We start from the raw sequence: 72,089 nt of genomic DNA on the forward strand, positions 1-72,089 counted from the left end.
TATCTTACTTTTACTCACTTTGGGCTTAATTACTACTTGTTTTTCTAGATTCTTAAAATGGAAGATTAGATCAAATAATTAAGACCTTTCTTCTCTTTACCATAAACATTGAAAGCTGCAAACTTCCAGCTCAGTGTTGGGTTAGCCACAGAACAGTTTTTAAGATGTTTCATTATGTATTATTTCATATTTTTACATTTCCCTTTGATGTTTTTCTTGGACTTCAAGTTATTAACCAGTGTATTTTTAAATTTTAAATATTTAGGGGTAACCTAGTTATCTGTCTATTTTTGATTACTAATGGAATCCCATTATAGTCAGATAATTGCTATTTTATGCTATTTGTTTTATGACCTAGCATATGGCATATATTTTAAAATATTCTACATAAACTTAAAAATTATGCATAGTCTACTGTTGCAGCATAGTGTATAATACAAATTAAGTCAACATAATTGGTGTTATCACTCAAATTTTCTATGTATTTATTGATTTTGGATCTACATAGTCTATCAATAATTGAGAAAAGATAGACAAAATTTCCAACTGTAATTCTAAAATGTGTCCTCTTTTCTTTCTGATTCTAACAATTTTTTTACTTTTAAAAGTATTGTTGTTAGTGCATACTCATTTAGGATATGTTTATGTCTCTTGATGAATTAACTTTCCTATAATTACATGTCCTTCTTTATCCATGTTATTATTTTTAAGTTTCTCATTATCTGATATTGGTATTCCCACTTACATTCTTGATTATTAGACTTTGCATGGTATATTGACTATACCCATCCTTTCTTTTTACCTCAGTATTTAAAATAATTTTCATATAGACAGCATATAATTGGCTCTTACTTTCTTATATAGACCTACAACTGGAATGTGAATGTCATCTATATTTCATATAATTTTCAATATATTTGGGCTATGCATACAATTGTATTTGTATTCTATTTGTCTTCCTTTTTCTTTGTCCTTTTTTCTTTTAAATATTTTTTCTACTCAATTATGTATCTAGTATTGACTTAGCTGTATTCTTTTATTTTTAGTGTCACTGTTATAGAATTTTAAAATGCTTTATCTTATCATATTTGTCCAATATTTATAGTTCACTGCTTGATGTATAATACAATAATATGTATAACATATGTTTAATACGTATGACATGAATTTTACAACTTCCCTATCTGCCCTTGTTCTTTGTGTTATTTTTACCATACATTTAATACATGTCTTGAGAGGCCTACAATACAGTTACTATGTTTTGGTTTTAATAGTCATCTTTTAATGAACTAAAAGATGGGGAAAAAGCCTTTAATATTTATTTACCTGCACACTCAGAAATAGCATTCTTCATGGTCTACTGTAGATCTGTGTTTCCACCTGGTATGTTTTCTTCAGCCAGGGAAGAACTTTCCTTAATATTCCTTCTAGTGTATGTCTGCTGGCTCTGAATTCCCTTAGGTCTTGTTTACTTGAGAAATATTTCACTTTTAGTTTTGAAAGATACTTTCCTATATATAAATTAAGGTTTGGTAATTTTTGTCAGCAACTTAGTTTGTTTCACTCCTTGTTTTCTTCATTTCTAATGAAATGTCTATAACCATTCTTATTTTTGTTCTCAAATGTTTAGTGTGGCTGCTTTAACATTTTTCTTTTTTAGCACTGTATATCAACAGTTTGATTTAGATTTTTCTTAGTATAACTCTATATATGTTTATTCTGCTAGGGACTTTCTGAGATTCTCAACACGGGATATAGCGTTCACTAAATTTGGTATAGTTTGGGCACCGTTTTTCAAATACTTTTTGACTTTTTACTTTGCTCTCCTCTTCTTCTGGAATACGAATTACATATAAATTAGGATACTTGCTACAGGCCACTGTGGCCTGGTTAATTTATTTGTCTATTTAAAAAAATATATCTTTGTGCTTCAGTTTAGATATTGCTTATCCACTGCCTCACCTCCTTTGTGGAGAGAAGTGGTCAGGTTTGCAACTGCCCCACCTTCTCTGTCATTCTCCTAAAGCTTCTTTGACTCCTGGGCCAGAATTGTGTATGTTTAGATCTGTGGTAAAGGGTCCCAGCTTTTTCAGGACATTTACCACTTAAGGTCAGAGTGACCAAGAATTGATGACGGTTTTAGTCCATCTCATTCATTTCTTGACTTCCTGCTCTGTGGACTACATACAGCATCAGACCTGAAGACAACAGTCAGGCAGCGACTGCTTAGATAGCTCCCACCATTGCATACGTCAATCCCTAAAATAAATAAGCATATAAGTAAACTTATACATACTTATGTGTGTGTACACACAGTTATATGAAACAAATATTTAAATATTTCTAATAGTTCTATTTAAGTTCTTGTTTGGTAAATCTATCCCTTTTTTAATTTCCTTATTTTACTTTATTTTTAATGATTTTTCTCATGTGGCTCACAGGTCTGTTTTTTTTGCCTGGCTAGTGATTATTTTACTAGATCCCAGATATTGTATATGCTTTTTTGTCAAGTGTTTAGATTTTGTTGACTTCTTTTAAAGACTATTGAGGTTTGCTTTGGGAGGTAGGTAAGTTATAAAAGGAGGCTTTTGTGTTTATTTTTATTTTTATTTTTTATTTTTTGGATCTGAAGTGTAATTTACTCAAGGGCCAATATAGCTCTGTTAGCCAGTTGTGAAACATCTGAGGCTTCTATTAATTCTCTCAAGTATTCAACAAGATTTTTTTACTCTCTCTGGACACTGAATGTCTTCCATCCTTGTGTGTGGCCTGGGAATTAATATTCTTACAATTTGTTTGCAGTTGATATTGCTTGACTTTGTGGAGTTTCACCTGTGCACATGCAGATTAACACTCAGTCAAGAAAAACAGGAACCACTGTATGTATTTTTGAGTTCCCTCCTTTCTGTTACTTTACCCCGCAAATTGCAGCATTCTCAGTCTTCCCAAACTACAGTCTGTGTCTCTTCAAGACAAGACTGTATTGCATGCTTTGCTTCTCTTCTCACTCTGTAATCCAGAACTTATCTTCAGACAAAAAGACAGAGCAATTCAGTGTGGATCTGTCTCTCAGGAAGCATAATGCTGTAATTCATATCATTCCAATGAGTGAAAACATTGTTTCAGACCTCCAGATTTCTAGTTGTTTACATTGGGAGAAAAGCTGTATATCAGTTACTCCTTTATAAAATTTGTAATAAGCATTGATTAGGGAAAAATAAAAACGCAAAGAACATTTATTTCTGTGTTTTTTTTGCTCTGATTCAGAAATAGTATTAATGTGGGATGAAATTGAGAAAACAGGCATGAACATGAGAGAAAAAAATTTTCTAAGAGGCAAGCGAGTTTTGCCCATCTAAGAGGTGGTCAGTTAAGTATTTTAAAATAACAAAATAGGGATTAAAAAACAGGTGGCTTATGCACAGACATTAACCACTTTTTCTCTCAACATCCCACAAAAATTATGGTACAGAAATATAGAAAATACAAGAGTTTATAGGAAAGAACATGAAAGCAGTTAAAAAATTCGGCGATTTTTTTTTTTTTGAACTATACAGTGCAGTAGAATCATTAACTAATTTAACTAATAACTATTTTACTGTAAATGTATTTTGAGAGAGATAAACAGCCAAGCTTATTTGTCCTATTGTACTTCTGAAAACCTTAGCGCTTTAAGAAACATTTCAGTGGTGATAGTTTGGAGACAATGAGGTCAATTTTTTGTTGGTTTATTAGCTTTTGCTATAAGAAAGACATTTAAATGCATTTGGGCAAATTCTTTAAATATAAACAGAATATTTTATTTCTAAATCTACATGCAAAATTGTCATTTGTACAAAAAAATTTGACACTCAACGTTGCTAGAACTGGTCCACATATTTTCATTTTTCCTCAAACTGATTCTGTATATACAAACTAAGAGATAATTCATATAACTATTGCTATGTTTAAAGATGTGTGGGTGAGTACCAAAATGTCTTCTGACTACTTTCTTTAACATTTCAAAATTAATATTTACTTGTTCTCTTTTTATAGCATGCACAATTTCTTTCAATAAGCAGTATTTATAAGCAATAGCAAGATTTTATGAATTAATTACTTTAGACTGATTCATGCTTTGTAATAGCCTGATTATAGGTTTTTAAAACTATTTGACTTCCAAGTTGAGCCACTGAAAAGGGAATATAAAGCAATGGTTGTTAACTTGAAAACCTAGGTCTTAATTTTCTTTTCAGATATAGTTAAGAACATTGATCAGAGGAAATATCTCATAGTTTGAGAAAATATATTCCTACATTTTCAGTTTATAGCTATAACCACCACAGTCAACTCTCCCTCCTTCCCCACTGGAATGGAACTGCAAAATATATTTCTGTAGCTGCTATAAAATTATTCACTTATAAGAACAAGAGAGCTTTAATATAATGCTGTTCTCAGAATCCTGATGGGTGGTACAGTGTAATGAAGGGAACTTCTGGTGTTTGTGGTAATCAAATCCCTTGGAGAGCATCCAAAGTCCATTTGCCTAATGCTGAATTGTGTTCAAAATGCTTTTATACTGGAATTTTAGTCTATTCCACAGGAACAGATGCCTGCTGTTTTGTTTTTGCAGGTTTTCATAAGAGATTGGCTATAACTACTCATTAAATGGCAGGACAAGTCAGAAAATATCTTTGGCCATAAATTCTTCATTTAAATTAATTAAAAGTAAACTCAATATAGTAACATAATCAGAAATATGTATAATTCCAGTCTTTACAAATTGTTTTGGCAGATTGATGAAGACTCTGAATCTGAATTTGACTATAAGTCAAAACCAGAACAAATTTTATAGTATTTTAAGCAACCATACATGCCAACACAAATGAATTCATTATTTTTAGATTATATTGAGAAATAGATATTGAAATTTGCCATCTAGAATGCCACCTTTATATTTAAATCTATATTATGACTGTGTTTCAATATATCAATGTTAAAATAATATTTCTGTATAACTATGATAGTAATAATTTCTGATTCAAATACCAAAAAGAGATAGTTCATTTTTATTTAGTCATCAGTGATAGATTGATAGATAAGTATGATAGGTAGATAGAAAGTTTCTGCTAGTAACTTGAGATTTTCTTTCTGATCAAAAAGAAAGGCATAGATCTTTTGGAAACAACAATAGCCCACGTTGATGTTATATTTTTGCGAAAGAAGTTGAAAAACAGTGCCAAAGTGATCATTACATATTCAGTTCTGTTCAGTTGTGCTCTTGCTGATGTTTATCAGGCTATAATTAATTTGTTTTTGATTCCTTAGCTAATTCACCACATGGGATTTTCTCTCTTTCCTCTTCAATGGCCTAAATTGATAATCACTTTGCCTTCTATGCAGTTTAAACTAGTAGAAAGACCATTCAGTTTGGTTTCAGAAAATCAGGATTTTAATTAAGACTTTTTCATTCATTAGCTGTGTTGTTTGTTTAAGTCACAGCCCTATGTCTCTCTGTTTTAATCTATAAATAATAATAGTGCTAACAGTATTAGTCTGTTTTCACACTGCTATGAATAAATACCCAAGATTGGGTAATTTGTAAAGGAAATATATTTAATTGGCTCACAGTTCTGCAGGACTAGGGAGGCCTCAGGAAACTTACCATCATGGCAGAAGAAGAAGCAAACACCTCTTTCTTCACATGGTAGCAGGAAGGTGAAGAATGAAAGCCAAGTGAAGGGGGAAGCTCCTTATACAACCATCAGATCTCTTGAGAACATACTCAATATATCAAAAGTAGCATGAGGGAAACAGCCCACATGATTCAATTACCTCCCACTGGGTCCCTCCCGCCATACATGGGGATTATGGGAAATATAATTCAAGATGAGAATTGTGTGGGGACACTGCCAAACCATATCATTCTGCCCCTAACCCTTCCAAAATCTTATGTCCTCACATTGCAAAACACAATCATGTCTTTCCAACAGTCCCCCAAAGTCGAAGCCCATTCCCGCATTAACCCAAAGTTTAAGTCCAAAGTCTCATCTGAGGCAAGGCAATCCCTTCCACCTATGAGCCTCTAAAATTAAAAGCAAGTTAGTTACTTCCTAGATACAATGGAAGTACAGGCATTGGGTAAATACACCCATTCCAAATGAGAAAAATTGGCCAAAATGAAGGGGCTACAGGCCCAACCCAAGTCTGAAATCCAACATGCAGTAATTACATCTTAAAGCTCCAAAATAATCTTCTTTGTCTCCATGTGACACATCCAAGTTATGCTGATGCAAGAGGTGGGCTCCCATGGCCTTGGGCAGTTCTGTCCCTGTGGCTTTGCAGGGGACAGCTCCACTCCTGGCTGCTTTCATGGGATGGTGTTGAGTGTCTGCATCTTTTCCAGGTGCACAGTGCAAGCTGTGGGTGGATTTACCATTGTGGGGTCTGGAGTATGGTGGCCTTCTTTTCACAGCTTCACTAGGCAGTTCCCCAGTGGGAACTCTGTATTGGGGCTTCAACCCCATATTTCCCTACCACACTGCCCTAGCAGACATTTTCCATGAGGGCTCTGCCCCTGCAGCAAACTTCTGCCTGGACATCCAGGCATTTCCATACATCCTCTGAAAACTAGGTGGAGATTCCCAAACCTCAATTCTTGATTTCTGTGCACCCACAGACCCAATACCACATGTAAGCCACCAAGGCTTAGGGATTGCATCCTTTAAAGCAACAGCCTGAGCTGTATGTTGGCCCCTTTTAGCCACAGCTGGAGCTGAAGCAGCCAGGATGCAGGTCACCATATCTTGAGGCTTCATAGAGCAGAGGGGCCTTAGCCCTGGCTCACAAAACCATTTTTCCCTTCTAGGCCTCCTGACTTACCATGGGAGGTGCTACTGTAAAGGGACATGCCCTGGAGACATTTTCCCCATTCTCTTGGTGATTAATATTCAGTTCCTCATTACTTATGCAAATTTCTACAGTGGGCTTGCATTTCTCCCTAGAAAATGTTTTTTCTTAGACCTTTGACAAAATTCAACAACGCTTCATGCTAAAAACTCTCAATAAACTAGGTATTGATGGGATTTATCTCAAAATAATAAGAGCTATCTATGACAAACCCACAGCCAATATCATACTGAATGGACAAAAACTGGAAGCATTCCCTTTGAAAACTGGCACAAGACAGGGATGCCCTCTCTCACTACTCCTATTCAACATAGTGTTGGAAGTTCTGGCCAGGGCAATCAGGCAGGAGAAGGAAATAAAGGCCATTCAGTTAGGAAAAGAGGAAGTCAAATTGTCCCTGTTTGCAGATGACATGATTGTATATCTAGAAAACCCCATCATCTCAGCCCCAAATCTCCTTAAGCTGATAAGCAACTTCAGCAAAGTCTCAGGATACAAAATCAATGTACAAAAATCACAAGCATTCTTATACACCAATAACAGACAAACAGAGAGCCAAATCATGAGTGAACTCCCATTCACAATTGCTTCAAAGAGAATAAAATACCTAGGAATCCAAGTTACAAGGGATGTGAAAGACCTCTTCAAGGAGAACTACAAACCACTGCTCAGTGAAATAAAAGAGGATACAAACAAATGGAAGAACATTCCATGCTCATGGGTAGAAAGAATCAATATCGTGAAAATGGCCATACTGCCCAAGGTAATTTATAGATTCAATGCCATCCCCATCAAGCCACCAATGACTTTCTTCACAGAATTGGAAAAAACTACTTTAAAGTTCATATGGAACCAAAAAAGAGCCCACATCGCCAAGTCAATCCTAAGCCAAAAGAACAAAGCTGGAGGCATCACGCTACCTGACTTCAAACTATACTACAAGGCTACAGTAACCAAAACAGCACAGTACTGGCACCAAAACAGAGATATAGATCAATGGAACAGAACAGAGCCCTCAGAAATAATGCCACATATCTACAACTATCTGATCTTTGACAAACCTGACAAAAACAAGCAATGGGGAAAGGATTTCCTATTTAATAAATGGTGCTGGGAAAACTGGCTAGCCATATGTAGAAAGCTGAAACTGGATATCTTCCTTACACTGTATATAAAAATTAATTCAAGATGGATTAAAGACTTACATGTTAGACCTAAAACCATAAAAACCCTAGAAGAAAACCTAGGCAATACCGTTCAGGACATAGGCATGGGCAAGGACTTAATGTCTAAAACACCAAAAGCAATGGCAACAAAAGCCAAAATTGACAAATGGGATCTAATTAAACTAAAGAGCTTCTGCACAGCAAAAGAAACCACCATCAGAGTGAACAGGCAACCTACAGAATGGGAGAAAATTTTTGCAACCTACTCATCTGACAAAAGGCTAATATCCAGAATCTACAATGAACTCAAACAAATTTACAAGAAAAAAACAAACAACCCCATCAAAAAGTGGGCAAAGGACATGAATAGACACTTCTCAAAAGAAGACATTTATGCAGCCAAAAAACACATGAAGAAATGCTCATCATCACTGGCCATCAGAGAAATGCAAATCAAAACCACAGTGAGATACCATCTCACACCAGTTAGAATGGCAATCATTAAAAAATCAGGAAACAACAGGTGCTGGAGAGGATGTGGAGAAATAGGAACACTTTTACACTGTTGGTGGGACTGTAAACTAGTTCAACCATTGTGGAAGTCAGTGTGGCGATTCCTCAGGGATCTAGAACTAGAAATTCCATTTGACCCAGCCATCCCATTACTGGGTATATACCCAAAGGATTATAAATCATGCTGCTATAAAGACACATGCACACGTATGTTTATTGTGGCACTATTCACAATAGCAAAGACTTGGAAACAACCCAAATGTCCAACAACGATAGACTGGATTAAGAAAATGTGGCACATATACACCATGGAATACTATGCAGCCATAAAAAATGATGAGTTCATGTCCTTTGTAGGGACATGGATGAAGCTGGAAACCATCATTCTCAGCAAATTATCACAAGACAAAAAACCAAACACTGCATGTTATCACTCATATGTGGGAATTGAACAAAGAGAACACGTGGACACAGGAAGGGGAACATCACACAACGGGGACTGTTGTGGGGTGGGGGGAGTGGGAAGGGATAGCATTAGGAGATATACCTAATGCTAAATGAAGAGTTAATTGGTGCAGCACACCAACATGGCACATGTATACATATGTAACAAACCTGCACGTTGTGCACATGTACCCTTAAACTTAAAGTATAATAATAATAATAATAATAATAATAATAATAAAAGGATTTTCACACTGGAGCACCTTAAAAAAATGGTTTTTCTTTTCTATTGTATCATCAGCCTGCCAATTTTCCAAATTTTCATGCTCTGCTTCCTCTCGAAATCTTTGCCACTTAGGAGTTTCTTCTGCCAGATACATTAAATTATCTCTCTAAAGATCAATGTTCTACAGATCTTTTGGATAAGGGCAAAATGCTGCCAGTCTCTTTGTATACCAAGAGTGACCTTTACTCTGTTTCCCAAAAGTTCCTCATCTCCATCTGAGACCACCTCAGCCTGGACTTCATTGTCCATATCACTATCAACATTTTGGTCAAAGCCATTCAAGAAGCTCCAGAAAGTTCCAAACTTTCCCACACTTTCCAGTCTTTTTCTGAGCCCTCCAAACGGTTTTAACCTCTGCCTGTTACCCAGTTCCTAAGTCACTTCTATATTTTGTTTTTTTTTTAAAAAAAAATATTATTATTATTTTTGAGATGAAGTCTTGCTCTTTCACCCAGGCTGGAGTGTAGTGGCACGATCTTGGCTCACTGCAACCTCCACCTCGTGGGTTCAAGCGATTCTTCTGCCTCAGCCTCCTGAGTATCTGGGACTACAGGCACACGCCACCACATGTGGCTAATTTTTGCATTTTTAGCAGAGACGGGATTTCACCACATTGGTCAGGCTGGTCTAGAACTTCTGACCTCAGGTTATCCACCTACCTCAGCCTCACAAAGTGCTGGATTTACAGGCATGAGCCACCATGCCTGGCCCATTTTGGGGTATCTTTACAGCAGTACTCCACTGCCTCAGTACCAATTGATTGTATTAGGTCATTCTTATACTGCTTTGAAGAAGTACCCAAAACTGGATAATTTATAAAGAAAAGAGGATTAATTGACTCACAGTTCACAGGGCTGGGGAGGCCTCAGTAAACTTACAATCATGGTGGAAGAGGAAGCAAATATGTCCTTCTTCACTTGGCCACAGAAAGGAGAAGAATGAAGACTGAGCAAAGGGGGAAGCCCCTTATATAACCATCAGATCTCATAAGAACTTACTCTCATGACAATAGCTTGGGGGAAACTGCCCCCATTATTCAATTGTGTTCCTCCGGGTCCCTCCCACCACAAGAGGGGGTTATGGGAACTACAATTCAAAGTGAGATTTGGGTGTGGACACTACCAAACTGTATCACTATCTCTCAGGAATAATGTGAAAAGAAAATGTGAGCATTTATGTTGAAACCTGGGGTGAATAAATCGTTGTGTGAAACAGTGGTTCTCATTAGATTCACTGGAAACTTGTTAGAAATGTGAAGCAGTCAAACACCATCCCAAACCTACCGAATCAGAATTTCTAGGTATGGGGCCTTGTAATCTGTGTTTGAACAGGCCCTGCAGATGATTTGTGTGCTTAGTAAAGTCTGAGAACTACTGGTGTAAGGAATGTCATCTGTTTGTGTTGCAACACAAGGCACTAGAATCTTGCCTCCTATAGTTCTTTGACAATTCCTCGTCCTTTATATTCAAGGATTTTTCAAGGGGTCATGGGTAAAGATACTAATTTTTCACACATGGTTTTATGACATGAATTAACTATTTGATAAGTAATGAAATCATCTCCACATATAATTTTAAAAATAATTACAAATAGCACTATAACTTAGGTAAAGGTCAAATTTGTTACTAGTTTTAATTTTCACCTGTCTATGGAATTGAAGACACTATATTGTGTTTGGATCTAGGAAATACTGCTGCTTTGGTCTAACTCAGAATTCTCTTCTTATATTGCTCAAATTCTAGTTACTTTTTTCCTTCCTTCCTTCCTTCCTTCCTTCCTTCCTTCCTTCCTTCCTTCCTTCCTTCCTATTTTTCTTCTTTTCTTCCTTCAGTGTCTTATATCATCATGTTTGTTATCTATCATGTCATGTTTGCTCACTTTAAATAATGTCATTGGTACTATTAGTACTGTTCAAAATTTATTCACGCATTTTTTTATTCACTTTAGGTAAAAAATCTGTTAGAATAGCATAGAAGACAAAGGAAGGGAAAAGGAGGAGAGGAGAGGAGACCATCTAATGAAGGTATTGTGTTATAAAGTTTTTGTTGATTTTTATGCATGCATATTTTTAGTTGCGATGTGGAATATTTTCTTACTGTCAGTTGAATGGAAAAGAAACGCTTTGCATAATGCATACCTTTAGTTCCCTCATTCTCTCTCTCTCTCTCTTTCTCTTTCTTATATCTTATGCTTCCATGTTCCTGTCTTCTTCCAACACTGCTTTCATGTTAATGGTTTCATGTTTTATGCTTCATTTCTTTGGACAAAAAGAGTAAACCCAAATTGTTTACAAGCTAAAAAATGGAATCCTTGTTACAAAGAGATCATCTTTATTACAGATCTCTAGCTGAAGTTGTTCAGGGCTTTCCTATCAACTATTCCTATTTCACTGGTGGTTTGCAAAAATATTCTCACTGTATAAAATGGTATGTATTTTTTCACAATTCTGATTTCTTAATCTCCTATTTTAATGGTACTTTTGATAGGAATATAATAACTTATTGTAAGTATGTTATTTATAAAATTATGCACCAGGCAAAAGCTCCACGTGCTTTAATTCATTTAATATTAATTATAACTTTATAAAGTAAGAACTATCATTATCTCCACTTTACAGAAGAGTAAACTGAAGAAAAGAGAGTTTAAATGACATGTTCAGGATCACAGATTAATAAGTGGAAAAGCAGAGATTTAAGTGACGGTAGTCTTGTTACAGAACCCTTTGTCTTGACCTGCTACAAGATAACACTAAACGCATGACTTAAGGGTAGCGGTTATCCACAATTCCATTTCAAAAATCTCAACCTGTTTTTTCTATTTAGCAGTGCTAAGGGAAAGTGTAGATATTATCCTTCTCTAGGATTTTACCCAGTTTGGAATTTTAAATTTTGAATGTTTGAGGGAGATGGATACACGAGACTCTGAATTGTCAAGTTATTACTATTTCTGAAGAAGAAAAAGCTACTTTTCATGAAGAGCTTTAGGAAAAAATAAAGCAGGAGTTGGTTTACTTCTCTTTTACTCCCCAACCCCAACTTCCAGGCATTCAAGAATCTTCAGTGCTCAGAATTTCACAACAGAAAAGTACCTGAACTCTGAGGTATCTGCCAGGAATGCAAGAGAATTCCCTATTACATGAGTTTCAGTTGAGTATATATTTGACCTACTCTTTCCTTTTAAAACATTCATATCCTTGGAGGATTTTATTTTACATTATTTTACTAGATTTAAAAATAGTTCATGTTTACATTCTTACCACATTTTATCTTCTTTCCCTTTTTTCCCCGCTTTTTGATTTTACTTATTTGGCTTTCTCTTGTTTCCCTATTCCTTCTTTTTTTTCTTTTCTTTTCCAAATCTGATGTTTTCCAGAGTAGGTGGGGAATAGGCTGAGGCCAGTAAGGCATTTTCTTTTGGAGGCAACATTTAACAGGGCACTGAAACACAATCTATCTATCTATCTATCATCTATCTATCTATCATCTATCTATCTATCTATCTATCATCTATCTATCTATCTATCTATCTATCTATGTATCTATCTACCTATTATCTATCTATCTATCTATCTATCTATCATCTATGTATCTATCTATCTATGTATCTATGTATCTATCTATCTATCTATGTATCTATCTATCTATCTATCGATCGATATAATATTTTCATGCACTATTTAAAAAAAATCCTCGGCAAATCATGGCACATGGATTAACTTGTTGTAAATAAATTTTTATTGGAACAAACACCAGGATTAGAGTGAGGTAAGGGAGGAAGATTTGTACAAGTATAGGATCAAATCCTGTCTTTATTTTAAGATGTTCTATTTTGTATTTTACATTTTACATTAAAATATTGCAGTAAATATGTTTATATTGATTATGTAGTTTTTTTTATTATACTTTAGGTTTTAGGGTACATGTGCACAATGTGCAGGTTTGGTACATATGTATCCATGTGCCATGTTGATTTCCTGCACCCATTAACTCGTCATTTAGCATTAGGTATATCTCCTAATGCTGTCCCTCCCCCCTCCCCCAACCCCACAACAGTCCATGGAGTGTGATGTTCCCCTTCCTGTGTCCATGAGTTCTCATTGTTCAATTCCCACCTATGAGTGAGTACATGCAGTGTTTGGTTTTTTGTCCTTGCGATAGTTTACTGAGAATGATGTTTTCCAGTTTCATCCATGTTCCTACAAAGGACATGAACTCATCATTTTTTTATGGCTGCATAGTATTCCATGGTGTATATGTGCCACATTTTCTTAATCCAGTCTATCGTTGTTGGACATTTGGGTTGGTTCCAAGTCTTTGCTATTGTGAATAGTGCCGCAATAAACATACGTGTGCATGTGTCTTTATAGCAGCATGATTTATAGTCCTTTGGGTATATACCCAGTAATGGGATGGCTGGGTCAAATGGAATTTCTAGTTCTAGATCCCTGAGGAATTGCCACACTGACTTCCACAATGGTTGAACTAGTTTACAATCCCACCAACAGTGTCAAAGTGTTCCTATTTCTCCACATCCTCTCCAGCACCTGTTGTTTCCTGCTTTTTTAATGATGGCCATTCTAACTGGTGTGAGATGGTATCTCACTGTGGTTTTGATTTGCATTTCTCTGATGGCCAGTGATGATGAGCATTTCTTCATGTGTTTTTTGGCTGCATAAATGTCTTCTTTTGAGAAGTGTCTGTTCATGTCCTTTGCCCACTTTTTGATGGGGTTGTTTGTTTTTTTCTTGTAAATTTGTTTGAGTTCATTGTAGATTCTGGATATTAGCCCTTTGTCAGATGAGTAGGTTGCAAAAATTTTCTCCCATTCTGTAGGTTGCCTGTTCACTCTGATGGTAGTTTCTTTTGCTGTGCAGAAGCTCTTTAGTTTAATTAGATCCCATTTGTCAATTTTGGCTTTTGTTGCCATTGCTTTATCAAAAAGCTTATCCACCATAATCAAGTGGGCTTCATCCCTGGGATGCAAGGCTGGTTCAACATACGCAAATCAATAAATGTAATCCAGCATATAAACAGAACCAAAGACAAAAACCACATGATTATCTCAATAGATGCAGAAAAGGCCTTTGACAAAATTCAACAACGCTTCATGCTAAAAACTCTCAATAAATTAGATATTGATGGGACGTATCTCAAAATAATAAGAGCTATCTATGACAAACCCACAGCCAATATCATACTGAATGGGCAAAAACTGGAAGCATTCCCTCTGAAAACTGGCACAAGACAGGGATGCCCTCTCTCACCACTCCTATTCAACATAGTGCTGGAAGTTCTGGCCAGAGCAATCAGGCAGGAGAAGGAAATAAAGGGTATTCAATTAGGAAAAGAGGAAGTCAAATTGTCCCTGTTTGCAGATGACATGATTGTATATCTACAAAACCCCATTGTCTCAACCCAAAATCTCCTTAAGCTGATTAGCAACTTCAGCAAAGTCTCAGGATACAAAATCAATGTACAAAAATCACAAGCATTCGTATACACCAATAACAGACAAACAGAGAGCCAAATCATGAGTGAACTCCCATTCACAATTGCTTCAAAGAGAATAAAATACCTAGGAATCCAACTTACAAGGGATATGATTATGTAGTTGTTTTGTACCTCGTTGATTTTTCCAACCTGATGCAGCTATCTCACTCACCTTACTCTGGTTCCAAACTTGGAATTCATAAGATTAAAAAAAAATCCTAGAATCCACTCCCATACTACAATTATTGTTTATTTCATGAAATCCACAACTAAAAATTTTCCAAAAAGGAAATGCTTCTCTCCTTATAGATCATATATAAGGATTAATAGACTTTAGTAAGTATTAAAATATGACTGGATGCAAAAATTTCAAGCACAAATTCCACATATCTATTTTAGTTTTCAAGTAAAATAAAATAAATGTTTGACATTTCAAACTTGGATCAATCCCAGTATCTAACACTTGGTATGCTCTTCAGATTTCCTAAAACTATAGAAGCTTATGCAATCCATAATGGTGGTCTGAATGACTTTCACACTTAAACTATTAAGAGTTCATCTAAGAATAAATACCACTAAACTTCTCTTTTTTGCCTTTACTCTTTGGTGTTACACACTGGCTTTGTTGAACTCCAGTCCTCCACAGAACAAACACTGATGGTATATTTCATAATATTTTCTTGGAGTAAGACCTAGTACAAACTGCCATAATCTTACAAAGGAAAGGGATCTTAGTCCCTCTTAGGTCAAGCACAATTAACTTTCCTCAAGCTGGCCTCAGTTGTCAGTCTATATCTATTACGAAGTGAATGTTTATATCCTCCCAAATTCGCATATTGAAATAAGTTCTAACCTTCAATATGATGATATTAGGAGATGGAGCCTTTGGGAGATAATTCGGTCATAAGAGTGGAGCCCACATCACTGTGATTAGCACCCTTATAGGAAGTGACAGGAAAACATCCTCTTTTCTTGCTCTCCAACATGTGAGATTAAGTCAGGGAGGCATCTGCACATCAAAAAGCTGACTCTCACCAGACATTGCTCTGCTGACACCTTGATCATGGACTTTTAGGTTCCAGAACTGTGAGAAATAAATGTTTATTGTTTAAGCCACCAAGTCTATGGTAATTTGTTATAGCACCATTAACTGACAAAGACATATACTTATGCTCAGACTTTATTTTGAGAGCTCTAGCAATCCACTAGGACTTCTGAAAAAGCTTCTGACATCAGCCTCTTGCAAGGCAGATAATCGTTGTCTTCCACAGAACCTGTACTCCTCTCCTTGATACTAGTTCAGTAGCCTAGATGCCACTGCCTTCAGGTAACATAGCACCAGTACTTTTGCTCTTGCACTATTATGCTCTGAGCCAATTTTCCCATTCGTACATGTCTCCTAACTGTAACTACCAATGATCAGGTATAGACTTGTTTCTTTCCTTCCTGAAGGTACTCATATTCTTATGTATATTAGATCCCCTTCCTCTCTTATGATTTGTTTTATATTTCAGCAAAGCCAAGTGATGGGTACTTTTATGGTCATAATGCCACATTTATTCTAAAATAGTAGTTTTCAGTAAAGATTTACAAGACCAAGAAGGCAAATTTTTTTCAAAAAGAATAAGTGAATGAATAAATAAATGAATGAAAAATGGCTTTTCCCTGTGGTGGGGCAATACTATTTTTTTCTTCCTTCTATTGTTTACTTACCTTAATCCATAGAGAAGAAAACTTCCTACATTCTGTCTTCTTGAAGATATTATTTTTCCTGAGGTAGTCAGAGCATTCAAGTTGACACACGGCCTGACATTGAGCCATATTTTCCAGAGGAAGGCAGTCACAATGTAAAAATTTCTTCTACTACATACCTTGACTTCTACTGTTATCCTTTCCTTGAGAAACAGTAGACTCCCACTACTGGCTCTTTCTTTTTATCATTCTTTTTTTATATATATACTTTAAGTTCTGGGGTACATGTGCAGAATGTGCAGGTTTGTTACATAGGTATACACATGCCATGGTGGTTTGCTGCACCCATCAACCCATCTTCTACATTAGGTATTTCTCCTAATGCTATCCCTCCCCCATCCCCCACCCCACGACAGGCCACGGTATGTGATGTTCCCCTCCCTGTGTCCATGTGTTCTCATTGTTCAACTCCCACTTATGATTGAGAATGTGCGGTGTTTGCTTTTCTGTTCTTGTGTTCGTTTGCTGAGAATGATGGTTTCCAGCTTCATCCATGTCCCTGCAAAGGACATGAACTCATGCTTTTTTACAACTGCATAGTATTCCATGGTGTACATTTGCCACATTTTCTTTATCCAGTCTATCATTGATGGGCATTTGCGTTGGTTTCAAATCTTTGCTATTGTGAATAGTGCTGCAATAAACATACATGTGCATGTGTCTTTATAGTAGAATGATTTATAATCCTTTGGGTATATACCCAGTAATGGGATTGCTGGGTCAAATGGTATTTCTAGTTCTGGATCCTTGAGGAATCACCACACTGTTTTCCACAATGGTTGAACTAACTTACAGTCCCACCAACAGTGTACATTTCCCTACACCCTCTCCAGCATCTGTTGTTTCCTGACTTTTAAATGATCACCATTCTAACTGGCATGAAATGGTATCTCATTGTGGTTTTGATTTGCATTTCTCTAATGACCAGTGATGACGAGCTTTTTTTAATATGTTTGTTGGTTGCATAAATGTCTTCTTTTGCGAAGTGTCTGTTCATATCCTTGGCCCACTTTTTGATGGGGTTGCTTTTTTTCTTGTAAATTTGTGTAAGTTCTTTGTAGATTCCTGATATTAGCCCTTTGTCAGATGGATAGACTGAAAAATTTTTCTCCCATTCTGTAGGTTGCCTGTTCACTCTAATGATAGTTTCTTTTGCTGTGCAGATTCTTAATGTGTTTGGCATTTTCTCCCAGTCTCCACCCTTTCATCTCATGCTAATCTCTCTTTTTCTTCCTTGATTGTAGAAGACCTTCAGTCCTGCATCCACAAAGTCAAAATTACATAAATCGATAGTTCCAGGATGTGCATACAGGTAAAATATCTTGGGTCCAGCTACAGACCCCTTAATCTCCATGTAGCAATGGTGCACATCAGCTTCTCAGAGGTTCTGCAGGTTCTGTGACACTTTTGTATCCTCTTACATTACTTTACATAGCATTTTACCCCCAACATAAGATCTAAGTTTGGTCACATCAAAAGTGGATACGTGTATACCTATGTTTTAGAATTGAGGACTGAAGATCTTTTCCTTTTCTTTTCTTCTCATCTCACATACCAAAAAAAGCCAAATGAATAAAACGGTATGTGTTAAAAAGATCATATACAGTTATATATTTCTCCCATATGGTGGTAATATTTTACAAATCCAATGAGAAAGTGATCAACTTTTTACAACAGTTGATTTAAGAATTGTGTAAAAATATACCATTTTTACCCAATACAAAGGAAGAAACAGAATACCCCAAAAGAATCAGGAGATAGGCATTCACATTTAGGAAAAAGAGCTCCTTTAAGCAATAAATTTGCTTAAACTTTATTTAATTATTTTGTATGTCAAATTCTTAGGTCAGGTAGAAGCAGCCAAAAATAATACTCACTTGTTGAAAAGCTATGCCAGTACTCTGTTACAATAGCTGTCAAAGACAGAATCTTTTCCTAAGGAATAATTAAAAATAGCACATTGTTTGGCACAATCAAGATGGAATTTAGCCAGTCTGTGCCACAATCTATAGGTTTCAGTATGACAATACCTGGGTGACAATAATTGAAAATTGCTTCAAAAAGTCATGAATTTAATTTGATTTCCCATCAAAGATGTGAGAACATATAATTGGTCTAAACAAACAACAACAACAAAAAAGATGCAATTAAAAGGGCTAAATTCTGACTGTGGTCACTATCCTGCTTTGCAGATGACATTAACCCTGTTTCCCAGTAGAACAAAGAACATTCTTCCAGTTTGGGTTTTTCTTTTTACCTCTCCTACAAATAAAAGTTTTTAAGAAGGCAACAGCCATAAAACCATGTTGGAAAGTAAAGGATGTGATCCATTAATTTATAAATACCTTCTCAAGGTTTTCCTTCTTAATAAATTAAGCATGTCAAGGTAAGTACGCCACTGGCAAAAAAATACTGCCATGCATCTTCATACCCCTAGTCACTAATTTGTACTGAATTCGACTTCTATATTTGAAAAATTACATTACTCTGTTTCTCTTTGTTTCTGAAAACAATTTGCTAATCACTGTCATCAAGAAGTTTGTTTTTCTCTTCATGCATCTTGCAAAAACAGTAGTTTGTGCTGGTTTCCCAAGGTCTACAAATATTTTGGTACTGCTGCAGTTCTGGCATATATTAACACTGTTTCAATGTGTAATGATGTATGACTGCATACTGAAACAGACACCACAATTATCATCAGAATAAAGCCAAATATATGTACTGGGGGGGGCAATAAAATATTGTTTCCACATTTTATTAACTTTGTCATTCTGAAAAGAGCTCTAACCCTTTTGAAAAAGAATCACCGATGTTTTAAAATTTTAGCAAAAATACAAATTTTGCAAAAGACTTTTAGTCTTTTATCTACCAAGTAAGCAATGATAATATAACTCAAAAATATATATACCTGATATATGCATATATTTTTTAAAATACAGGCTGGGCATGGTGGCTCATGCCTGTAATCCTAGCACTTTGGGAGGCCCAGGCAGGTGGATCACTTGAGGCCAGGAGTTCATGACCAGCCTAGGCAACATAGCAAAACCTCATCTCTATTAAAAATACAAAAAAATTACCTGAGCATGGTGGCACATGCCTGTAATTCCAGCTACTAGGGAGGCTGAGGCACAAGAATTGCTTGAACCTGGGAGGCGATGGTTGCAGTGAGCAGAGATCATCCCACTGCACTCCAGCCTGGGTGACACAGTGAGGTTCTGACTCAAACATTTTTTTTAAAAAGTAAATTAATTTGGGAAAAAAATAAATTAAAAAATGCATTCCATGAAATTTGATGTTTTTTAATAGACAAAGAGCCACTCTTTTTAAAACTTAGGGCTTAGTTCCAACTAACCAAAAATGATCTATGCAGGGTCAGTAAACTAAAGTCTACAGGCAAAAACCAGCCTACCAGCTGTTTTGTATGGCCAATGATCTAAGAAGGGTTTTTGCATTTTTAAGGCCTTGAAAAAAAAGCATAAGAATATTTCATGACATATTAAAGTTATGCAACATTCAATTTAGTGTCCATAAATAAAATTTTATTAGAACACAGCTATGCTCACTTGTTTACATGCTGTCTATTGTTGCTTTTGTGCTACAACACAACTGAGAATTGCTACAGAATCTGTATGACCTACAAAGGCTAAAATGTTCACTGTCTTAACCTTTACAGAAAATGTTTGCCTATTTTTGCTCTATATGAATGGAGGTAAGTGATGAACTTTTCTAGGGAGTCTGCTTCATACTTTACGTGGAAACAAATCCCTTTATTTAATTGAAGTAGGTGGTCATTGTAAAATTGTTTCTTGTGGTTTGATGTGGGTTGTAGCATTCGTGAAACTGGAAGTGGCCATCCAACATTTACCTTATTTAATATCTCATTTTATACTAGAGAATTGAAGTTTATAATGATTACCTAAATTTACTAAGGTTGATAGTAGTTATGAAATATTGGAAACCATATTATAATACTAATAAGTTGTCAGTTTCACATGCTTTCTGCCTGTTCGTCCTTATCCCAAACTTTTATATACATTTTATAATTATCTTCACAAATTTGCATGACAGATATTATTATTATTATTTTACAGCTTAATCAACTGAGTCAGGAGTTAAGTAATTGCCTCATTGATAAAAGTCTGTAAGAGTCAGAGACATAATTCTAACTTGGGTGTCTCTGACTGCTAGAATTTTATGTTTAATTACAAATGAATGCCTTCCTTCCTTAAGCAAAAGTCTTTATTCTCCTTTACTAAAGTTATAAGAAAATACATATTGTGTAAGTGAAATGAATATGGCCCACAAATGACAAATATTAGGAAATACTGACTAGTTTTTCCTAATATTCGTTTCCCTTCATACTGAAGAAAACAATTTATTAATGCATGAGAAGAAAATGTGTCAATTCTACATCCAGTGGCATTGTTGTTGTAATTGTTGGGTTAATAACCCTGAAAGAGCACTGAACAGTAACAGATAAAGCAGCTGGAAATAGGCATGTTAAACCCAGTATCAAAATATTTTTCGAGATCAACCTCTTTGTACCTTCATTAAAAAGCAAATTAAGATTATCTTATATGACTTTGATGTTTTTTAGTTTTTGATAAAGATTTTCATATATATTTTGTCGTAGTTTTGAATCAGAGAGTTGGACATTTTTATTCTTTATTTACAAATAAGAAAATGAGAGAGAAAAGTTTATTAATTTCCAAAGATTAATGGGCAGAGGTAGGGCCAAATATTTGCTCAAGTACTATTTCTAGGCTTGCTATTATGTCACTGGCAGGAGGCTACTAGTAATACTGCCACCTCTCCCTTTAGTAGTCAGGAAAAAAAGATAACTGCTTGTGCTTGAGGGAAAATGAGGCAACAGGAATTTATTCTCCTTGTCCATATTAATAGATAAACTTCATTAATGTCCGTTAAGATGAAAAGAGTGGAGTACAACTCAACATTACTTAAGACAAATTTACTATCTTGTTTATGTTTTTATGTTTTGTGTTATTGTTGAAGTGCTTTTTTTCAATTTGGTATTTAGTGAATAATTCTACTGTTATCACTTTTTTTCACTTTCTGAAATATACACAAAGAAGAGATGAAATCACAATTGACAGAACTATTTTCCCTCCATTAATTGAATAGTATGATTTATTCAAATATATCGGCAATGGACATTTTTATGAGTATTTACTTTTCATGCTAGTCATGAGCTATTCTTATTAAGGTATGAGCATTTCAATTGCAAAACAAATATCTTTGATTGGCTAAGTGAATTTTATAGAAAGTATTTGGTATAACAGGCCATGTCATTTTGTGTTGTTAGGAAGATCTGATGAACTCCATTGTTCCTTTTATCCAAGAATTGTCTGGCATTCCCAGTACAAAGAAGCTATGTGTTCAGCTATAATTTTTTTAAGATTACAGACTGTAACCATCCTATTATACTATCCAATATATTATATTCAAATAGTCCTGCTTGCATATTTTTTTCTACCAAGAATAAGAAAAAAATGCTTCTCTGAATGAATCCAAATTATATTGAAATCACACAAATGTGGAATTAGTTAACAATGTATAATATACAGCAACTAGGAGTTGTAGCCTATTTTAACTCTGTATTGAAACAAGCATCTTTGGGCTACTAGTCAGCATTTTAGAAGTTTTATACTTGAGAGCTCTTGTTACATTTGTAATCTTGTTCCTTACATAGATGCTAAGGTATGTGCTAAGAAAACTAACATAAGGAAATTACAAAATGATTCTTCTTTTTTATGTTATGTCTTTTTCTACTTATTTTTTGGTTAAAAATTAGAATAAAACTGGTTTTAGTTAAACCAGTTAAGCCATTCCATAGTCATAAAATTCCTATGTCAGAGGTTTAAAAAGTACTGGATAAATGTTTAATTGAAGAAAAGAAATATTGTCCACAAGGGAATAGGATTTGAAAAAGAAAAATATATTCTAGTGGAGTGATCTTGGAGATGTCATAGTATTTTTCCTCAAAAGAATGCTCTGCTGAGTGAAATTCACATTCCAAGTTTAAAATGAAAGCAATGACAACAACAACAATAAAACTATGGTTATCAGGGTATAAGCATATTGAGGTCTCTGAAAGTCAGGAATATTTATCAAAATACACCATAAATGGCAGTTAAGATTTGTGTGAATGGGATGTCATAATATAATTTTTTTTGGTATATTTTCTCTCTGAAGTAGGAATCAAAGCAATCTCTTGAGAGTAAAGTGGGGAGAGCAGGATTAGCAGGTTTAGGAGAAGAGAAAAAGTTTAAAACAATTATTGCATTATACACATGCTCTGCACACAGTGAATGCTGTCGATTGACTTGAAATTATAGGTAGCATTTGCAGAGCCTAAGACTGTTTGTGGTCCTGCCATTTCAACTGAATTGTTGAATCAATTTTGTCAAGCATCATGTTAATAAGGTCAAAAAGCCAGTGAAACCGGTTGTCTGACTTGAATGATTGTGTGATGGAAGTGATTAGTAGAAACAGCCTTAAACTCACATTCATCCCCAAACCTGGTATCCAGACAAGCTATCCTGCTTTCCATGCTAGGCTCTTCCTGTTTTTTATTTTTTATTTTTTTTTCCCCCATGAAATCATTCTGTCTGTACTAATGCTCCTCAACATTTTAGAGCCCACATTTCCTACTGAAAGCATATTTCATAAGCCTGCTTTTAAGTTTCTTCAAATAAAAAAATATTAAATGTCAGAAACACGAGGGACTTTCAATTAGTTTAGAAATAAATACCTTTATGTTGATGGCATCAAATGTGTACTTTTTAGGGCATTTTCGGTTTAGCAGTGGCTTTGAAACCACACCTTGTTCCATTACCTCCATATGTTCTCTAAGGGAATCACCTACTAGTAAATTTCTTTTAATAATAAAAATTTTCATATTTTCCAAAATCTAATTCTTGATAACTTTTCATTGGTACTTATTTTTAAATATTGAACCTCAATGAGTATTAATTTTATGTTTTGCACAAAATATCTAAAACAACTATCATTGGTGTGGAAATTAAGTTACAGCTTTTATCAACCTTTACTTGACTAAGTGAAGTCTCATTTGTGGCTTCCCATTGTCTACATATTAAAAATAAATTTTTTATTAAGAAGATAGGATTAATTAAACCCAGATCTAAAATCTGACTCGTTTGTTGTTTTAGGAGTATGATAACAAGGCACATAGGATCTGTTAGTACTTAAAATTCTAAGATTTATTTTAGTTCTAGATATTCTTTCTTCTAGGGGCCCTAGAAGGATTAAGTCCTAGTTTTCCACTGTGGCAACCCAGTAACTAATACACATTTTCTTGTTTTTTCTTCCATCTTCATTTCACATTGTCATTGTCTCACAGTTCTTCCTGTCCTTACCTCCCAAATACACTTGCAGTCATGTTTTTATGTCAGGTACTGCTTCTGGGGAGCCACACATAACATAAGATAACTTTATTTTTTAAATTACTGGTTGACCTCACACAGAATTTGTTAAGATGTGGGAAAAAAATGCAGACAATCCAAGTCTACACTTTTACATTATTTCTTTTATTTTTTCTTAAAATAAAACTAGAATCATATAGTTATTTTCTCCAAACTTTTATCTTGCTACATCATTATACACGAAACCTCTATTAAAATAAATTGTAATATTTGTTATGATTTTATTTCATTTTTATTTTATTTTAATAATATTTTATTTCAAATATTTTATTTTTAAGATTTGCTCTAAATTCAACTTCTATTTAACTGACAAACATAGATTGTCAAAAATAATGCAAACATCCAAGGTATTTCAAATAGAAGAGGGTTTAATACTGGGGGCAGGCTAAAGGAGCAGAAATTGGTGACAATGAAAGTAGTTTGGAATTGATGCCTCTGCCATGTTCTTGATAGCCTAAATGTTGCTATTTACATGCAAACTCAGAAATCTGTACAAAACCACTACCAACGTCACAATTCATCTACAGGCTTCATGTGATGGCAGGGAAATATGAAGGTCACTGCAAAGCCCCTTTTTGCAAAGTCATATTTTAGCTGCTGTTCTTAGACACATAAGATCATGGCTTCTGACTAATTTTCTACCTTCTAAGTTTTGAGTAACTGCATTTCACAGAAGGTAATCATATCCAGAAACCTTAAACAAGAGTCTAATATATTCAATTCCCAGGCTTCTCATGCCTAAAATTGAGTGCAGACAGTAGAAAGAAAAAAAATGATGATTGAACAGCAACAAAAGCAATAACAAAATATTGCTGAACAGTGAATGTTAACATAAGTCACAGAATTTTATTGGACTCGAACTTCACATTTACTTAGTAAATTTAAAATCTCTATTTCCATACACACACACACACACATATATGTATATATATATATATATATACATACATGTGTGCCTGTCTGTGTGTATGTGTATGCACAAAGACAGAAATGTACTTTGTTTAGCACACTATTAAGTTACAGTTGGGCTCTGCATAGATACTAAGATACTATACTAATGATAAAAATCCTTTTAAATAAGTTTAAAACAAAGCATGTAGCAATTTCCTGCCATTATTACAAGTTAGTGACTTTCACTTATTGTATCATTTTTATCTTCTATGTGTCTTGCTCATGTTCATAATTTATAAGTAACATATTACAGTAAAAATTTGACAATTACATGCTCCTTTTTCTAACATATGTGCCATTTATCTACGGCTGCATTAGTTTCCCAAGACTGCTATAACAAATTACAACAAACTTGACTTAAAACAACAGGAATTTATCCTCTCTTAGTTCTGGAGGTCAGAACTGCAAAATCAAGGCATCTGCACCTTCTGGAGGCTCTGAAGAAAATCTGTTTCATGCCTCTCTCCTAGTTTCTGGTTGCAGGCAATTCTTGGGTTTCCTTTGCTAGTAGACACATCACTGAAATCTCTGCCTCCATCTTTATATCCTCTTCATCTTTGTATGTTTCTGTGTCTTCCCTTCTTATTATAAAGACCCCTGTTATTGGATTTATGCCCCAACATAATCTAAGATAATCTCATTTTAAGATTCTTACCTTAATTATACCGGCAAAGATCTTATTCCAAATGAAGTAACATTCTGAGATTCCTGGTGGACATACCCTTTAAGGGACTACTCTCCACCCTACTATACTATGTAAAAAATTACTCCAGAATTTGTCGGTTTAAAAAGGCAAACATTATTATATCACAATTTCTGTGAGTTGAGGAACCTAGGCATGGCTTAACCAGGTACACAGGCTCAGGGCATTTCACAAACTACAATCCGTTTGTAGGCTAGGACTACTACCTTCATCTAAGATTCTTCAGGGAGGATACCTTTCCAATCTCTTCATATGACTATCGACAGATTTAGATCCCTACTGGATGATGGTTGAAGACATCACACTTTGCCACTGAGGATCTCCAAAAGGCAGCTTTCCACATGGTACCTGGCTTCCTACAACAAGCGAAAGAGAACAAGAGAAGGTGCCCACGACAAAAAATTGCCTGCAACCAGGATGCTTTTTGAAACCTAATGTCAAAGGTGAAATCCCACCAATTTTGTTATACTCTATTTGTCAAAAGCAAGACATTAGATAAGCCCATGCTCAAGGGAATGGCATTACAAATGAGAATAAATATCTGGAGGAGAAAGTCACTGAGAGCCATCTTAGAAACTGCCTAATACAAATTATTTCTCTATCTTTTGTTCAGTTTCATCAAATCAATACTTTTCAGTGACTACGTACATTCTCTAAAGTGCATTTCATTAAGGAAGAAGAAAGGAAAGAGCAAAAGAGAGGTGAGTATCATTAAAACATGAATAAAAGTGTCTGAGTGTAGTCAAAAAATAAAACAAAACATTTTGGAAAGAAATACTTCCAATAGTCAGAAAAGAAATTATTATGCTTAATCATATTTTAGAACACTTATTTTCTACTAGAGAGACAAACATGAAGTGGTATCTAGTTAATATATATTTTTATTTATTTTTTATTTCATTATCCAGTTTTGTTAATATTTTAGTCTTTAAAATTTAATGCTTTTGGTTTTGTGTCATGTATTACATACTGTTTTTCCTATTACACTTTCCTTGAAAAAGATCCTTATTTCATTTTACTTAAGACAGTCTTTTCCTAATGGAAATAAAACGAATCTTACTTTTATAATTATGCCCCTTGGTCTTTAGGTAGACAAGTAAAATGATTTCTAGATTACTTTAATAAGCAAAATTAGATGTAATTGAAAAAATTAGATTTTTGTAAAAATCTGAGCTACTTGTGTATGCTTCATGAGTTTTAGCTGTCTAAATGGACAAATGGATTTTTAAATTATTTATATTTCTCAGTTTGGGAATTTTATAAGTTTCTTAACTTTTTTTAAGTGCTAAAAGCCTGTGCTTATAAGCATTTTGAATTAATTTTTAATCTAATAGTTTCAGGTATTTCAGGCTGAATATTTAAAATATAATTCAGTATACTAGATAGATTAATTAATGGCAAATAATTGGTAGAATTATTTGAAGCATTTATTTGGAAAGTTTTGAATGTATATTAATTACAGCATAGCTAAATTTAGAACATGTATTGGTTATGATGACTGGATGCATTTTATCTAGCCAAGAAAAAGCCAGATTTTTTACCTATTGCTTCTCCTACACATTTCTCCATTGCACTATGTATGAACAAAATCCATAAAGTAGAGAACAGTCATTGAAAGTAGAAATAACTTAGTGTATATTAAAATACAAATAGTTCAGAATAGTCAAAACAATTTTGAAAAAGGCAAATAAAAGTGTAGTATTTATACTGATCAATTTTAAGAAAAAAACAGTAATAAGGAAAGTGTGGTATTTGTGTAGGATGGACATGCATGTGATTAGAACAGAGTAGGAAACAAAGAAATATGCTACCTCATACATGCTCAACTGATTTTCAATAAAGGTGTGAAAATGTAGAATATAGAATAGACATTCTTTTGAAAGATGTCTCTAAAATAAATGAATATCCATTTGGAAAAAAATGAATATATATCCTTACCTCACATCAAGGGTTGAAATTAACTTACAGTGGATCACAGAGCAAAACAGAAGATAAGAAATGTATTCAAGAAAATATAGAAGAAAATCTTGTTTTCAAGAATAGAAAAAGATTTCCTAGTATGCAAAAAGCACAAACCATGGAAAAAATCATAAACTTCATCAAACTTGAAATATTTTGGTCTCTGAAAGACACCAGTCACTATCGCATACTTGAAAAAGATAAATTACAAAGTGGAAGAAAATATAAGCAAGGGAGTGCTTCCAAGATGGTCTAATAGGAAAAGCTCCAGTCTGCAGCTCCCAGTAAGATGGACACAGAAGACGGGTGATTTCTGCATTTCCAACAGAGGTACCTGGTTCATCTCACTGGGACTGGTTGGACAGTGAGTGCAGCCCATGGACAGCGAGCCAAAGCAGGGCGGGGCATCACCTCACCCGGGAAGTGCAAGGGGTCGGGGGGTTTCCCTTTCCTAGCCAAGGGAAACGGTGACAGACTGTACCTGGAAAAACAGTGCACTCCTGACAAAATACTGTGCTTTTTGATGGTCTTAGCAACTGCAGACCAAGAGATATCCTCCTGTGCCTGGCTCAGCAGGTCCTATGCCCACAGAGCCTTGCTCACTACTAGCACAGCAGTCTGAGATCCACCTGCGGGCCTGCAGCCTGGCAGGGGGAGGGGTGTCTGCCATTGCTGAGGCTTGAGTAGGTAAACAAAGTGGCCGGGAAGCTCTAAATGGGTGGAGCCCACTGCAACTCAGCAAGGCCTACCGCCTCTATAGACTCTACCTCTGTGGGCAGGGCATAGCTGAACAAAAGAGAGCAGACAACTTCTGCAGACTTAAACGTCCCTGTCTGACAGCTCTGAAGAGATCAGTGGTTCTCCCAGCACAGTGTTCAAGCTCTGAGAATGGATAGACTGCCTCCTCAAGTGTGTCTCTGACCCCCATGTAGCCTGAATGGGAAGCACCCCACAATAGGGGCTGACAGACACCTCATACAGGTGGGTGCCCCTCTGGGAAGAGGCTTCCAGAGGAAGGATCAGGCAGCAATATTTGCTGTTCTGCAATATTTGCTGTTCTGCAGCCTCTGCTGGTGATACCCAGGCAAACAGGGTCTGGAGTGGACCTCCAGCAAACTCCAACAGACCTTCAGCTGAGGGGCCTGACTGTTAGAAGGAAAACTAACAAACAGAAAGGAATAGCATCAACATCAACAAAAAGGACATCCACACCAAAACCCCATCTGTAGGTCACCAACATCAAAGACCAAAGGTAGATAAAACCACAAATATAGGGAGAAACCAGAGCAGAAAAGCTGAAAATACCCAAAACTAGAGTGCCTCTTCTCCTCCAAAGGATTGCAACTCCTCGCCAGCAACAGAACAAAACTGAACGGAGAATGACTTTGATGAGTTGACAGAAGTAGGCTTCAGAAGGTCGGTAATAACAAACTTCTCCAAGCTAAAGGAGCATGTTCTAACCCATCGCAAGCAATCTAAAAACCTTGAAAAAGGTTAGACAAATGGCTAACTAGAATAAACAGTGTAGAGAAGACCTTAAATGACTTGATGGAGCTGAAAAACACAGCACAAGAACTTCGTGACGTATGCACAAGCTTCAATAGCCAATTCAATCAAGCGGAAGAAAGGAGATCAGTGATTGAAGATCAAATTAATGAAATAAAATGAGAAGACAAGATTAGAGAAAATAGAGTGAAAAGAAATGAACAAAGCCTCCAAGGAATATGGGACTATGTGAAAAGACCAAATCTACGTTTAATTGGTGTTCCTGAAAGTGATGGGGAGAATGGAACCAAGTTAGAAAAGACTCTTCAGGATATTATCCAGGAGAACTTCCCCAATGTAGCATGGCAGGCCAACATTCAAATTCAAGAAATACAGAGAACACCACAAAGATACTCCTCGAGAAGAGCAACACCAAGACATATAATTGTCACATAATTGTCAACCAAGGTTGAAATGAAGGAAAAAATGTTAAGGGGAGCCAAGGAGCAAGGTCGGGTTACCCACAAAGGGAAGCCGATCAGATTAACAGAGGATCTCCTGGCAGAAACCCTACAAGCCCGAAGAGATTTGGAGCCAATATTCAATATTCTTAAAGAAAAGAATTTTCAACTCAGAATTTCATATCCAGCCAAACTAAGCTTCATAAATGAAGGAGAAATAAAATTCTTTACAGACAAGCAAATGCTGAGAGATTTTGTCACCACCAGGCCTGCCATACAAGAGTTCCTGAAAAAAGCACTAAATATGGAAAGGAACAACCAGTACAAGCCACTGCAAAAACATGCCAACGTGTAAAGACCATCGATATGATGAAATGACATCAATTAATGGACAAAATAATCAGCTAACATCATAACGACAGGATCAAATTCACACATAACATATCAACTTCAAATGTAAATGGGCTAAATGCCCCAATTAAAAGACACAGACTGGCAAATTAGATAAAGAGTCAAGATCCATCAGTGTGTTGTATTCAGAAGACTTATCTCACATGCAGAGACACACATAGGCTCAACATAAAAGGATGGAGGAAGATCTACCAAGCAAATGGAAAACAAAAAAAAAGCAGGGGTTGCAATCCTAGTCTCTGATAAAACAGACTCTAAACCAACAAAGATCAAAAGAGACAAAGAAGGCCATTACATAATGGTATACAGATCAATTCAACAAGAAAAGCTAACTATCCTAAATATATATGCACTCAATAAAGGAGCACCCAGATTCATAAAGCAAGTCCTTAGAGACCTACAAAGAGACTTAGACTCCCACACAATAATAATGGGGGATTTTAACACCCCACTGTCAATATTAGAAAGATCAATGAGACAGAAGGTTAACAAGGATGTCCAGGATTTGAGCTCGGCTCTGCACCAAGCGGACCTAATAGAATTCTACAAAACTCTCCACCCCAAATCAACAGAATATACATTCTTCTCAGCATCACATTGCACTTATTCTATAATTGACCACAAAATTGGAAGTAAAACACTCCTCAGCAAATGTAAACGAACAGAAATCACAACAATCTGTTTCTCAGACCACAGTGCAATCAAATTAGAACTTAGGATTAAGAAACTTACTCAAAATTGCACAACTACATGGAAACTGAACAACCTGCTCCTGAATGACAACTGGTTAAATAACGAAATGAAGGCAGAAATAAAGATGTTCTTTGAAACCAATGAGAACAAAGACACAATGTACCAGAATATCTGGGACACATTTAAAGCAGTGTGTAGAGGGAAATTTATAGCACTAAATGCCCACAAGAGAAAGCAAGAAAGATCTAAAATCAACACCCTAACATCACAATTAAAAGAACCAGAGAAGCAAGAGCAAACACATTCAAAAGCTAGCAGAAGGCAAGAAATAACTAAGATCAGAGCAGAACTGAAGGAGATAGAGATATAAAAAATCCTTCAAAAAATCAATGAATCCAGGAGCTGGTTTTTTGAAAAGATAAACAAAATAGACTGCTAGCAAGATTAATAAAGAAGAAAAGAGAGAAGAATTAAATAGATGCAATAAAAAATGATAAAGGGGATATCGCCACCAATCCCACAGAAATACAAACTATCATCAGAGAATACTATAAATATCTCTAGGCAAATAAACTAGAAAATCTAGAAGAAATGGATAAATTCCTGGAAACATACACCCTCCCAAGAGTAAACCAGGAAGAAGTTGAATCTCTGAATAGACCAATAACAGGTTCTGAAATTGAGGCAATAATTAATAGCCTACCAACCAAAAAAAGTCCAGGACCAGACGAACTAATAGCCGATTTCTGCCAGGGGTACAAAGAAGACCTCATACCATTCCTTCTGAAACTATTCCAATCAATAGAAAAAGAGGGAATCCTCCCTAACTCATTTTATGAGACCAGCATCATTCTGATACCAAAGCCTGGCAGAGACACAACAAAAAAAGAGAATTTTAGACCAATATCCCTGATGAACATCAATGCGAAAATCATCAATAAAATACTGGCAAACTGAATCCAGTAGCACATCAAAAAGCTTATCCACCAGGATCAAGTCGGTTTCATCCCTGAGATGTAGGGCTAGTTCAACATATGGAAATCAATAAACGTAATCCATCACATAAACAGAACCAGTGACAAAAACCACATGATTATCTCGATAGATGCAGAAAATGCCTTTGATAAAATTCAACAGCCCTTCATGCTAAAAACTCTCAATAAACTAGGTATTGATGGAATGTATTTCAAAATAATAAGAGCTATTTATGACAAACCCACAACCAATATCATACTGCATGGGCAAAAGCTGGAAGCATTCCATTTGAAAACCAGCACAACACAAGGATGCCCTCTGTCACCACTGCTACTCAACATAGTGTTGGAAGTTCTGGCCAGGGCAATCAGGCAAGAGAAAGAAATAAACTGTATTCAATTAGGAAAACAGGAAGTCAAATCGTCCCTATTTGCAGATGACATGATTGTATATTTAGAAAACTGCACCGTCTCAGCCCAAAATGGCCTTCAGCTGATAAGCAACTTCAGCAAAGTCTCAGGATACAAAACCAATGTGCAAAAATCACAAGCATTCCTATACACCAATAACAGACAAACAGAGGGCCAAATCATGAGTGAAGTCCCATTCACAACTGCTACAAAGAGAATAAAATACCTAGGAATCCAACTTACAAGGGAGGTGAAGGACCTCTTCGAGGAGAAATACAAACCACTGCTGAAAGAAATAAAAGAGAACACAAACAAATGGAAGAATATTCCATGCTCATGGATAAAAAGAATCAATATCATGAAAATGGCCATACTGTCCAAGGTAATTTATAGATTCAATGCCATCTCCATCAAGCTCCCAATGACTTTTTTCACAGAATTGGAAAAAACTACTCTCAAGTTCATATGGAACCAAAAAAGAGCCCTCATAGCCAAGATAATCGTAAGCAAAAAGAACAAAGCTGGAGGCATCACACTACCTGACTTCAAACTATACTACAATGCTACAGTAACCAAAACAGCATGGTACTGATACCAAAACAGATATATAGACCAATGGCATAGAACAGAGGCCTCAGAAATAACACAACACATCTACAACCACCTGTTCTTTGACAAACCTGACAAAAACAAGCAATGGGGTAAGGATTCCCTATTTAATAAATGGTACTGGGAAAACTGGCTAGCCATATGTAGAAAGCTGAAACTGGATCCCTTTCTTATACCTTATACAAAAATTAGCTCAAGATGGATTAAAGTCTTAAATGTAAGACCTAAAACGATAAAAACCCTAGAAAAAAACCTAGGCAATACCATTCAGGACATAGGCATGGGCAAAGACTTCATGACTAAAACACCAAAAGCAATGGCAACAAAAGCCAAAATAGACAAATGGAATCTAATTAAACTAAAGAGCTTCTGCAGGGCAAAAGAAACTATCATAAGAGTGAACAGGCAACCTACAGAATGGGAGAAAATTTTTGCAATCCACCCATCTGACAAAGGGCTAATAACCAGAATCTACAAAGAACATAAACAAATTTTCAAGAAAAAAACAACCCCATTGAAAAGTGGGCAAAGTATTTGAACAGACACTTCTCAAAAGAAGACATTTATGAAGCCTACAGACACATGAAAAAGTGCTCATCATCACTGGTCACCAGAGAAATGCAAATCAAAACCACCATGAGATACCATCTCATGCCAGTTAGAATGGTGATCATTAAAAAGTCAGTGAACAACAGATGCTGGAGAGGATGTGCAGAAATAGGAACTGTTTTACACTGTTGGTGGGACTGTAAATTAGTTCAACCATTGTGGAAGACAGTGTGGCAATTCCTCAAGGATCTAGAACTAGAAATACCATTTGACCCAGCGATCACATTCCTGGGTATATACCCAAAGGATTATAAATCATGCTACTATAAAGACACATGCACACATATGTTTATTGTGGCACTATTAACAATAGCAAAGACTTGGAACCAACCGAAATGTCCATTAATGATAGACTGGATGAAGAAAATGTGGCACATATACACCGTAGAATACTATGCAATTGTAAAAAAGGATGTGTTCATGTCCTTTGCAGGGACATGGATGAAGCTGGAAACCATAATTCTCAGCAAACTATCACAAGATAAAACCAAAGAAAACCAAACACCACATGTTCTCACTCATAGGTGGGAATTGAACAGTAAGAACACATGGACACAGGGTGGGGAAAATCACACACTGGGGCCCATCGGGGGTGGGGGGGTGGTTGGAGGAGGGATAGCATTTGGAGAAATCCCTAATGTAAATGATGAGTTGATTGGGTACAGCAAGCCAACATGGCACATGTATACCTATGTAACAAACCTGCACGTTGTGTGCATGTACCCTAGAACTTAAAGTATAATTTTAAAAATTTAAAAAGAAAATATTAGCAACATATACTTATATCCAAAGTATATACAGAAACTAACTCCATTAAGAAAATGGACAAATGATTTCAGCAGACACTTCACAAACCAAGATATCAAATGCTAAATCAGCACCTGCCAAAGTGATCAGCATCTTTAGTCATTATGGATTAGCACTGTAAACCCATTAGAATGGCTTAAAATTTTAATGACTGACCCATACCAAGAAATACCAAGGATGTGGAGCAACTAGAGTTTTTATTCGCTGTTCTTAGTTATGGTACAACCAATTTGGAAAACAGATTGTCAATTTCTTATAACTTTAAACATGTCCTTACTTTTATATCCCAGCCATATCACTCCTAGGTATTTACTCAAGGAAAATGAGAATGTGAATCACAAAAAGACTTTTGCAAAAATGCTCATAACAGATTTATTAAAAGAGTCTAAATTGGATAAAACACAGATGTTCAACAGCAGATGAACAGATAAACAAATTGTGATATATTCGTATAATGAAATACTTTTCAACCTTAGAGGAGAATAAACTATTGTTACACACAGCATAAAGGAATCTTAAAAAAAGGTATGCTGAGCAAAAGAAGACAACAAAATACGTAGTGGGTATATAATTCCATATATAGTCTATAATAATTCTATATATAATTCTATATTAGGCAGCATTAATTCTGAATGACAGGAAACCTATTAGTGGTTGCCTGGAACTTGAAGAGGTGGGTGACTGCAGAGATATCCAACAGAACATTCTGGAGTAATGGAAATTTTCTGTATTTGAATATAGTGATAGTGACATGCCTTCATACTTTGGTCATCTCATAGAACTATACTCTTAGCATAATGCATTTTAGTATATATAAATTATATCAGAATAAGGTTAAATTTCAGTATGTACGTATCAATTTTTGGAAATATTTCTGAAGCTACTATTTGTTTTCAATTTATCAAAAAATTAATGTGATTGAAGAACAGTTTAATTTTTAAACATGTAAATAGAATGGATAGCTGCATAAAGCAGAGATTTGCTGCCCAATAACCACTAGTCACAAGTGGCTATCAAGCCCTTGAAATGTGGCTATGCTGGATTGAGATGTGCTGTAAATGTGAAAATAAACACTACATTTTGAAAACATAGTATGAAAAATGATTTTAAATATCTGAATACTTTATATTGATTGCACATTGAAATATTTTTGATATATTAGGTAAAATAAAATATATTATGCTCAGAATAGTAATACATAGTCAATATGTCATATTCAACTTATTACATGTTTTAAGTATATTATGTCATCTATTTCCTTTAAGATTGCAATTTTGTTTTTATTTTTATACATTTAGGGGATACAAGTGCATTTTTTTACATAGATCTATTGTGTAATGAAGTCTGGGCTTTTAATTTAACTGTAACCTAAATATTGTACATTATACCCAATACAATAATAGATAAATATAATGATAATATATTTAAAATATACCCAATAGTATATTATACCCAATATAATGATACATATCCAATAATATACCCAAAAATAATATAACCAATAATAATATACTCAATATAATAATAAATATTCCCAATAAAGGAATGAGTTAATTTCTCTTCCCTTACCCCTCTTCCACTGTTTCGCTTTTTGGAGTCTTCAATGTCTATTATTACACTCTGTAGGTCCATGTGTATCTATTGTTTAGCCTCCACTTATAAGTGAGAACATACAGTATTTCACTTTCTGTTTCTGAGTTACTTCACTTAAGATTATAGCCTTCATTTCCATCCATGTTGTAGCAAAAGACATGATTTTCTTCTTTTTTATGACTGAGTAGTATTCCATTGTGTGTATATGCCACTTTTTAAAATCTGATCATTTCTTGGTGGACTATTAGGTTGATATCACAACTTTGCTATTGTGAATAATGCTGTGATAAACGTATGAGTGCAGGTGACTTTTTTATATAATAATTTTTTTTCCTTTGGGTAGATACCCAGTAGTGGGATTGATAAATCAAATGGTTAAGTCTATCTTTAGTTGTTTGAGAGATCTCCATACTGTAGTCCATAGAGGTTGTGCTAATTTACATTCCAATCAACAGTACGTAAGTGTTTCCTTTTCTCCACATCTTGGCCAATATCTGTTGTTTTTTTGGCTTTTTAATGATAGTCCCTGAGACTGATGTAAGATGGTATCTCATTGTGGTTTTAACTTGCATTTCTCTGATAAAAAGTGATATTGAACATTTTCTCACATGTTTGCTGGCCACTTTTATATCTTCTTTTGAAAAATGTCTGTTCTCATCCTTTGCTCACTTTATAATGGAATTATTTGTTGTTGTTGAGTTCCTTGTAGATTCTGGATATTAGCCCTTTGTGAGATGCACAGTATGCAAATATTTTTTCCCATTTGGTAGATTGTCTGTTTACCGTATTCATTATTTCTTTTGTGGTGCAAAAGCTTTTAAGTTTAATTAAGCTTCATTTGTCTATTTTTTGTTTTTGTTTTTGTTTTTGATGCCCTTGTTTTGAGATCTTCAATTCTTTGCCTAGTCCAATAACCAGAAAAGTTTTTCTTAGGTTTTCCTCTAGGATTTTTACAGTTTCAGGTCTTACATTTAAGTCTTCTATCCATTTTGAGTTAGTTTTTGTATATGATGAGAGATAGGTGTCCAGTTATATTATTCTGCCTAAGGATATCCAATTTTTCCCAGCACCATTTATTGAAAATGGTGTCCTTTTCCCGAGGTATATTTGTGTCAACTTTGTTGAAGATTGGTTGGTTGTGGGAGGTGGCTTTATTTCTGGGTTCTCTATTCTGTTCCATTGATCTAGATGTCTATTTTTATATAGGTACCATGCTATTTTGATTACCATAGCCTTGTCATAAAATTTGAAGTCAGGTAATGTGATGGCTCTAGCTTTCTACTTTGTGCTTAGGATTGCTTTGGCTGTTTCTTGGTTCCATATGAATTTTAGAATTATTTTCTCTAATTCTGGGAAAAATTACATTGCTAGTTTGATAGGGACTGCATCAAGTCTGCAGATTGCTTTGGGCAGGATGGTCATTTTAATGATATTGATTCTTTTGTTCCATAACATGAGATGTTTTTCCATTCATTTGTGTTATCTACAAATACACTCATGGGTATTTTGTAATTCTCCCTATAGAGATTTTTCACCTTGATTAAATGTATTATTAGGTATTTAATTTTTTTGAAGCTATTGTAAATAGGGTTGAATTCTTGATTTGCTTCTCATTATTGGTGTATAGAAATGCTACCGATTTTTGTACATTGATTTTTGAGTCCTGAAACTTTACTGAAGTCATTTAGCAAATCTAGAAGTCTTTTGGAGGAGTCTTTAGGGCTTTCTAGGTGTAAGATCATATCACCAGTGAACAGAGATAACTTGACTTTTTCTTTTTCAGTATAGGTGTCTTTTATTATTTTCTCTTGCCTGATTGTTCTGGATAGGACTTGCAGTATCATTTTGAACAGGAATGGTAAAAGTGGGCATCTTTGTCTTACTCCAGTTATTGGGGGAAGGCTTTTAACTTTTCTCATTCATTGTGATGTTGACTGTTGATTTGTCTGTCATATGTGGTTTTTATTATTTTGAGGTACGCTCCTTCAATGCTTAATTAGTTGAGGGTTTTTTATATTGAATGCTTTTTACGCGTCTATTGAGATGATCATATAGTTTTTCTTTTGAATTCTCTTTATGTGATGAATCACATTTACTTACTTGCATATGTTGAACTATCCTTGTATCCCTGGAATAAAGCCCACTTGATCATGGCATATTATCTTTTTGATGTGCTGTTTAATTTAGCTTCTTAGTTAGTATCTTTGTTGAGGATTTTTGCATCTATGTTCCTCAGGGATATCAGCCTGTAGTTTTCTTTTTATGTTGTGTCCTTACTCAACTTTGGTATTGAGGCAATATTGTCCTTGTAGAATGAGTTAAGAAGGATTCTCTCCTCTTCAACTTTTTGAAACCATTTCATTAGGATTGATACCAGTTCTCCTTTGTACACATGGTAGGATTTGGCTGTAAATTTGGTCCTGAGCTTTTTTCTTTTGGGAGACTTTTTTATTATTATTACTGATTCAATTTAAGTTACTGATCTCTTTAGGAGTTCTGCTTACTCCTTGTTCAATCTTGAGAGTGTCTATGTTTCCAGTTTATCCATTTCCTGTAGATTTTCTAGTTTGTGCATTTAGAGAAGCTCATAGTAGTCTCCGATAATCTTTTTTATTTCTGTGCTATCAGTTGTAATGTCACCTCTATTGTTTCTGATTGTGCTTATTTGAATCTTCTTTGTTTCTTGGTTAATCTAGCTAGTGGCCTATCAATTTTATATATCTTTTTCTTGATCCTTTGTATTTCTTTTTGATCTCAATGTTACTTACTTTTGATTTGATCTTTGTTATTTCCATTCTTCTAGCTTTGGGTTCTGTTTGTTCTTACTATTCCAGTTCCTTCAGGTGCAATGTTTCATTGTTAACTTGAGATCTTTTTCTACTTTTTTGATGTACTCATTTAACCTTATAAACTTTCCTCATACTGCTTTTCCATATACCAAAGGCTGTATCTCTATTTTCATCTGGGTTTATCCAAAGATTATTTAGGGACAAGCTTTACAGTTGCATGTAGTTTTGAGAGTTCCTCCTGATATTCATTTCTAGTTTTATTCCACTGTTGTGAAAGAAGATGTTTGATATGATTTTGACTTTTAAAAATTTATTGAAACTTGCCTTGTAGCCTTGCATAGGGTCCATTTTAAAGAATATCTTATCTGCTGATGAGAAAAAGACATATTCTGTGGTGTAGGTTACAATGTTATGTAAATGCTGTTAGGTCTACTTAGTCTAGAGTCCAATTTAAGTCCAGAGTTTCTTTGTTGCTTTTCTGCTTTGATGATCTGTCTGATGCTGTCAGTTGAGTGCTGAAGTCTCCTGCTCTTATTGCATTGCCAGGATTGTTATGCTGGTTTATTCTCATCTAGAGAAGCTGTCACTTATTTTTGAATTTACTTTCATTTGGATGAGACTTTTTCCTGAGGTTATGACTATAATATATGATAAATGGGGTCATTGGAGTTTGCTTTTGAGTGCTTTCTGGGGCCATGACTTTGTTAAATTCCTTGGTTATAGACAGCCTTAGTTTGGTGCTTTTCTCGAATGTTAGTTACAGTAGAAGTGCACTGGGCTTGTGAGGAGGCTCTCAGCTTACTGCAGGGATGGGGAGGTGGAGGTCTCAAAAAGCTTATCTTGCTCCCAAGCATTATACACTGGCCTCAGCAATTTCGTTTTGTTTTGTTTTGTTTTTTTTGACAGAATCTTGCTCTGTTGCCAGGATGGAGTGCAGTGGCGCGATCTCGGCTCACTGCAACCTCTGCCTCCTGGGTACAAGTGATTCTCCTGCCTCAGCCTCCTGAGTAGCTGGGACTACAGGCACGTGCCACCACACCCAGCTAATTTTTGTATTTTTTAGTAGAGATGGGGTTTCACCATGTTGGCTAGGATGGTCTCAATCTCTTGACTCCGTGATCTGCCCACCTGGGCCTCCCAAAGTGCTGGGTTTACAGGTGTGAGCCACCACGCCCGGATGCAAATTTTGTATTGGGTAATGCAGTTCTACTGCAGGCCGGTAGGTGGTGATTGCAGGTGACAGACAGCTGTGGAAGAGGCTCATGGGTATAAGCCTGATCTTTGTTTACTTGGGGGAGCTCTCTGTTGCCTCATGCCATAGGCTTGTCTGTGGAATGCCCTGTGTCCTGAGTTCCCTGCTCACCCTCAGGATGGGAGACGAAGCTCGGTTATACATCAGTGAGGAGCATAAGCACCATCCCTGTGGAGGGTGGCAGGGGGAGTTCCTGGAGAAATGAGCTGAGGTCTCTGTTTGTGGGGACATGGCTATACCAACTCCACATCATGGGAAGGCAGGAACGCCATTGGCTTCCCTATCACACCCCTGTCCTGGGGCTCGCATCTTTCAGTTCAGACAGCCACTGCAGTATATCTCTAGGACACAATGTACCTGAGAGCCACAGAACGCGCCTGTCCCCAAGCTGTGTCAAAATGGCTTCAAGATGGAGTCTCTTCCTTCAGCCCCAAAGACAGCTCTGTGGCTCACTTGTTCTATGCTGCAGAGACGCTGCTGCTCCATGTAGAGAGGAGAAAGGCCCCTACTTTTCTGCAAAAATAGGCCTAGTAGGCCCATTGCCAAAAGGGGTGCTGCCACCCGCCTAACAGCCCTGGAATGGCCCTCTTCAGAGACACAACTCTGCCCATCCTGTGTAAGCAGCCACAGCTGTGTTATCCTCAGTGTGCATGGAGAAGGGAGGAGTCTCCTTCTCCATTACTGTGCCTAAGCACTGGTGCCACCTGGCCCCTTGGGTGAAACCACACTTCTTCACTCATATCTCTGCTGGAAGGAATACAATCACATCCAGTCCACAGTGGGGAACTCTCAGCCCAAGAGAGCAGGCACTCTGATTTCCTTTGAACCAAGGGGCGCTTCCTTTGCACCCTGCACTCTATCTTCCAATAGGAGCATCACACCACAAGGACCAGACCACCAGTAATTTCACAGCTCCCCTGGGTCCAGCTGACCCCGTGTGGTTGCTGGAATACAAATGGGCACTAGAGAGTGTTTCAGGGATTTGGTAATGTGGACACACAAAGGCTGAGATTCCCTGGGCAAGACAACTTTCCACAATGTGTGTGCACCCAGTATGATGCCTACTGCTTCAGCTCGGATGTAGGGGAAGGGTGGATGATCCTGTGAGAGCTGGCTGTGTAGTGCATTGCCCTCCAAATATTTCCCAGATTACCTCCTACACCAGTGCCTGGGCTCACAAGGGTAAAGGAGCCTTCTGACAGTTTGGAGACCAGCAGTCTGCCACAGGGGTGAGGGGGAGCCAAGGACACTGCTATCTAGCCTTTCCACAGGACTCTAGGTGCCTCGGGATTCAATCTCTGTCACACCCTTGCTTCCTTCTTTTTTCTGTGTCCTGTTTTCTTCCTGTGAGCACTCTCCCCTTAATCTATTTGAGTTGTGATTATTCACCTGTAACTTTGGTTCTTTCTGAAGAGAACTGGCCTCTGATGTCTCTAGTCAGTCATCTTGAAAAAAAGGGGGTGCATTTTTATATTTTATTTAGATTGCATTTTTAACCCAGGAACTATTTATACATTTAGAAAAAGGCAAATAATCTCACCAAGAATACAGCTGCATCATTTCTAAACGCACTTTCTTTGAGTAGCTTCTGAAATATTTGTGGAAATTATTTTCTAAAGTAGTGCCTCCTAAAGAGTTTGGAAATGATCAAGGCCTTGAGAGATTTTGCATAGAATGTAAAATTGTTAGAAAATGTGTTTAGGAAATGTTGGATTAAACAGCACTTAACAGATTTCTAAACAACATGTATTTCAGTAATTTTATCAAGCTAATGTGCGTTGTAAATCTTCAGAGAAGGGTTCTTAAAATATTCTTGTTTCCCCTTGACATAATCAAAAGAGTCATACTCAAGATTTTGTGCAATAAAATATGATGTCTCTACAAAAAAAAGCCATCTTTGAGCTATTTTGGAATAGATGCCTCATACATATATGCTGAAATGCAAACTCAGAAGGTCTAGCACTACTTTTATAATGACTTGGATGAATATTATCCATTGACTTGATTACATTCTTATGCTTTTTTTCCTGCTTAGATTTTTCTCCAAATGTCAAAACAGCTTTGTAAGAAATAAGAGGAATGGAGAATGACTTCAAGTTTATTGTGTGCCTTCTGATTTCAGATGTTTGCTTCTACCCAGACGCAGTTTTTAATTTCTGAGATTAGATATTATCTCTGAATAAGAATTTTAAATATCATTTTTACATTTACTCAATTTATAAATTACACAAGAAAATTAACTTTTTCTAAATAATGATATTTCCATTTATATCAGATATTTCTATGAACTGTTGATGAGAAATTAATTTCTAAATAACCTTACAATTAAGGTATAGCCTTAGAAGAGAGTTTGAAAAACATGTTTCCATGATACTAATGTATTACTAGTAAAATTGCATTACTATGTAAGTAGAATTATAACTAATAAAAACATAAGTAATATACATAAATTATGATTTGAAAATAGGTCGGGCGTGCGGCTCATGCCTGTAATCCCAGCACTTTGGGAGGCCGAGGCAGGCAGATCACGAGGTCAGGAGATCGAGACCATCCTGGCTAACACGGTGAAACCTTGTCTCTACTAAAAATACAAAAATTTAGCCAGGCGTGGTGGTGGGCGCCTGTAGTCCCAGCTACTTGGGAGGCTGAGGCAGGAGAATTGCATGAACCTGGGAGGGGGAGCTTGCAGTGAGCCGAGATCAGGCCACTGCACTCCCACCTGGGTGACAGAGGGAGACACTGTCTCACAAAAAAAAAAAAAAAAAAAAAAAATCATGCTCAATACATATGCAACTAGAGTTATTTACATATAATAATTCAAACATAAGAATTGTCATAGATTTTATCAGAATTAGGCAATCTGTAGAGCTCAGAAAAAGAATACAATTGCTAACCTTATTATGAATTAATTTAATTCCAAACTACCATTCAACTGATTAGATCATAAAGTAGCATAGGCCTCCTGCTGTGTAGGTGTTTGCAAAAACACAGCAACCCCAAATATCTAGTAATGGGAATGGTGCTGAGAGTAAATTGTTGATAATTTTGTTATGACACTAACTAGTTGAGAGCTATTGATGTCTTAGAAATCTCTTTATATTGGCAAAATTTTATTCTATCTTGAAAGATACATAAGACAACATTCATCTATGATTTGTCTCTAGAATGGCTATGTGTGATAAGCTAGTTTCATCATATAGAGTGTAAGTAATTTACAATTCCAGAAAGTATACTTGATAAACTCCAAGAGGAAGTATTTAACTTAATAATTCTAGGCTTCCAGTCAAATGAATCCTTTTAAACTAATGCTTTGTTCTTTTATTTCATATTTGCCCTACTTCCTTTTCAAAACATGCCTCTTAATAATAAATTTGCTTAAGAAATAACTTCAAACTTTTAATAACATATGATATAAGGGACTACCTAGCTTCTCTGTGAGATTTTTTTTCCTGATTTCAACATTAAGAAGTTATGTTTTTACCTATTTTTCTGAGTGCACTTATTAATGTGTGAAAGTCCTTTAAATTCTGTTTCTGATTATTTCACTTTAGAAGGAAAGGAATGCAAATAACAATCTAGGTATAAAATATTTTTTATTATCATTTCAGTTTGGAAATGAGACACATACTAAATATTGAGATATCAATATGTCTTGGTAATGTGTTATATAGTTAGAATTAATTTAATACTGGGTAGAATTTCCTGTTTACAATAATGTTTTGCTATTTAAGAATTCCTAAATTTATCTTTAAGTCTTCTAAGAAATTTAACTAATAATTTAGTTTGCACAGACATACAGATACACACAGTTTGCTCCTCTGAGTGTGCTTTCAGAGTAAAGAAGCCAAAGGGAAGTCTGTCTCTACCCCTGCTGTCTTAACAGCATTGAAGACGTGAATCAATGGGGCAGTGCCTTACCATGACAGGAGAGGCACAGCACTCCAAAAGAGCTAGCTCTGGTTTGGGGGATGGAGCGGCTATCGTATGCAAGATGTAAATGTTTATGGTGAAAAGCAATCCAACTTAATCACTGCAAAGCCAGATTTGAAAATGAGGTTCCAGAAGGGGAGAAGTCATACTCCAAGACATGCCATCAACATAACATTGCTAATATATTGTTTTCCACAGGTCACAGTTCTAAGGAACATTACAATCAATTTTGATTACCTGTTGTCTTGAGGTCAAGTGAGCAAGAATAAAACAAACAGAAGTGTGCTCATACTTTTATCATTTCCTTCTGTACCCAACTGTGCACTAATGTTTGTTAGGAGTTTAGCACTGAGAGCTCAATTTGATTGGCCTACAAAACGGCTTGAAGAAGAGGGCAATAAACTGCTTCACCTGGTCCCATTCCTGTAATCAATGCATGAGCCTTCTAGAGTAATTTATTTATTCAGTTAAAGAATCTGTCATCTCCTGCCAAATAAGTTCACATATTTGTTTACCTGTCAGTACTTCCTCAGTGTTTGATTGTTTGCTTGATATTTATGTTGGTATGTGCCTTTGTTTGAGTAAAAATTTCATAAAATTTTTCTGGTTAGCTCTCTGGGTCTGGTATTTCAATAGAGTGTATTATATTCTATTCTCCTGGGAGCTGATATTTATAAGATCTGAGGCCTATGTAGAAATAAGTTTTTGTAGAAGAACCCTGAAATATGGGGTCCCCCTTAAACACCTGTTGAAGAACTTAAATTTATACATTCGTTTTATTTTTAAAGAAACAGTAGCTGCATGTTTTTCCAAGCAATAAAGTACACCTTGTACATTTTTGTACAGCAGGTTTAAGTATGCAGAATGAAATATTATCAATAGCATACATAAAATATATATAATTTGTATATCTACATTAGTGCAGCAAAATTATGTAGTCACACAATACTTCCAAAATTGCTAATTTTATTTCAATGTTATATGATATTATCATATAACAATCAAAGCAGCTATTAGGTTGGTGCAAAACTTATTGTAGTTTTTGCCATTAAAAGTAATTTTCCTTTATTCTCTTTTATGCTTACATTACTGTCTTTTCTTAGACTTCAATACTTTAAACAGACATATAACTTTTATTCAAATACAATTTCTTTGTTATAACTTTAACAAAAGTTATAAGTAGGCAAATTAACATTTGACTTGACCTCCAACTATTACTAATTCAAGTTTCCCTCTTGCTGGTTAGTATTGCTTAAGATAAATCATGACACTTAAAGGATTCTGAAAAGTTTTCCTTATTGAGAGTTGAATTAGTCATAATTACACATATAGAGAAAATTATATGGAAAATCTATTGTATAATGAGGGGCTGAGATTAATGGCTAAAACTACAGTTAATGACATTTACCCTAGGATTTTTAGCGTAACTAAAAGCAATCTAAGAGAATGTGTTGCTATTTTAAAATGTGAACTGGCATATGGAGAGATTCAATCTGGGTTAAAAGGAAAATAAATAGATTGAAAGAGAAAAACTGAGGTACAGGAGAGTTATTGCACATTCAGTATTTGATTTAATCCCATATTGAGTTCCATATGTTCACTTGAGAGGCACAGAGAGCCAAGAATATAAAATACCTTTTTTTCCCACTAATTACTTAGGCATGGTTTTCAAAGCAGAAGCTCTTTTGCCCACCAATTTTAATCAGAATATTGACATTTATTTTTTTTGGAAATTTCCATCATCTTCTAATAACTGAATATTTAGAGTATAACATTTTGTTCTAACCAGTGAAGCTATTAGAAAAATTTTATGAAACCCTTCAACCTCAAAGAACTTGCAATTTCAATAAATAATTGACTCATTTTATATATTTAAAGCAAGGTGAGTATTGCCGTTTATTAGAAAACTATAAAAGTGATTCAAGTCAACATTTTAGTGCTCGATGGGTATAAAATAATTGTTATACAGATGCTAATAAAAGTGAGTAGGAATAAATTCCCTTTTTTTCTTTTCTTTCTTTCTTTTCCTTCCTTCCCTTCCCTTCCCTCCCTCCCTCCCTCCCTCCCTCCCCCCTTCCTTCCTCCCTCCCTCCTCCTCCCTTCCTTCCTTCCTTCCCTTCCTCCTCCCTTCCTTCCTTCCTTCCTTCCTTCTTCCTTTCTTCCTTTCTTTCTTTCTTTCTTTCTTTCTTTCTTTCTTTCTTTCTTTCTTTCTTCTTTCTTTCTTTCTTTCGAGTCTCGCTCTGTCGCCCAGGCTGGAGTGCAGTGGCACAATCTCCACTCACCGCAAGCTCTGCCTCCCGGGTTCAAGCCATTCTCCTGCCTCAGCCTCCCGAGCAGCTTGGACTACAGGCTCCTGCCACCACGCTGGGCTAATTTTTTGTATTTTTAGTAGAGATGGGATTTCACTGTGTTAGCCAGGATGGTTTTAATCTCCTGACCTCATGATCTGCCAGCCTTGGCCTCCCAAAGTGTTGGGATTACAGGCATGAGCCACAGCGCCCAGCCCCTTTTACTTAATTATGCTGATTTCAATTAAATATTTTCTGTTATAAGAAGGTTTTTTGAAAAGCAACAGGGCAGCCCACATATTGAGGACTTAAAAGAAACAGCAGAAGCTTATATATGAGGATCAAGCAGGGGAGCTAATAAAAACTTCAATATATTTGCCTTAGTTCATTTGTTTACTATTTTAGAAAAGAATAATATAGAAATAATTCTGGACTTGTTATTTACAGAGACATGTGTTTTTACTGGAGAAAAATAAAAAAAAATCTATATTTCCCCAAAATGCATATAGTATGTATTTTTACTGGAGAAAAATAAAAAAATCTATATTTCCCAAAAATGCATATAATATCACAATGCTAGGCAGAATTCCTATATTTTTTTCTTTCTGGCATGATTGCCTTCTTCCCACCCACTCCTGATACCCCTGTTTTTGAAGATAGTTCCATTGTTCTATTTCCTCAATAATCCAAAGGCACAATCTTAGCATTATTTTATGTACCATTAGCTTAATACTTACTAGAAAATATTAAATGGGCACATGTATTGCAAGCTATGCAGGACACTATAGAGGTTCCAGACATAGAATAAGTTCCCGGTGTCGTGAGATTGATAAATCAAGAAAAAGAGAAAAGGCTAAAAGCTGATTAAAGCACACAGGCCAATAATTAGAAAAATAACAATTTTTCTAACTCAGGGTTTTCCTAATTATTTACTTAGATTTCATGGCTTTACCTTTTTTTCATTTTTAAAGAGAGTTGGTCATACAGTTTTAGTGTGTCTTCTGACTTCAGAATAAAGTGATGGCATATATTTTAAAATAAGTAAAGCATAAAAAACCAGTATTTCCTGAATGTTTGTGCAAAGAAGTGAATATCTCAGTTCATCATGAGAGACATAAACTAGTATTTGAGTGCCTTCTATGTGTCAAGCATCAGCTAGATATTTTCACTTACATTATCTTATGAGGTACCCACAGGAATCCTAGGAGAAAGTGTTTTAATAACCTTGTAAAAAGTAATGGATAACGCCTTTTTTGGAGTGAAGTCTAAATGGGTTATTTTTAAAAGAATGATATAAAAGTTTTTGTTCCTGAAGAGATCTTTCAAGAGGTTATTTTGGAATTCCATTTTTTTCTACCTGAGATAATATGTAAAAATATTCAAATATTATCTTTAGCCTTCTACTGAAGATACTTTTCTTTTTTATTCCAAATGTTCAGATCCCATGAGTGCTTTTTATAGCCAAACTTCATGAGGACTACTTCGGGTTTCTTAAAAGCAAGGAGGTGATATTATCTTTTTCATTACCTCGTCTTGGGGAGAAAGACTGGGTCAGGGTGATAAACAGTAGGTAATTCTTCATCTCATTGAGACATCTAGGATTATTCTTGTTTCCCCTATTGTTTAATAAAAATAATAAAATTGTAAGCAAGTACAATTATTGCACAAAGCTGTCACAGGCATTCGAAATGATGACATGTTGAAAAGGAACAGAAAGAATCTTATTGTATACTGCTTGGGAAACAATAGTTAAAAGTTACTAGTTCCACAATTTTCAAGGAACAGAATTGATTGTAAGGTGGGAAATATTTTTTAAGCCCTAATTTGTAAACGGGTATTTTATTTTTTATACAGGTAGTTATTAATATTCCTACACACCACCCAACTTAATTAAGGCTTAGTCACATCATGAGGTATGACTGAGGTGACAAGATGGAATCAAATTAAGACATATAACAATTTCATTTTTCTTTTTTACTGTAAGACTGACACCCATGAGTAAGAATTAATTACATGAAAAAGAAAGGAGAAGGAAATACAAAAGGAAAAACATATATGTAAGCTTCTATAAAGTCTGTAAACAATATAAAATACTTATGTGTAGAAATCTGGATTAATCTACTTAAGAATTCTCTTTTCCTTGTTTTAAAGAGAAGGAGGCCAAAAAAAATACAAGAGCAAATTTTATAAAATTTTAAAAATTTAAAAAGTCTTTCTTTTTTATTACATAGATTTAAAAAGTGGTTAATAAGTATTCAAAGTCTTACTTAAGTTGAATATGTATAACCATTTCTGCTGATTTAATTCCAGTGCTCATTTTGCCCAACTCCACAGGCCTCAGCAATGTTACAAGACAAAGCACTTCCCCTCTTTATGGCAGCTCCCTGGCTGCCTCCTCTCTTCTTTAGAATGGTAGCATCATTCAAATGAGAGGACTTTGCCAATATTCGATGATAATTGGAATGAATATTTCATACACTTAAAATTGAACTTTCGAAGTCTAATTGCTAGAAAGCACATACAGTTAAATTTGATACTGTAATTAGATTACTTCAGCTGCAATTATAGGATGAAATGTGTGTCTGTGTTTGTGTGTGTGATTTTAATAGTCAAACTGTAAGTTATTTATGTAGAGGTAATATTAAAAACTAATAGGAGAGAGATTAAAAGAAATTTATCACTGGTTTTCTGTGTATTTACCATAAATTTAAAAGTAAAGGCTCCAAGTCTTTGCTATTGTGAATAGTGCCGCAATAAACATACGTGTGCATGTGTCTTTATAGCAGCATGATTTATAGTCCTTTTGGTATATACCCAGTAATGGGATGGCTGGGTCAAATGGTGCTTCTAGTTCTAGATCCCTGTTGTGGGGTGGGGGGAGGGGGGAGGGGGAAGGGACAGTATTAGGAGATATACCTAATGCTAAATGACGAGTTAATGGGTGCAGCACACCAACATGGCACATGGATACATATGTAACAAACCTGCACATTGTGCACATGTACCCTAAAACTTGAAGTATAATAATAATTAAAAAATAAAATAAAATGGAAAACAGAAAAAAAATAAAAATAAAATAAAAGTAAAGGCTGTATATATTATTAAAAAATAAACTAGAATTAGCTTTAAAAATTCTTTAAAATTATCTCCTCAATAAATTAAAGTTTGAAGGCAGAGAAATGTTTAAAAAGCATCATATTTTCAACAATAGCAAAAGTTACTTCACTGTAAATTGGGATGGGAGATACTTACCCTAAATGTTTATTCTGAATGTTTTGTCTCATTACATAATCTATACATATAAATGTTAGATAATGTCTTCACCTTGGCATTGAATTAAAATTTTGATATGAAACAATAATATTTTTGTTGAATATATACACTTTGGCAAGGAAAATATTTTAGGTAAAGGGATAAAATATATTTGGCGACATGTGGTTATAGAAATACCAGAGTAACTTATAGAAATTGTGTATCACAATAAAAAATGCTTTAATAATGATGTAAACTCCTGCACTTGAGACTAACAACTTTAAAACCATATCAGTTTCAAAGACTAGTTGGAAGTCTTTAAATTCTACTACTACAAAGAATGAAAAATATAAGAAACAAATATTCCACAGAAGACGAGAGACTTACGAAATGCTCCTTTATGTTAAATCTGTTCTCCCTAAGGATAGGTTCTTTGCTTGCTTCAAAGTAAGACTTAGTGGTTACACCAAGCCAGCTGGAAATAGATTAATATATTGTTCTGCCCTTTCATCTTTGAAATTTTACTTTAATTTTCTAGTCTCTTTCCATTTATAACGATCAGAGAGGAGAAGGTACACATGGCTCTTTTGCAGACAGCCACTTGGATAAATGTTGTTGTAATTATTACCTGTGGCACAGCAATATGGCCTGGACATTCCACAAACATGTGGTCACTATTTGGAAAGAGGCCTGCACTTCATCAACTGAAAGCCAGTGTCATATTAAGGACTTAATGAATAATGAATAAAGACCAGCATTCACATGAGTTAAATTAAAAGTTGTTTTTTTTTCCTTTTTACCATACAGAGCCTCTGCTTTGACTCAATATTTAATTAAAGACTAGAATGATTGCTATAATAAAAGACATTGTTAAAGCACATTGTAAAATATGAAAAAAATTTAACGTTTCATACATTTCTATTTTCATAATTTATATACCCATGAAAGTTACTCAGATTTCTCTCTTTATAGATTTTTTTGTCAGTGACTAACATTGTGTAGTCAGCCGCATACTAAATTGCTGTTGACTGCATGTAATAAATTGTTAGTTGTATCAATTTTTTAACCATGAAGTTTGGTTATACTTTTAATTTTACACAACATTTTTATTATTATTTAATTTAGCTTCCAATGTATTTGTTTTATTGTGCCAATTATTGAGAAGTCGAATCATTGCATGTCATAATACATTTTCTTTAAACATATCAGTAAATAATAGTGGATGACTTTGGTAGAAACCAATTAAATATAATCATCAGAAACACTTCTATTGAGCTCTTATGTTTTGTAGCTATTGTAAAACCCCATGATAGAAGAAATACAAACATTGTGTAAGGGAAAGTCAAAAGAAACTTTCATAAAAATTACTTCATGTATGTTTGTGTGTGGGCTCTGTGTGTACACGTGAGTGTGTCCATGTGTGTATTTATTTTTAATGCCTGTCTTTAAAAAGCCTGGAAAATTATCTAGAGTTGTGAAGGGTTACTTAAATTAATACTGGTTTCAGTTATGGCATTCTTTCTACATTCTAAGTAAAATACTAAAATAGCAATAGAAGTAATTTTTGTTAAACCATTTACAGCTACAATTTTTCAAATTTGTGGAAGCTTAAGAGAATTAATTAACTAATACTATAAGAGAAACAGTAAAGTGGCTATATTCTCAAAGGAAAATGCAATAACAGTAGAAAAAATAGGTAAAATTTAAATTTAAATTTTGCAAAAGTAGGGAGTAATGGATGGCTTTAAAGGTAAATAATAACAGCTAGAAATGAGTATCAGGGGAAAATCCGAATGCAGATAACAATAAACTAATTCAGGTAGAATCAGATCTTCCCAAAAGAGGTTGAGAATAGTATTTTGGGAAGAAGATTTTTCTTTGAATCAATTTGAATGATCTAATCCAAAGGATAATAAAGAAGTGTGTGTGTGTGTGTGTGTGTGTGTATACACACATATATAAACATATATGTTTATAAAAGATTGTGATGAATGCTACGAAGTAAATCTACACAAAGAAGATGGGACAGGACATGCTAATGAAGGTTGGGGGAGAGTTACTTAGTCTGTTCAAGAATAATCTCATTTATGTAACAAAACTGGAGCAGATAACTAAAGAAGATGTTCCTTGTATCATATCTGGGAGAAAGTTCTAGTTCAAGGAAATTACAAGTAAAACAAACCTGAGGTAAGCACAAGCTTCCATGGCTGAGAATTGGCAACCAGAGCAGAGTGTCTGGAATGGAATAAAGAGACAGGAAATAGTAAGAGATGAGGTCAGAAAATTAAGAGATGGATGTTGTTATGAAACACAGAAAAAAGTATTCTAGGCCATTGTATTGCTGTGTAGGGAAGGAAAGCCATAAGACAATTTCAAGCAGAAAATTCCCCTGATTTGACTGAATTTTCAAAGGTTCTATTTGGCTGCTAAGTTGAGGATTTCCTTGAAAGGGACAGGGGTGAAAGCAAAAGAGCCACCCAGAAAAATGTCATAATAATCCGAATAAGATATAATAGTGACATGGATCTTGATGCTATCAGTAAAGGTATTCAGAAGTGACTAGACATTGGATATATTTCGAAGGTAGAATCAACAGGATTTAGTGATAATAATAGTTTGACATTGCATTTGGGAGAAAGAGCCTGAAAGAAGAGCAAAGAGAAAAGCATAGGATAACTCCAAGTTTGCGGTTCTGAGACACTTAGAAAAATAACATTACTCTTTACAAAGGCAGGAGCAGGAGGAAGTAAATTTAGTTTTTGAATGTGTTATGTGTGAGATGTATGGTAAATACGAGGGGGAACACACAAAATAAACTTTTGGATAATATGTCTAGAGGTCAAAAGTGAAGTGTAAAAGAGATTTTCAAACTTCTGAAATGTTGCTATATAGGGAATATCAAAGGTATAATTTTACTTGAGATTGCATGCATACACACATGCAAGCAAAATAATAGAAGCTTTCCCAACAGAGAGTTCCAGGTCAGTTTATATTAAAAAGGCAGTCATGAAAAATGGACTGAAAAAGAGCAACCAATGAGTTTGGAAGAGAAACTAAGTGAAGACAGTGTTTAAAAGAGGAAAATCTTATCAACTATGTCCAATGCACCTAATAAATCCAAGAAGATACAGACTAATAAGTGAATATTGAAGAAAACAGGTATCACCGGTGCCCTAGACACGAAGAGAAATGGTGGGAATGAAAGGTAAGAACAAAGCCTGATGTACAGAATTCAAGCCACAATAGCAAGAAAGGAATTAAAGACACCTTTAGGCAATTCTTTCTAGTTGTGTTCTAGAAGAGAGCAAAGAAATAGAGTGATAGCTCGAGGGCAAGTATGATGAGGGGTGGACTTGTTAAAGATGGGAAATGCTACAGCAAGTTTAATGCCGAAGGAAATAATCTGGTGGAGAAAAGAAAAATGATACATGAAGTACAATAATCAGATGAGACAATTGTGCAAGTGTCATCCTGAATAAGTAGAAGAGAATAAATGGGCTCATGAGCAGGAGTGGAGGAGTTGGTGTCAGATTAGAACACAAATGATTCATTCAAAATTAATCCATTCATTTTTTCAACATGTTTACTAGATACTATTATTTTTTGCCATTATTGTGCTAGAAAGTAAAAATACAAAAATGAATAAAACAGGGCCTGTATCATGAGCATTAAAATCTGGAGGAGAAGGGATTGACATTAATCTACTTTAATACATTTTTATTTAAAAGGAGTGCTCCACTAGAGGTTCAAAATATGTTGCTCTCATTAAAGACAAAATATGTAAGTTCCAAGAGAATGGGTAAACATTCATGAATGAAGTTTTCAAAAAGGCCTCACAGAGAGTGATAATAAACATTCAGTCCAAGTTTAAATGATGGCGAGACCACTGTAATCATAAAACATAGTAAACTCAAAGGCAGAGAGGTGTCACAGGTTTAATGGGTCTGTAAATAATGTGGATGGCTTAGGGTGCATTTACTGTAGTTTAGCAGGAGAGGCCAATGGTGGTCACATTCAGGGTTTTCTGTGTCTTGCTGAAAATGAAATTCCTCCTGTGTTTTTTGGGCTGAAATATAGGAGGGATTAAGGAGGCCTGTCACATTTCTTAGTTGGGTGACTAACTGGGTGAAAATTAAATTACCAGAATAAAAGTTTGGAGTATAGATATAAATTCAAATTTTATACTCTGAGTTTGGGATGCCTGTGTGAATCCTGCCTGTTGGAAAGTATATCTAGGTGGTAATATGTAAAGGCACTCACAGGTGTACATTTAAGACTCAGATATGATCAGGTGCATAGCATCATGAGCAGGGGCTGATCCAAGTTTTACAGCACCAGAAGGAAGCCTGTACAATTTGGAGGCCCCTTAATAATCTATACATTCTAAAATACAATATTAAGTATAATTCCTAAAAATAAGCCCTATATAAATGAGGTTTTCTGAAGCTTATACTTTATTAGTACCCTAGTAAATCTTTTCATGAGCAGGAGCTGTTGTAGGGAAACATAAAGCTATGGACCTAGAAGCGAATACCTAGGTTAAAGAGAGGAGGGAGAAGAAAAGAACACGAACATCTTGAGAATAGATTTTAAGTGTCCTCACCACATAAACACATAATGGCAACTAATGGTAGCAATGATGTATTAATTAATTTGATTGTGGTAATAATTCTACAATGACTTTTTATGAAGAATCATCACGTTGGGCACCACAAATATACACAATTTCTATTTGTCAGTCATACCTAAAGAAAACTGAATAAAAAGAGCAATCAGTGTAAAAGGAACTGAGATAAAATACTGAGAAAGAGCAGTCAAAGAGGAAATAATATAAAGAATTCAAGGAAGGAGAGGATTCCCATAGGAATATAGGTTCATAATGTATTAAATATTATGGAGTCTTAAGGGTACATGAGTAATTATTTTGTTATTAAGTGATTTATTAAATGAATTATTTTAATTTGTAAGTAGATGCGATGAAAAATAATTATTAAAAATGCTGTCTGACAGATAACTCTTATTTTGGGACAAGACTTAACAAATTTTCTAGGCAAAGAAACACAAAAGGTAACACATTTGAAACATACTGTCACTGCATCCTAAATTCATATCTAATGAATGAGTGATTTTTATAGATCTGGACACCAAAACTTCAGCAAATATATTATTTTAAATAAACCTTGAGTCACATGTACATAAGTAGGCTTCCAATGATAATTGGTTGTTTTACCTTCAGTGCAGTAAAAATATTAGTGCAACGTAGATAAAACTTTTAAAATACTACATTCATAGCATCTCATTATACTTAAAATAAAACTATCGACTCTCTTGAATATTTCAAAATGGATGTCAAATATTAAAATCATATAATCATTATAAAATAACTTTTTATTCAAAAGTTTCATTTTCATTCTGTCAATGTATCTGTCATCAATTGATAGACCAAAGTGTGCTTGAACAGAATGTAAAACAGGATAAAAATTGTTCTAACCTTTTAAAGTTTGTGTATGTGTGTGTGCGTGCACGTGCATGCACGTGAATCTGTGTGATTATGCAAAAGATAAAAGGTTTTCTTGAAAGTATTGAGGCAGCTGCACTCTTTTCAGACTGATTCCTTTTTCATGAATACAAAAGTAGCATTTAACTTATCATTGTACTCAAGGGCTTATTTTATAAGCAATATAAAAGCAGCTGGGAAAATGATTTTGTTACTTTTAGCATGGCTAGGTAATTAAAATTTTCTGGATTAAAGATATTTGAGTGCTGTCTATGTTGCTGATGATAGCTCTTACTAATGATATTAGTGCAGTAATTTTCCAATTTCAAATGCTAAGTATTTTTGTGTGGTTAAATGATTTTGTTGAATCATATGGATAGATTAAGTATGAAATTGAAGCCATGTACATTTTCAGGAAATTTTGCTCTTGTACTTCAAGCTGCACAACACTTCCATAGCATTTCTCCCACACATTTTTTTCTGTTGCTTTTTATTTTTTGGCAAAGGAAATGCAGGGGAAGGAGAAAGGATCACTAAGTGGTACCTTCTTCTTGTCACCATAGTAACAGGAAAATGTAATTATGCAAAAGAGAAGAAATATTGCAAGGTAATAGAAGAGAAACACAACTGGATCAAGAAACTGATGTTGAGGCCGGGCGCAGTGGCTCACACTTGCAATCCCAGCACTTTGGGAGGCCGAGGCGGGCGGATCACGAGGTCAGAAGATCGAGACTACGGTGAAACCCCGTCTCTACTAAAAATATAAAAAAATTAGCCAGGCGTGGTGGCGGGCGCCTGTAGTCCCAGCTACTCGGAGAGGCTGAGGCAGAAGAATGGCGTGAACCCGGGAGGCGGAGCCTGCAGTGAGCCGAGATTGCACCACTGCACTCCAGCCTGGGCGACAGAGCGAGACTCCGTCTCAAAAAAAAAAAAAGAAAAGAAACTGATGTTAAGGCTGAAAGGCACACTGAGAGGTCAAATATCTAATTCCTTCATGGTCAAGAAATAGTTCATTCAAGTCTTTCATAGAACACAGAAGTTAAAAAATACTACTTTAACTTCTGATGATTTCCAGAAACGAAAATTCAACTTTTCTCTCTGTAATCATTTATTCAAATGTGCAGTTACATTAGTAATGCAGATTATTAACATTTATTAATAGTCAAGGTTACCCTGAATCTTTGTAACATTTTCAAATGTACCCTAAAGATAGCAGTTGTCCTGATAATCTCCATTTTTCTGAACAAAATAAGGAGTTGTTTCTTTGCATTCATACGTAGAAGTTAATTTTTCCTTTTGTTTTGTTACTTTTTCTTTGAATCCATTGTATTTGTAGACTAAAATTAGAATAGCGATCCCAAGTTTTATTTATTTCAAATTAAAATTAATAACTTAAATCACAGTGATGTTCAGCCAAGGTTAATTCGACACAATTTTTGTGTATATATTGTACCAATCTCACTTGGAGGAAGAAATAATAGTAAAACATTAAGAGGGAGTTTCCACAGTTTCTCAAAAAAAAAATCAAACTAAAATAATCACATATGGATCGAAAGAGAAAACAAGTAAAATCGATCTGCCTATAGTCTATGCCCTAACATTTAAACAAGGCAGATAATTCAAGTTTCAAAGCGTAAGTTTTAAATTGCAAGTTTTAATTTCCACGTATGTTGGGAAATACAAATCTCTGACCATCAGAGTTACCAGGGAAGTCCGAATCAGAGTAAAGAGTTAAGCAGGGAAGAGGCAGAATAGAGGAAAGAGCACAGAGTCCTGATGGTGAAGAGAAACAGAAAATATTAATCAGGATTATTCTAAGAAAGAGAGGTTTTCACATGAGTGTGAAATTATTAAAGACAGGTCAGAGATCTGGTGGATCAAAGAACAGAGCACGGGAATTGTCTGACAGATACTGTAGGAAGTTAAGTTGGAGAACACGGTGTTCCTTAGAGGCATGATATTAATAGTAAAATAAGAGTGCCACCAAACTACAATAATATCAAAGACTGAGAATAAATCTGATAAACCAAGAAGCATATATTAATGGAACACACATAGAGGTGAAAAGAGAATTGAACATACCAAAAGTAAGAATCACATTGGTTACCGAAAGCCTTCTACACCTCCCCTCCCCGCTCAATTTCTTAATTTCTTATTGTTTTAAGAAAATCCAATGCAAATAACTATGAATTGAAAAAACATAGCTCTCATTTTAAAAACAGTGCACGAAGAAAAAATAATCAAAACTTTTCAGTAGATAAATATATTCCTGCTGTAACACATGCACATAAACTGAAACATGATGGAAAGAAAAACTGGATCTTCATACCCATTTGAACACAAGTAATTTAACCAACACCGAGGAAAAGAGAGAACATTAAAATAAGAAATTCATAAGGTCAAAACACACATTACAAGACAGAAAGGAAATGATAGCTGATAAAACTCAGAAAAGAGATGAAAGAAAAAGACAAAGTTCTCTCCAAAACGAGATCTGAATTACATTGTGTCCAATGAAGAAGAGAGATGAGTGAACTTACAGTAAGGAATACACAAAATATAACCAAAGTACAAATTCCCTTTATCTCATTCTTTAATAAATCCTCTCCAGTAAGGCTGTGCCCCTGTGCTTTCCCACTGAACAATTTTTTCAAGAGCATCAATCACCCACACACTAGTAATTCCACTGGATAGTCTCTTTCCTTGTGGGAAATCAGCAGCAGACCACTGTCTTCTCATTAATATTCTTATATTTGCACTTTGGCTTTAAGAGTGCCACACTTTGTTGGTTTTCCCCCTACCTCTCTATTTATTCTCAGTATTATTTCTGGTTCCTTCTCTTCTTGACCTGAAAACCTTGGGTAACCCCAGAGCTCAGTCCCTAGGTGTCATAATTTATTTGCACACAATTCATTTGTTGATCTCAATAGTCTTGTGATTTTCATTAATATTTATTCACTGACAAATATTACATGTGTATGTCCAACCTTGTAGTTTTCCCTGAACTGCAGTCATTAAAGGTGTCTCTGAGCAAGGTGTAAACATTTTATACTACACATGGAAGATAAAAATTTAATATCCTCCACTATTGTGTAAGTTTATGGCGACTATCATGGTTTTATTTTTCTCTATTAAACTTCATCATCATTTTACATTGTATGTGTTTAATTATTTATTTCTTCACTGTCTGTCTCTCCATATGCCTAGTGCCTAGAGTTGTGTTTCATACATACTATGAGTTCAAAAAAACAGTTTTTGAATAGCAAAGGAATGAGTGATTAGTAAATCACTATCACTCAACTGTGAGTTAAAATCCTATATTTCTTCAATAGGTATATTATTAATGCACATAATTTACCACCATATAAAGATTAATTGAATATTTACAATATTATTTGTGAAGGTGATAGTTTAATTATTTTCTGTGAGATACTTTGGAAAAAGATTAATATTAAAATATTCTGAGTTTAGATTCATGTTTCTAGTAAGGTGTACATGATTACATGTTCGGCTAATCTACCCTGGATGTTTTAATTTTAGATTGATTAGGCTGTGTTTAGTTTTATTAAGGAAAAAAAATCACTTTTTACTTCGGGTGACTAATTTTGAAAAGAACCATGTGTTTTGCTTCTAGATTCACCTATTGCTTTCCTACACTGCCTATATGATCCACTGATTTTTAGCAAGTCACATGTCACATTCCACTAACTGTATACTCAGAATTTTGCATTACATTTTAAAAGGTAATATTATTTTCTATGTAACAGTTATTATGATTGGTATAAACACAGGTAGAAATACTTTATAACTTAAAAAAAATTTCCCATTTATTATAAGGCTAAAAGGCATAAAGTTAACGTTTGCAATTTTTTTAAATTTTATTATTATTATACTTTAAGTTTTAGGGTACATGTGCACAATGTGCAGGTTTGTTACATATGTATCCATGTGCCATGTTGGTGTGCTGCACCCATTAACTCGTCATTTAGCATTAGGTATATCTCCTAATGCTATCCCTCCCCACTCCCCCTACCCCACAACAGCAATTATTTTTGTGTGTTTTGTTTCACTGATTGGTGAGGGCTTTAATTATCCTGTCCTTGGTCATGAGGGAATCTTTCATACATGCTGTTATATTTCAAAGACCTGTGTGTGTGTGTGTGTGTGTATGCGAAAGGAACACAGAAATGTATAAGTCATTCCTAAACTCATCCAGTTCATTGATTCACAATAAATAAACAGATTGGAAGCCTTTGTCAATGCTATCAGTACCCTGCCTATATCCTCTTAATTATGACTCAATGCACAGCAGCTAGACTTCCAAATGCCAACAAGTGCAGTTCTTTGCCCATAGGCTTTCTCTAGCCACTAGCCCTGCTTTGCTTCACCACGTGTCAATCCAGAAGTGCCAGGAAACTAACAATGTAAGAATCAACCTTAAATAGATGACTGATGAGAGTTGAGATTCTACATACCTTAAGGGGAAGCAGAGTAGAAAATCCAGAGGTGTATATTTTGCACTGCTCTTAGATGTATCTGAAGGAAGCAAGCTCCAGATACACAGTGATACTTTAATTGATAGAGACATTGATTTTTTCCCTTTTCCTACCTTGCTTCCCCCACCTACTTAATGTGCTATCTGGGATTGGTTCCTTGATTCATTTCTTCTTGCTGCTGTGATACATTACCACAAATACAGTGCTTAAAACAATGCAAATGTATTATCTTAGAGTTCAGGAGGTCAGAAACCCCAAATCAATTCTACTGGATCAAATTCAAGATGATGGCATGATTGGTTGTTTCTGAAGGCACTAGCAGAGTATCTATTACCTTGATATCCCCCTGCCAACCGCTTATAAGGACCATTGTGATTACATTTAGCCCACTTAGGTAGTTCAGGATAATCTCCCCATTCCATAATCTTTAATTAAATCAGAACTGGGAAGTCTCATTTCCCGAGACAGTGACACCTTCACAGGTTCCAGGGATTAAGTTATGGGTATTTTTGAGGAAACATCGTTCAGCCTGACACACATCTCAAATAAATTAAAGGCACTTGAGACCTTGCTTCAGGTCCTTCTTGATACCGATACCTCATCTAGAATGATGTAACATATTGAACAGAAATTTACTAAATTAAAAAACTTAGGAACAGAAAGTTCCTCATTTTTCAGTACAGTTTATGCCAAGAATCTTTGATTTTGTGTGACAGTTTTCTAATAATTCTGGTAATTTTTTTATAAACAGTGAAAATGCAAAAACAAGAATTTCCTTGTACAAGAGTTCCTTCCTAGCATTTTGGGAATAGTGTAAGGGGGAAGAATTGCTATGTTAACATTTGTTCTATCAAGATTTCTCTCATTAAATTTAATTAGCTTTCAGATTCCAAAGCTACAATTCAAACTCTGGCAAAATTTTAGAAAGAAAACAATATAATATTAATAGAAAAAAATACAAATAGTAAAAGTAAATATATATGGAATAGTTACTATATGCAACACAAACTATTAGTGCTTTGCATGCATTATATTATTTGATAAGTAACAGTAACTTAAGCTGGAAATTATATTATCTATATTTTCCAAATGAGAAAATAGGTGTTAAGGAACTTTCCTAATTCACATGACTTGGAAAAAAAATGTGTTGTATCCATAAAAATGTATGTGAAGAGTACTAGTGAAGTTCACATGTTGAGAAAAATACGTTCCATAAGAGATGGGATTCTGTGCTAAGGACCAGAAATGACAGCGAGAAAACCTGTTATGTTCAAATAACTGCATATAGTTCAGTGTGAGGAACACTGTGGAGAGGCATATAGGTAATAAAGAACAATGAGGCTAGAAAGTAAAGCAGAGAGCAGATTCTAATCTAAATGGTCCTATTATACCTAGTAAGGAATATTAATTCATTAAAATAATTCAATGACAGGATAAAATAATGACATTTGGATGCTGAGGATAACACATTTTGCAGAATGGTAAATGACTTGTAATGACAGAAACCTAAAAATTAATCAGTCAAGAGATAATAGACACAGAAAAAGAAAGTAGTATTAGGGAATAAAAAAAGAATAGCGTCACAAGGTAATTAAAAATGTAGAATTGACTGGTCTCCTTGATTAAAAGTTAGCATAGATCAGTCATAATATGGAACATCATGAAAGGAAATGTGGAGAAAAGAGCAGAGGTTGTGAATAAAGATGAAGGATGATATATTTTTAGATGCCCTTGATAAATCCACATGGAAGGTGTGGTTCCAGATCTAATGAGAGAAGTCTAGACCAGAAGGGTAAATTCAGAAGATGTTGGCATTTAGTAATAATAGATGATGTAGGAATAGATGAGATGCCCAAGGAGCGAGTGACTATTATATTGCATGAATATAAGACAGAGTCTAAGACAGATCTAAGAAAGGCTCCAGTGCTAATAGTTTAGTACAGGAAGCTTCCCCAACATAGGTGGAGAGTGAGGTAGAAGAAAATTCAAGAGAATTTATGTGTTGGTGAATAATGGGGACAGAGGTTTAAGTGGGATGAGGGAATGGAGTCAACGATTGCTGCTATTTCTCTAAAGAATTTTGACTTCAAAGTACAGGAGAAAGCTAATGCTGAAGGTGAAGTTAGCTAAGGGCTAAGGGAGAGATTTTTTTAATATAAAAAGATCATGGAATTTTGGGTTGTAAATAGTAAAAGAGATGAGGACAAAGAGAGAAGCAGAAAATACAGTATGTGGCAGGTATAAAACTTAGTACAAGCTTTAATGCAATATCGGTAGAAGATATGGATAGAATTGTGAATAAAATTAGAGGTATTACTCTTACCACTTCATTTAGTATGTCATCAAATGTTTGAATGCCATTATGTCTCAGGTTTGTGTTAGATATTTCAGATATAAAAGTTTGAAAAGAAGAAAGAGTTTTATTATATTGATGGAAATGTTAAATAAACAAAATCATTAGTAAGATAATAACTAAATAAAGGAACGGTGCATTATCAAAGGTTAATTCTGTGAAACATAGAACTTGTTACGGATATCAGGAGACAGTAATGGGTTTGTAATTTAAATTTGGGTATTCTTCAATAAACAGAAGACATAGACAAGAGACTGAGCCACTTACATATCTGAGGAAAGAATATCTCAAGCACAGCCCAGGTATGGGTATGGCAGAGGCCCTTAATGAGGAGCCCATGTGCCTGGAGCAGAGAAAACAAAATGGAAAGCAGAAGATGAGGTGGGGAAAATGAAGAGGGGCCAAGATCGTGTAGGGCCCTTGGAACATTAAAAGACTTTGGCTACTACTCGGATTGAAATGGAAAATCACCGGATGATTTTAGCGGAACATATGATCCTATTTGTATTTTAATAGAATCACACTCACTGCTGTGTTGAGAATAAACATTTGGGAGAAAGGCTGGATAGAAGAAGACCAGACTTGTGGTTACAATGGTAAACCAGATGAGAGATGCTGGTGTTCCGGACTAGGGAAATAAAGGTGGTGATAATAAGAAGTGGTATTCTGGATAGATTTAGAAAGAAGGTTTGAGAAAAGGGGAAAAGAAAGAAATGCTTACCTGGGAACAAATAGTTATCAAGCATGGGTGAGAGAACAAACTAAGTAAATTTAGTGTGGTTGGAATGTAGTAATAAAGGTTCGTTTGTGATTTGTACTAGAAATTTAAAGTGAGAGCAGTCAGCATAACTTTATATTTTCCTCCAGACACCTTCAGTACAGGCAACAAGCCCAGAGTAAAGTGAGAGTTGCATTTAACTAGGTTTGTGGTTTCACCAATTAAGTACTCTATAACAAGTGAGTAGAGTCAATGTATATGTGAGGATGTAATTTTAATAATTGGCCATGTATTTAAGCTGCATATAGAGGGAAGAGAGCACACCAAGACTTCAGAGACAACAAGCATCAATTGGATTGACGTATTGGAGGCCCCGGGGTGGTCAAATGGTCAAAGGATTGTTGGCATGAGACAGTAGAGGGAGTTATGCAAAGACATGATGCTATAAATAGAGTGTGGATAAATGGCACGGTGATATTATCTAAGGAGGATATCAGGCAGAAAATGGAGACAGATGTAAAGAGAAACACTGCACGCATAAGAGGAGGTAAAGAGCAAAGAAGGGTAAAACATGTTGACATGTTTTAAGATTTGGTCTTTACCAGGCTGATAGTGAGGTAACTGATTTTGAGAAGAGTGACGCATGTATGAAATACTTGGTAAAGAGGTGTAAAAACAGAACATATAAGGTTTTTCTAACTAGTGCCAGATGTTTAGTCTAGATCAGTTACCATGACTAATGTAATATCAGTCTGGCTGAATATGCAATTTATCTTCCCTATCATTTTCTGAGTACTGATGAAGATAAGGCAAATATTTACCTTAATTCATCACTTTGAGATTGCTAAGTGTAGGAGATGAAAGGAGAGCTCATGCAGATGTGCTGGATGGCCTGATTATGCAAGCAGACAGAGGTGTTTCCACAGGGTGAAGACATAATGATCTAGACACAGATCTGGTGGTGGCAGTAGGATGCTGATAAGATATCCTGCACATATGTGAAATGTGAGAGAATGAGCTCGATCCCAGAGAGGGCCTCTTAAGAGAGGCTAGAATTCACTTAAGACAGAGAAATGAATGGAGAACAAATTACCCTGTGAAAGAAGCTGAGGATTTAATGTAGTTTAATGATTATGAGAGCAGGATTCCATAGAGGGTGAATTTTCTGGAATGAATGTTTGTGTCCCTTCAAAATTCATGTTTAATTCTAACATCCAGTGTGATGGTGTTTAAAGCTGAGGCCTTTGGATGTAATTAGGTCATAAGGATGGAGTCCTCATAAATGGAAATAATGTCCTTATAAATGTAGAGACCAGGCCGGGCGCGGTGGCTCACGCCTGTAATCCCAGCACTTTGGGAGGCTGAGGCGCGTGGATCACGAGGTCAGGAGATCGAGACCATCCTGGCTAACATGGTGAAACCTCTTCTCTACTAAAAATACAAAAAAAAATTAGGTGGGCATGGTGGCGGGTGCCTGTAGTCCCAGCTGCTTGGGAGGCTGAGGCAAGAGAATGGCATGAACCCGGGAGGCAGAGATTGCAGTGAGCCGAGATTGCGCCACTGCACTCTAGCCTGGGTGACACAGCAAGACTCCATCTCAAAATAAATAAATAAATAAATAAATAAATAAATAAATAAATATAGAGACCAGAGAGCCACTAGCTGCTTCTCTTCCTGCCATGTGAGGATACAAGTAGAAGTTGGCATTCTTCACCCTGAAAGAGAGCCCACACTGGAACACAATCATATTGGCACCTTGAACTCAGATTTCCAGGCTCCAGAACAGTGAGAAATCAATGTTAGTTGTTTAAGTCACACAGCCTATGCTATTTGTTACTGCAACCTAAACTACGGCAGTGAATAACATAATTTGATGTTGACTCAGGTAGGATCACACTTTAGTCACATAACCCTAACCAGGAAGAAGACCCTGATAATTAATAAGTAAAGATATGTGTGTATCCATTTCTCCTCTGTTCACAAGTGTGGTTGAACAAGATGCAAGGTTTATGGCCCAGTTTGTAGGGATGGAGGGTATACCAGAAATAACCTATAAAATATATCTGCATGAATTCCTGATTTGTGTGGGGGGGGTTGGGCGGGGAGGGAATTAGGAGAGAGGGTGGACTCTTCTTTTATATATTACCCGAAAAATAAGGAAGAGTTTTGTTTTTTATTTTTCTTCTGTGAATAAAAACATGGAATAAAATGGTAAATCTATTCAGATAGTTTCAATAATTCTTACAACATAAGTTATCATTCATCTTTTCATTAATTCAGCCAACATATATTAGGCACCTATCATGTTCCTTAAATAAAGCTAAGCATTAAGGAGAGGGGTATATTAAATTGCATCATACGGCATTTTCGTTTTTACTAAGCAAAAGATGGCTGAAAAGTGGCAAAATCATATAATTCAATAAAATAAAAGGTATAATATTGTATTAGTCTGTTTTCATGCTGCTGATAAAGACATATCCGAGACTGGGAAGAAAAAGAGGTTTAATGGATTTACAGTTCCACATGGCTGGGGAGGCCTCACAATCATGGCAGAGGGCAAGGAAGAGCAAGTCATGTCTTATGTGGACGGTGGCCAGCAAAGAGAGAGAACTTGTGCAAGGAAACTCTCACTTTTAAAACCATCAGCTCTTGTGAGATTCATTTACTATCATGAGAACAGTGCAGGAAAGACCTACCTCCATAATTCAATCACCTCCCACCAGGTTCCTCCCATGACAGGTGGGGATTGTGGGAGTTGCAATTCAAGATGAGATTTGAGTGGGGACACAGCCACGCCATATCAAATGTCTTCCACCAAGAATCTCAGAATCCAGTGTAAAATTTTTTAAAAAATGAAAGAGTATTATGAAATATAGAGTGACAAATGTTATGCTGGTCAAAGATTTAGGAGGATTTCCTTCTCAGATTATTGTAATATGAAACACGTCATTGTAATATGTACAATGCATTGATTCAATGGGACTAAGACCACAGATATAAAACATGGACATTTTAAATTCACATCTCAAATAATGCCTGAGTTTTCATAGTGATGTGCTGATAAAAAACTAACAACAAAAAACTTGGGAATCTTTACAAAAACCGTAGTAAACTGCTACCTAGAAGTTTAGCATCCTTTGATGAGCATGCTTTAACAGAGACAAAATTAAGCAGCATCTGTAAATCCATAAAATTTCATTTAAAGAGATATGTCAGAGAGCATATTTCAGAGAGAAGGGCTCCGTGTTTGGCCAAGAGGTATTTAGGAGTGAAACAGATATAAGTATATGGGCATGCTTTGCCCATACTGTATAGAAATTCTGCTTCTCCTTCTGCCTATGTGTTTATCTATCTTGTCTCTGTTCCTATTTCTATCTCTTCTTCTCCATAATTAACACTATTTCTTCTCTTTAACATATCAACTAGTATGGACTTGCATCTCAGAAAGGAAAAAAATAATTGATTTCCGATAAAACAAATACATGACAATTGTTCTTCTACTTTATATGTAACAATATTTATCCTAGAAGTATAAAGTAGGGTGAAAGGAAAAGCCTAATGAATGCAAGTTGGAAGCTAGGAAGTAAAAAACAAAACCAAACAAAAAAACTGGAATTATGGAATATATGTTACTTTGTATCATTTGGTACCCTCAAATACATTTCTATATGGCTTTTTGTTATTACAGGTATAAATAACTTTTATCTCTTTTTTATTTTTAATATGTATTCTATACATAGTCTTCACTCTACAAAAGAGATGTCTGTTTTTACCTCTTCTTTCTTCTGAAGCAATTCTACAGGTGAGTAAAGAATATTTTTATCTTATTACATTTTGATTTTGAACATATTCTCTCTTCAAATTAATTAATTTATTCCACCAGAGGGAAAACTCCATAAATAGTAGAAGGGAGGGAGGAATAGCTGATGTAGCAAACTCAAGAAAAAGTTGTGTATAAATGAGTGCTTTATTAAGGGACCATTACTTTCTTGAAAACAAAATAATTTTCAGACATTGGAAGTAAAATGATAAGGATAACTTTTTTTCTCCTTCAAAACAGTCTAAAATGTATTTCTTTTAAAAATGTACTAATGATGTTTGCAGTGAGAAACTGAATATTGTCATTTATAAATATTGATTTCTAACCTCTTCTCCCAATTAAACATGTATGCTCTGACTTAATTTAAATATACAGATATCCAGATATTTTCATTGAATATGAGTAATAGTCAAAGATGAATACATTATAGTTACAAAAACTAAATTCTATTATTAGTGAGATTTAAAAACTGAGCATCTTTCTACACTTGACTTTACAGTGTCCTGATATTTGAGAATATCATAACCTACAATTCAATTAACACAAAGACACACATGGTTCAAATTAACAGAATCAATTCAAAGGTTTTTTCTGCATTGCAAGTTGTTTACTTGCAACAGAATAAATGATCATAAGTAGGATGTGCCCTGAGATCAAAGCCCCTTGCAATTTTGTCTAACATAAAGATGTAATTAATTATTTGTGCAACAAGTACTTGAGATTCTTTTATGCATAAAGAAAATATTCATCAATAAAAGCACTGATACTTCAGAAATTATGGTTTGGTAGGGGATAAAATAAATAGGTCCCAATAATTTAAGCCTAGGGTAGAGAGAGAAGGAAGTGTTACAGAAGTTATTTAGAGCAAAGAAAATCATGAAAAATTTTGTAGAGGAGGTTTTTTCTTTTAACAGTCTTTGAAGAAGTAACATATAACATGCTATTCATGGAGAAAAGGCAATCTAGTGAGAGGAAAATATTCAGCAAAGATACAGAAAAGTGTCATAGAAAATTGGAAGATATTTATTTTTGTAGGGCATATAAAGGAGAAAGTTCTAGAAAAATATTTGGGAACTAGACTTTCAGGAGTGTAAGAGTGTTTAAAGCTAAGGTAAGTTGGGAGACTATATATTTACATTAAATACAAAGAAAATTATATTTTATTGGAAAATGGATTTTTTTGTATATTAGACCCAGTAATTTTACATGTACTACTTTATTCTGCATAAATAATCTGAGATTTCAACGCTACTAAATAAAGTATTTTTTTTTTTTTTTTTTTTTTTTTTTTTATTATACTTTAGGGTTTTAGGGTACATGTGCACAATGTGCAGGTTTGTTACATATGTATCCATGTGCCATGTTGATTTCCTGCACCCATTAACTCGTCATTTAGCATTAGGTGTATCTCCTAATGCTGTCCCTCCCCCCTCCCCCCACCCCACAACAGTCCCCGGAGTGTGATGTTCCCCTTCCTGTGTCCATGAGTTCTCATTGTTCAATTCCCACCTATGAGTGAGAACATGCGGTGTTTGGTTTTTTGTCCTTGCGATAGTTTACTGAGAATGATGTTTTCCAGTTTCATCCATGTCCCTACAAAGGACACGAACTCATCATTTTTTATGGCTGCATAGTATTCCATGGTGTATATGTGCCACATTTTCTTAATCCAGTCTATCGTTGTTGGACATTTGGGTTGGTTCCAACTCTTTGCTATTGTGAATAGTGCCGCAATAAACATACGTGTGCATGTGTCTTTATAGCAGCATGATTTATAGTCCTTTGGGTATATACCCAGTAATGGGATGGCTGGGTCAAATGGTATTTCTAGTTCGAGATCCCTGAGGAATCGCCACACTGACTTCCACAATGGTTGAACTAGTTTACAATCCCACCAACAGTGTAAAAGTGTTCCTATTTCTCCACATCCTCTCCAGCACCTGTTGTTTCCTGATTTTTTAATGATGGCCATTCTAACTGGTGTGAGATGGTATCTCACTGTGGTTTTGATTTGCATTTCTCTGATGGCCAGTGACGATGAGCATTTCTTCATGTGTTTTCTGGCTGCATAAATGTCTTCTTTTGAGAAGTGTCTGTTCATGTCCTCTGCCCACTTTTTGATGGGGTTGTTTGTTTTTTTCTTGAAAATTTGTTTGAGTTCGTTATAGATTCTGGATACTAGCCCTTTGTCAGATGAGTAGGTTGCAAAAATTTTCTCCCATTCTGTAGGTTGCCTGTTCATTCTGATGATAGTTTCTTTTGCTGTGCAGAAGCTCTTTAGTTTAATGAGATCCCATTTGTCGATTTTGGCTTTTGTTGCCATTGCTTTTGGTGTTTTAGACATGAAGTCCTTGCCCACACCTATGTCCTGAATGGTATTGCCTAGGTTTTCTTGTAGGATTTTAATGGTTTTAGGTCTAACATATAAGTCTTTAATCCATCTTGAATTAATTTTTGTATAAGGTGTAAGGAAGGGATCCAGTTTCAGCTTTCTACATATGGCTAGCCAGTTTTCCCAGCACCATTTATTAAATAGGGAATCCTTTCCCCATTTCTTATTTTTGTCAGGTTTGTCAAAGATCAGATAGTTGTAGCTATGCGGCATCATTTCTGAGGGCTCTGTTCTGTTCCATTGATCTATGTCTCTGTTGTGGTACCAGTACCATGCTGTTTTGGTTACTGTAGCCTTGTAGTATAGTTTAAAGTCAGGTAGCGTGATGCCTCCAGCTTTGTTCTTTTGGCTTAGGATTGACTTGGCGATGCGGGCTCTTTTTCGGTTCCATATGAACTTTAAAGTAGTTTTTTCCAATTCTGTGAAGAAAGTCATTGGTAGCTTGATGGGGATGGCATTGAATCTATAAATTACCTTGGGCAGTATGGCCATTTTCACGATATTGATTCTTCCAACCCATGAGCATGGAATGTTCTTCCATTTGTTTGTATCCTCTTTTATTTCATTGAGCAGTGGTTTGTAGTTCTCCTTGAAGAGGTCCTTCACATCCCTTGTAAGTTGGATTCCTAGGTATTTTATTCTCTTTGAAGCAATTGTGAATGGGAGTTCACTCATGATTTGGCTCTCTGTTTGTCTGTTATTGGTGTACAAGAATGCTTGTGATTTTTGTACATTAATTTTGTATCCTGAGACTTCGCTGAAGTTGCTAATCAGCTTAAGGAGATTTTGGGCTGAGACAATGGGGTTTTCTAGATATACAATCATGTCATCTGCAAACAGGGACAATTTGACTTCCTCTTTTCCTAATTGAATACCTTTTATTTCCTTCTCCTGCCTGATTGCTCTGGCCAGAACTTCCAGCACTATGTTGAACAGGAGCGGTGAGAGAGGGCATCCCTGTCTTGTGCCAGTTTTCAGAGGGAATGCTTCCAGTTTTTGCCCATTCAGTATGATATTGGCTGTGGGTTTGTCGTAGATAGCTCTTATTATTTTGAGATACGTCCCATCAATACCTAATTTATTGAGAGTAAATAAAGTATTTTTATCAAAATATTATCTGTAATAGTAAAATTGGGAAATAACTTATTTATTTCCTGTATGTAAATGACAAAATGCCACACATCCACATAGAATAAGTTATCTTCGAAGATGACATTTTTCAGGAGTATTAACCAGTGTGGGGAAAAGCTGATTATATAAGAAAGCCAAAATGCAGGATATAGTTTTATACAGGTGCATTTACATAGGTTGCATTTGTATATGCTACTTTTATATCCATAGATTTTTCTATATATTATATTCACATATTTCTTTATATATTTTATCTCTGCATCAAGAAACTCCATGACATTGTATTAAAGTTTTAATAGTTATCTTTAGACAATGAGTTAATTATTTCATAACATTTTATAAATGGTTCCAATGAATATGTATTACTTTTGGAATCAAAAGACTACAAGATGACCACTTTTTAATTCAATATTTTCCCAATAATCACTTTTTAAAATTTAAGGTTGCATTCAGAAATAGCCAATAATGAACACTAACATAATAGATTTCATAGTTATTATTCAGGGATGTATATAAAAATATAGCTGGGAATGAACAATCCAAAAATAAAGAAAACAACTCAACTTGCAATAACATTGAAAATAATGAAATAGGAGTAAATTTAACAAAAGTGTAAAGCTTATACTTTGAAAATTATAAAACACTATTGAAAGAAATTAAAGTTGATCTAAATAAATAAAAAAATCTGATGCTCATGTATTGAAAAACTTAACATTGTTAAGACGGCAATAATTTCTAAAATGACCTACAAATTCAATGCAATTTCTGTAAGAATCCCAGCTGAGTTATTTGTAGAAACTGACAAGACGATTTAAAATTCACATGAAATTGCAAAGGACCTAGGATAGCCAAAACAATCCTGAAGAAGAATAAAGTAGAACCCACATTCTTTCATTTCAAAACTTACTACAAAGCAATGGTAATCAAGACAATATGTCACTGGCACATATAGATCAATGGATGCACATGTAGATCAATGGTAGACTGATTTTCAGCAAGAATGCCAAGATAATCTAACGCAGAAAGAATTGCATTTTCAATAAACAGTGCTCAGACACTGGATAGTCAAATGCAAAAGAATAAATTTGAACCCTTAATTCACATCATATACAAAAGCGAAATTAAATTAATCAAAGGCCTAAATGTAAGACCCAAAACTTAAGACTTCTAGAAAGAAATATAGGGGTAAATCTTCATGACCTTGGATTTGGCAAAAGGTTCTTAGATATGACACACAAAGCATAAGCGACAAATGAAAAATTAAATTTAGAAGTCATCAAAATGTAAAATTTTCATTCCTCAAGGGACATTATCAAGAAAGTAAAAAGACAACCCACAAAATGACTGACAATGTTTGCAAATTACGTATCTGACAAGCGACTTAATTCTGGAAAACAGTTTGGCAGTTCCTCAAATGATTAGACATAGAGTTAACCATATGATTAGACAATTACACTTCTATGTATATACCCAGAAAAAATAAAAACATATTTCCACAGATGAATTTGTGCATAAATATTTATGGCAATATTTGAGATAGGCAAGAAGTGGAAACAATCCAGTTGGCTGTTGATAGACAAAGGGAGGGACTAAGTGTGTGTCCACACAGTGTTCTACTATTTGGCCATAAAAAATGAAGTACTGCTATCTGTGACAACATGGATGAAACTTGAAAACACTACGCCTAGAGGAAGAAGACAGTCACAAAAGACCACATCTATAATTCAATCCATATGAGAGTCCAGTACAGGGAAATCTATATATAAAGAGAGTAGAGACAAAATGTCTGTGGTATAAAACTTAAAACTTTTAAGTTAATCGATCTCAGTTAGTGAAGGGGTAGATGTCTCTCATCTTCATTACTTGTGTAAATTTCTGGGCTTGGAAGGAAAAGCTTTTGTTGTTTGTTTGTATGTTTGTTTTATTAATGCTTACTCTGAGGTGGATATTTATATGCCTTCTTCCTTATTATTTCTGACAAGCTTTACTTAAACATTAATTTGTTAACACTTTCAATCATATAACCTTCCAATGCAAATACAGAAAACTGATAACCCTACTGCAATTGTGTTAACTGTTCCTCTTGTAGGAATATATAATTCAAAATATTTTTCTTTGTTTAAAAGGTGAAATATCTTAAAAATTTGCTTATGCAATCTAACTTCACCCCTAAAGGAACTAAAAAAAAAATGACCAGACCAGCCCCAAAGCTAGAAGAAAATAAATAATTAAAATTATAGAAGAACTTAATGAAATTGAGATGCAAAAATGCATACAAAATATCAATGAAACCAATAGCTGTTTCTTCAAAAAAAAATTAAGATTGATAGATTCCTAGCTAGAGTAACAAAGAAAAAGAAAGTTCAAATAAGCACAATCAGAAATTACAAAGGTGATATTACAACTGATCCCACAGAAATACAAAAGATCCTCAAAGACTACTATGAACAACACTGTGCACCCAAATTAGAAAATGGGTAAATTCCTGGAAGCACACAATCTTC

General features: G+C 35.1%; 1 long non-coding RNA gene across 1 annotated transcript; it reads right to left on the reverse strand.

Moving 5' to 3' along the window:
• Window positions 1–11,434: 11,434 nt before the first annotated feature.
• On the reverse strand, window positions 11,435–47,542 carry LOC115835885. The gene is made up of 3 exons (XR_004030843.1): window positions 47,454–47,542; window positions 15,640–15,870; window positions 11,435–11,554 (listed from the first exon to the last, which is right to left on the reverse strand). It is a non-coding gene; the product is annotated as an uncharacterized LOC115835885 (long non-coding RNA).
• Window positions 47,543–72,089: the final 24,547 nt, after the last annotated feature.

This window comes from Nomascus leucogenys, chromosome 7b (genome assembly GCF_006542625.1).
Source record: "Nomascus leucogenys isolate Asia chromosome 7b, Asia_NLE_v1, whole genome shotgun sequence".
NCBI classification, from domain to species: Eukaryota; Metazoa; Chordata; class Mammalia; order Primates; family Hylobatidae; genus Nomascus; species Nomascus leucogenys.